Source organism: Ambystoma mexicanum, chromosome 14 (assembly GCF_040938575.1).
Source record: "Ambystoma mexicanum isolate Mex_15411 chromosome 14, UKY_AmexF1_1, whole genome shotgun sequence".
In the NCBI taxonomy this organism is placed as follows: domain Eukaryota; kingdom Metazoa; phylum Chordata; class Amphibia; order Caudata; family Ambystomatidae; genus Ambystoma; species Ambystoma mexicanum.
In genome coordinates, this window is record NC_090940.1 from 269990272 (window position 1) to 270062360 (window position 72089).

Sequence of the window (72089 nt, forward strand, 5' to 3'; positions counted from 1 at the left end):
TCTAGTACCCATGCTCCAGATGCAGTTCCAACGGCCGTGGCGATGGTGCCACACAAACCACTGTACGATCTAGTGCAGATGGTAGAATGCAGTAATGAACAACGAGTACCTCAGACAAAAGTCTCAGAGGTAACTTCCCCATTGTCCGCTGCAGTCGCTGCAACAGCTTTAACTGAGTCCCAGAACCCAACCTCTACTGCCCAGGGCTTACCTATCCTGTTTGCGATTCAGATACAAATACAGAGATCCATTGACTCATACTTGAAGCTTCTACCAAATCAATCCCCGCAGGTGGTAAGGGACGAACAAGGTGATATTCATCAAACAATGTCTTCGGGTTGTCAGGCTGACCTCCAGCTCTTACAATCCGATACCTTACAAAGTATCCAAGTGATTGTTCATACAGTCCAGAGTTCAGTGAACACTGATGCCCCCCCGAAAGGTGATGGCACCACAAACACTTTACAGGATGAAATCAGAGCCTCAGTGGAGGCATATTTGGCACTGAATTCTGGAGTCAACTCACAGCCAACGCATGTACAACCACCTCTGTCATTTCTCCCAGTGCCAATCTCAAAGTTGGCAACAGTCTCTCGACAAGAGATACGGGATGAAATCAAAGCGTCCATTGAAGCCTTCGTTCAGCAGTCAAATGAGACTAATCAATATGTAATGGCAGAAAAAGGGTTTCCCTCACTCAAACCCTTATTAAAGGGGCCATAGCTAACCACCTCTAATTACCAGGAAAGGCGGGCACGATCCCCAGTAAGATTACCAATGCAGACAAGAGAACGATCCGCTCAGACTAAGGCAAAGCAAGAACAATCTCACCATCGCTTTATTATTAAATGTCGAGACACACCATTCAAGTCTTATGATTTAAACCGGTCTAGTGTACTTAACATCTGTGCAGAAGTTCCAGCCCTATCTGCCATTTCATCACTGGATATCGAGCAGATCGAGTTTATAAATCATACTGATTTGTCAATAGCTCGACTATATATCCGATCATCCTTGGTGGCTGAGACCTTTTGGCAGGCCAGAATGGTTTTGTTTGATTTAGGGTTCAGTCTAACGCAAGAAACCCTGCCTGGTCCTCCTATGTTACAGGGCCACATGTCTCGTATTTTTACATCAGCCTCTAACAGTTTATTCCACCAAGAGTTGGCAGATCATAACAGGCCTGCATAACTATGCCCAGATATAAAAACCTTAAGTGTGGTCTCCTGGAACACCCGAGGGTATAGCCACCTTAATTCCACTACCATTGGGGATCTGGTTGATATTGACATTATTGCCCTCCAGGAAACCTGGCTCTTGCTGCCACCAATATGGGACTCACATGCCATATTGTTTACATCAGCAGAAAAAGGTTTCTTTGGTAGGCCAAAGGGTGGGCTATTAATAGCAGTGAAAAAGAAATGTGGGCTGAAATTGACCACTTGTAAGTCTCCATCTCCATCATTTCAAGTGGCAAAGCTAATTAACAGCCATCAGAAAATAGCAATTGTATATATTTATTGGTGTTCCAACACGTTGAAATCAGAGGATTTTTTCAATCAGCTTGTGAAAATATTAGGTGCATTGGCCCTAGAGGCCGGATTAAAGTACATTGTAATACTAGGCGATCTTGATTTGCATCTCATTACAGAGGGAGACTTTGTACTGACAGGAGATGAGTTGATATGGTCTACAATTATGGCTGAGCGCAATTTCCTGATGCTAAATGGAAATGTGTGGGGTGACTGCCCTGCCCAGGCCACCTGGCAAAGAGGCGCTCAGCATGCCATAATAGACTATATATACACCAATGCAAAAGCATTTAATTCTGTCCAAAAGTTGGAGGTTATTCAGATAGATTTGAGTGATCATCACAAACTAAAATTATCCTTGCAGATTGAACAAACACAAATGACACAGTGGACGAATGAAAACATAACAGATGTTGTAGTGAATAGTGGGAGAAACAGATTGAACTGGGACAGAGAGAAATTAAGAAGCCCGGATCATAACCTCAGGAAAATGTATCAAAACCATGGTCTTTTTGAAAAAGATTATACAACTGCCATGCAGATGTTTAAACGGGTTGTCAGTGGTAACGGGTTGACTAAACAACAACATATTCATGTCTATGATTCGGAGATAAAATATCAAAAAGCTGAGCTGAGATATGAAATTCGACAGTTACTAAAGTTAAATGAAACTGAATCTGCTAAAAAAATCAGAGCAGCGAAGCAGAGATACAAAAAATGGCTCAAAACAAGAAGAGCTAAGCTTTACGATCAGGAGGAGGCATCCATGCTGAAGCAACTCGTAGCGAAATCAACAGCTGGTATCTGGGCCCTGCTTAATCGCACCTCCGACACACCTCAACTCGTTGCCCAGATAAACTCGATATCATCTGAGACATGGCAGATGTATTTTCAAAAATTATATCTCTCTCCTTTCCCTGACATGCGATTGTGTTTCGATTTGATCACAGTACCTGGAGAATTTCCATTTGATATTGATGATATAAAACTCTGCATTAAAAAACTGAGTTCCTCCCACGCAATAGGTCCTGATGGCCTGCATAATGCTATGTTGAAAATGCATATTAATGAGTGGGCAAGTATTCTCCATCGTATCTTTACTCAAGTATTTAAATCTGGCTTTATTCCCGAGACTTGGAAAAAGTCCATCATTCTTTCCATCTTTATAAAAGGTAATCGAGAGAATCCTGGGTCCTATAGGCCAATAGCGTTATTGGACTGCCCGGGTAAACTGTTTGCCAGGCTGCTCTTAAAAATATTCAATAACTGGCTACAGGATAAAAATCTTCGAGACCCATTCCAAACAGGGTTCCTGCAGGGTACAGGTACTGGAGTAAACATCTTTACTTTATCAAGTCTCATTCAAAGAGCCTATCAACGGAAACAGCCCCTGTATCTCGCATTTATTGATTTTAAAATGGCTTTTGATGCTGTTCCGAGAGAACCTCTGTACAAAAAATTGGCTGATGCTGGCTGCCCATGGAACATTCTGAAATGCATCATACAGTTGCACACTAATACCTCGATCCAGGTCAGACTGACAAATGGCGGATTGTTAACATCTCTGATTGCAACTGCCAGAGGCCTAAAACAGGGTTGTTTACTAGCATCAGCATTATTTAATTTCTTTATTTCCGACATTCACCAAACCTTTGTTAAATTGATATCTGACTCTCCGAAAATCATCACATACAATGGTTATTATATGCCGATGACATGGTGCTAATGTCACATACCCCTAAAGGCTTGCGACAACTATTGGGTGCCTTGGATCTATATACCAAAACAAACAGCAAAACCATTAACATTGTAAAGACAAATATAATTCAAGTTGGTACTAGAAAACAAAGTCTTGCCCAGTTACATTGGCCTCCACAAATTGCAAGATCACTGTCACCAATGTTTATGTGTACTTGGGTATGATTATATCCAATCAGTGCGCACTTGATCAGTACAACAAACAAGGGTTGCATAAATTACAAATGTCGATCTCACAAGCACGTACCATTAAAGCGAGAGACTGTAAATTTTCCATTTTACCAATACTCACCTACTTCAAATTAAAAGTTGTGCCTGTCATTCTCTATGGTGCAGAGACCCAGAAAAGAATGTCATACTCTTACTGGGCCCTCAGGGAAGGTTGATTCCGGAGGCAAGTTTATGCAGTCTACAAATGGAAATTGTGTGCACTCTATCGCAAATGTCTATTGAAACAATTTACAAAAGGGATTACTAACATCATTTCCACATATTTATTGAGTTCAATCGATATTTTTCCGAAAGTATGGCGTTTAAAAATTCAATCCATACTAGAAAAAGCCCAGATAGACTCAACCTTGTTAATGGAAAACCCAAATAAAGCGAAAGTAAAAATCTGGGAAGCAGACTGGATCCACACACGTCTTGCATGTGCCAACTATAAAAATTTTGAGAAATATCCATTTGAACTAAAGCGTTACAATACTGTGGCAGATTACATGGTGAGATCACCTAGCCCTAGCCATCGAAATGGCTTTATGAGATTTAGGCTAAACCTGTGGTTGACAAATGACGTGTTGAACAGACGTAGCAATGTTGGTTTTGTTCTGCCCTGTCGGTTCTGTAAACAACAGGCGGAAACTCTTAAGCCCCTATGTTCAGAATGCGATAAATTACTATTGGTCCGTTGTGTTTATTTTAAGCCTTTATTCACGGACCAACAAGTCTTGACCTCAAAAAACTTATGGGATCTATTATTCTATACCAAAAGAAAGGCAGTAAGATATGCTGTTGTAAACTACTTGCATCAACTAAAAATAGCAAAATATGCAGCGACAAAATGATGATTGTTTTGATGTTTTATTATGATGACTTGGATTTGTTTGTAATTTTGGAAGTTTAATGTGAGTTTTTCTTCTCCTTTTAATATGTTAATACTCAATTACTTTATTTATTGTATCATTTTTAATTATATATGTATTTTAAGTTGAAAGGTCTCGAATTTCTTTCGGTGACCAAATCAACTGTTAAATAAAAAAAAAAAAAGATATGTGATCAAAGGTCTATAGAAAGTTGCATATATGGTGCAGCATATCTGAGTGGAATTTACTCATGCCCATACAGCATGTCAATATATGAAGGACCCATTATCGATTCATTTTGGGTCATACAAAATAACGTTGTAATTGGGATCTCCTGCACACAGTGTAGTGCACCACCTTTATATTTTTGTTCTTTCCCTGGTATTTCAGAGATGCCATAAAAGTTATAGTAGTTTTAATGAGGGAATTGTGTTTGTTTTTTATTTACGTGTGCCATATCTGATTCAGGGTGAGTTTTTCAATGTATGACATTTATAATCAAGGCACATGTTGCCTTGTTAATCTCTGACAGGAGGAACCGCTACATGATTTCCTTGATATTAAGTAGGAGTGGCTGCACATTAACCCACCTTGATAAGTTATGCATGCTTACTTTTCCAGCCCACACTGTCTGAACAGTGCTGCGGATAAGATTTTGAAGTGGGAGTATTTTACTCCCTATTTTTTAAAGTTGGGAGTAAAATTATGTTTTAGTGAGTAAAAATGTATGTCCAATTCCCCATGGGAGCATTTTATAAGCGAATACTAATGTGTTTTAACTGGGAAACGGTAATGATTTTGCAATCATGTATTTCTTTGCATCTAGTTATGCTTACAGATTAACAGATACATGTTTACTTCTCCGGATCGCCGAGTAATAATAGCAGTTTCTTCCTGCGGTACTACAGTGCACTGCTGGGTCAAACATATACATGGCGCTGTGTGAGTGAAAGCAGGGCACAAGGTCATGTGTGTTAGTTTGCCATTTTTTGTAAGGAGTATGTGCACTGCCTATTTTTATTTTTGGGGTGTATTTGCCTATTTTTGGTCAGTAAAAGTGGTGGGTTCCACTGTATCTGTATGGCTGTGTGTGAACTTTGGCCATGCACTCAGATACCTGGTTCCCGGTAGCCAGTTATAATATGGAAAAAAAAGTAGAACGTAAAAATGTCGAAAAAAATAATGTTGAAAAAAAATCTGAATATTTTTTTTTTATTTGTGTTTTATTTTGGGTTTAGGTAGTAAACATAAATGGGGGTTAGGGGGAATCCCCCATTAAAAACTTTTTTTTAAAAAAACATTAGAATTTTTTTTTTCTACATTTTTTTCTACATTTTTGCAGTCGACATTTCACTATAAACCCTGGTTCCCCACTCCTGATATACAAGTCAGTGCAATCAAGTCCTCACATTTTGGGGAATGGTCATGTATATATTAACACCATGAGAAAAACAGGGTGCATTAGCACTCTGATTCACATGCTAACATCAGATATTGATGGGTGATATTTTGTAAGCGTGTAGCTAAGAAATGTCAAAGTGCCCTTTTATCATTCCAGGGTGGTAATTTGAGTACTAATGATTGGGGTGACAGTAACACCTGTTTTCTTTGTGCTACATAAAGTTAAATCTATCATATTAAGCACTATGGCAAAGGTTTGATACCCCTATCCCATGTAACGTAGCATATAAAAGCTATTAAGCTGTTATGTTTTAATACAATCTGCAAGTGTGAATCTGTTGTGGGGTTTAACAGAAACTAGCGATACAATTATTTTCAGTCTACCATTAGGTGTGGCTGTTTCACAAGTTATGTTTTTCTTTTACCCCTTGGTGCACTTCAATATAAAAAATAATGTTATAAACACACAGGCTCACATAGAGTACAGTTGTGTTAGGTAGGTATTTCAGTCAGGTTCAGTGCAGTTGTAATCTTCTGCTAGCTTGCAATCACGATTTGTTGGAATAATCAATTTTGGCTGACGCTTTTGATATTTTCCGTAATTTGATCTTATGGCTGCAGTAGTAGGCATCATTAATCATTTGTTTTGTTCATCTCAAAATTATTTTAATATTTAACAACCTGGAAAACACTTGTTTGTTTGCATCGGTTGAAGAAAGGTGGGTTGGTTTCAGTGTGACGCAGGCAAGAAAACGAAGATCCGTCTTTTCTTCGTCCAGGCGACAAACCACAAGAGGGCTGCTCGTGTACACCAGGATTGCATCTAGGTTTCCTGCTCTGAAAATACATATTCGAGCTTTGGCACTGCAGAAGCGAAGGCAGCTATAGACGTCAGCACTCTCAATGATTATGTGGTGGGCGAATGTGGGATATTGGCAGTGATTCAAAGAAACAGTGCAGCTATTTATACATAATTTGTATTTTCCATTTCTGATGTCTAGAGACATGACAATTAATGATATTACTTTATATGTTTTGATGTTTTGCTGTTTTGATGTTTTAGAAAAGAAAATTCAGGACGAGGAACTTGTCTTTCGAATTGTGAAAAAAATGTGTAGGCATTTTAAATCAATACAAAAAAATTACTTTATATCAGACGAAAATGTTTAAGACATATCACTCAAGCTGTGATGTTAATTGGATTTGCATTCTGCCTTACGAGTAGACTGCGGCTAGACCCAAACATACAATTTTCATTAATTCCTCTGAAAGGCAAGAACATGTAAAGTGTTTGCAATCTCTACAAGTGGTCCCTAATTAATGCGCACTCCTTGCTCATCATAAAATGTGTTCAAGGACAAGCATGATATATTTTCTTTTACTTCAGTTTCAGATATTTCGCTTAAAGCATTAAAACCTATTGACAGCATCTTCAAATGTATTTCTCTCTACTTGTCTACAGGGAACAGAAGGGTTTAAAAACATCACATTATGATTATCCTGTTTGCAAAAGCCCTGTCTATGTTCTTTAACTCAGAGTAATTTAAAATCATTGACATTCATCTGAGCGTGTTCTCTGGTCCTTCACTGCAGTGACTTTGTAACTCCCCCGCATAACACCCTCCCAAGGAAAGCAGACTGGCTATATTTAAGCAGCATTTTGTCTTGTGGTTATAAGTATTGCACCTCAAAAAGTATACATTGTTTACAATGTTGCTATGGATACTTTCACAACTGTGCTCTGCAGCAAGCATTTCCTTACATTCTTTTGGTTCCAAAACATACTTAACCCTCTTCTTCAAGTCATGTGAACCCATAGACGTGGGTCCTTTAAGACGAGGCAGCAATACTTAGAGATGGATGGGAATGCAAAACTTACTCATACATGAATAATCAAACTTACTCAGGAAGTTGGCAAAACATAGTACTGTATTATTTGCAATCATCTAAAACAGGGAGTTACAACAGACATCGAATGACGTCGCAAAGCACTGTCTCTGTGAATTTCATAAAAAACACAACTCTTATAGTTAAAATTCATCATCAGTGACGTCACACTACGTGGCAAACTACAAACACCTACTTGGGGATGTGATAGGCTTACAGGGAACATCTAAGTCCATGTTCCATACTATTGGGGGTAGTGATTGGGTCTCTAACATCAGATGGACAACTAATCCCTCCTCTAGTGCAAGTCATCTTCATCATTATAAAATACACAACGATCCATTGGTTACACAAACTATAGTGCTCTCTGTTACCTGGCCCTCTATAATTGGTTGGCATGCTTATATCCTTCTGGAATATTCCACACACTATCAGCATGCAGGCTGGTACCGGAGGTGCCTGTGGGCTTGTCTTGACCACAGCTTCCCACCCAATTAGTCTGACTTCTATGATCACTCTTGCGGTCTGCCATTCAATTAAGGCTTTGAACTTGACCTTGCAGAAGCTCTCTGTGCCTGAGAATAAAAGTGATTGTGGCCTGGTTTTATCTTCTGGTTTCGTGTATAGCTTGACCCAAAGTCTATTTCAAACTGACCATGTGACTGGAGACCACGTTTTCAAGCTCTTTGCTGCATATAATACTATTAAATGATGAACTGCACCTTCAGTGTTTTTTCATTCTACTTCAAACAGAAGTTTGTTTCTTTCTCACGTTCATGTAACTACTGGATGGACAACCAGGCTCATGATGGCCTCGACTCTTGGTGCTGGGCCAGCCAAGCCTTTCTCAAATTCTCCTTCAGTATTAGCTGTTTTCCAATTGCGCCAAACTGAAACCCTTTCCATTCACGGGTTTCAAGTCTTGCTAAAGTGCATCGTGGAACATCCAGGTTCTATACTTTGGCGCACCACTGCAATATATTCTCTACATAGCCAGCCTCAAGAATACTTTGTCTACTTGCGTTACTGCATCTGTATAAATGTAAACTGACTTTGCATTTTCTTCAGCGTTTCTTTGCATGAGCATCTTCATTTTGAACCCGAAATGTTGCTCATGTTTGACACCGCCTCTTCAGATCTTATAGAATGTCTATATTCTTTTGTCTTGCATATCTTTTCTGGGTGCGTCAGTGCTGCTTTTCATGACGACACCAGTCCACTTTCTCCATTCATTTTCACACTTCTTCCGGGACTCTGTCCAGAAGTCCATCATATCTTTGTGAATGCATATAGGGTTTTCTCAATTGATACCTTGTTTCAGGAATTCTTTGCGGTACAGGCATCCTCACTGGTACTGCACGTATCGCAATTTCCAGCTCCCAACATAAGGGCAACATGGGGGCAGAGGTTTTGGTAGGGGCTTTTGGCTTTTCCTCTACACATGAATTCTGGTTTCCAATCACCGCGCATACTGCTCTATCAGTGGAGCGAGGTGTGAGGGTGGTGATCCTTTTCTTCTCCTGGAGAATGGGGTTAAGTCTGTCAGAAGGGCAACACAGCAGTAGTATGGAGCTGTTTGGCAGCTTAGGTACAAGAGTGCAGCCGGCACTCAATATTACTTTCTGATCTGAAGAGGAATGTTGTAATAATGAATTTTTAGTTTCGGGTATAAGCTGACACTATTGTATTAAAATACAGCTAGGAAGAAATGGTATATGAGGAGGGACACAGAGCTTGTAGGTTTTGTTTGTTTATTGACCCACCTATTAAAGGCTCATTGCCATACTAATGTATAGGGCCATACCCATCCACTTCCTGGCCTTACTTGCCTAAAACATATCCTACTGGGATTTCTTTGAGTTAGCTTTATTACCATCAAACTTTGTGCTCGAAGTAGCTGCCAGTATTTTGTTAAAGCAGTCTTTTGGGAGTTAATTGCTTAACTGGAGCTATTAACCCTATATTGCTGTAATACAAATGTCAACTAGGTCTTCTTTCAGCCACTTGATTTATAAGCACTATATAGATCCTTCAAGTCCTGTTAAAAACAAACATTGGCAAAGCCAACAATTTTGGATTTTGTATAAGAATTAGGCCATTGCCAAGCACTGCAGTTATATACCCAGGTACTCACAGCATTTGGCAGCTGCTACCATCGATGGGCAGTTAATATCATTACGGCAGTGACTGACAAGTCCCTTTCCCATGCCTACACAAAAGCCACAAATGTTGGTATTGATAATGCTTGTTTCATTTGGAGTACTTAGTGGGGGCAAATAAAAATGGATTAGATGTTTTCTTTGAAGTTAAACTATATAGGGGGCATGGCCAAGTGAAGATCATGGTGGCCGCATCTTTGTTAGCCCTGTCTGTAGAGCACGTTGCCAGCCTTACCAAGGATCAGGATTACTAATGAAACAACAGCAGACCCAGGTCTGCAGGTAGACCCTCATCACAGAAGCATCTGGCAGGGGCAGCAGGTCTGACACGCCCTAGGCGAAGACACATAGGAGCTGCCACCCTGCTGCATACAGACTGAGCTTCGAGCAGGCCACCGAAGAGCCAGCCAGTCCGAAAGATGCAGTGGGGACACACCACAAGAGGTGGGTGAGCGGTGCAGTGCCCATCAGGGCCACCAGCCCGCACCTGCCTGGTGAAGCAGACTACCAGCACATGCCTGAGAATTGATAGGCACTGTTACTGCCCCTCCACTCGCTTCTTGGGTGGCGAGGTCATGTGTGGCGCCGCACGAGCTGAGGAAAGGAACTAATCCTAAGGTGGGACTGCAGGCCTACATAGATGGGCTGTCAGGTTCAGCAGTGTGACATGCCTGCATTGGGGCTGTTGTATTCTTCACACCTGCATGCATGCAATAACGGTAGACACCCGGTTTCCACGTCTCTATCCTTTATTCTCTATCTTTCAACTGCCCACTTCCCCTTTTATCCCCTTCCCTCCCCAGCTCCCTCCCTCATTCCCTTGGTCCGTCCCCCTTAAGGGGACAGGGTCCAATTAGTCCATAACACACCTCACCCCTTGCTTATCACAGGAATGTGTGGCATACATTTGTTCGATGAGGTGGGGGACCTGCGTATGGTTCACTGTGGCCGACCGTGTGGATCTTCGGCCTCCGCATCTGGTGCTTTTGGCAGGGGATCCTCGAGTGATTCTGTACAGGGTTCCTCTTCTTCTACTTCTCCATCCACCATGGGTGTCCCTTCATCGGGATTCTCTTGGAATAGCTTGCAGAAGAATTAAGTGTTCCTGGTTATCTCCCCATCTTCTCCCATGGCCATGATCATTGGTGCTTTGACTTTGGTGACCACGAGTGGCTCGGGTCTGTATCTGGTGTCAGTCTTCCGTTGTTGTTTTTGTCTCACCAGTACAACCTCGCCCACTGGGATTTGATGTTCTTTGGCCTTTCGCTTTCGATGTGTCCACTCTTTGGCTTTCCTCCTCTTCTCGGCCTCCCAATCCCTGCTCTAAGTATCTGCATCCGGGTTGTAGTCTTCCAGTTGCGGTAGTCGGGTCTGTGGTTTATATTTTATTATGAGTTCTGCCAGTGTTCGACCGGTTGTCTCATGGGGAGTATTTCTGCAGCTCCTCAGCATCTGGGATATGGCTTGGGGCATGGACACCAGATCTGTGGCTGCTTTCTGGCATGTCCTTTTTATGGTAGCCTTAAATTGTTCCACCATGCCTTTGGTCTGCGGTCACAGTGGTGTGATCCTTTGGTGGTGGAATCCTAAGTGTGCTGCGAACTTCGTGAATTCTTCGCCTTGGAATGGTGGGCCATTGTCCGTTTTTACGTTGTTGAGACACCCCATTCGCTGAATAGTTCGTCCACTACGGCCACTACATGGTGCAAAGCTGGTGACGGGACATGCTTTACCAGGGGAAAGCAAGAAAGCAAGAGTATTCATCAATGGCCACCAGTAGATGGTCTCCTTCTTCCAGGGGACTGTAAAATTCCATTGCCACCCTTTGCCAGGGTCCTTCGGGTAGTGGGACTGTTTGAAGCGGGCACAGGGGTCTACTTGCTGCTGTCACCTGGCATGGTAGGCATTGTTTTAGTATGTCCTCGACTATTGTGTTCATATACGGTCTCCACACCTGCTTGCACAGGATCTTCTTTGTATTGACTATTCCCCTGTGTCCTGTGTGTGCAATGATGACCAGGGCTTTCCTGAGACTCTTGGGAGCCACAAGTCTACTCCCTTTCAGTAGTGTCCCCTTGTCTGTTGTGGCCAGTTCCCTTTGTATCCTTGCAGGTCTCTCCTGTCCACCTCCCCATTTTCAAAGCATTCTGTGGTCATGTGTCGCCATCTGTTGGTATTTGTGAGTTGGATGGCAGCCTGGATGGTGGGGTCAGTCCTATTCTTTTCGTCAAAAAGATCCTCTGGGATTGCAGGGGGAAGGGCATTGAGCGATAAGTTTGTGATGTATGCTTCTTGCTCAAGCTGCATATTATTGTCTGGTGCACTTTTGGGGTGCCTTGATAAGTAGTATGCGGGGTCGGCTTCACCTCCTGGCTAGAAGCCCGGAGGTGAAGTATAGTATATGATGGTATAGAATGATGGTATAGTCGTCTTTTTGCAGTTGAATACCCTGCTGTTCAATATGTGGCAGCGTTTTGATTTTGGGGTTCACAAAGAGTGACAGGAGTGCTTGATGGTCTGTTATGAGGACAAATCTTCTCCCGATGATGAAGTGGTGGAACTTACTGCATGCCCAGAACGCAGCCAGGCTCTCGCGTTCACTTGGGAATAGGCTTGATCGATGGGGGTGAACGCTCTGCTGGCGTACACTACTATGTGCATTTCAGATTTCCAGCTTGGGTCAGTCTGGGCTAGGATGGCACCTAGTCCGACTGGGCTGGCATCAACTGTAATCTCGGGATCCCAATTGGGTTGCAGTATGCCAGTTGGCGGTTATTTGCCAGTTCTCTCTTGATGATGTGGAAGGCTTTTTGACAGTGTTCGTCCCATGTAAAGTGGAGGTCTTGCTTGAGGAGCTGTCTGAGTGGGCTGGTTAGTGTTGCGTAATGTGGTAAATAATGGGTGCATTAGCCTGCCATCCCCAGGAAGGACCGCAGTTCCGTCACATCCTTCGGGGACTCAAGATTAAAGATAGCAGTGATTTTGTCAGGGTCTGCCCTGATTCCTTGGTCGGAAAATATGTGTCTGAAGAAGCACAGGCCGTGTTTGTTGATGGTGCACTTTGGGCTGTTGACAGTGAGGCCAGCGTCATGGAGGATGGTGCACACCTGTCTTATTGCATCGTCTTGGTGTTCCTGGGTGACGCCAAACACTAAAGAGGGTAATTCATAGAATTTCGTACAAAAGTGGCGCACGCGGCTGGCGCACAGTGTGTGCGTGCGAATGTCTGCGCCAGCCGCGTGCGAAAATCGATATCCGCGCACAGCGTATTCATGGATTTCAGCCTCCAAAACCAGCCGTGGCGCAGAGTGGTGCAGCGACCCTGCAGCTGCGCCAGTTACGCCCCCAAGAATGCCCTTGTGCAAGGAAAAGCCATCAAAATTCATAATTCATCGCAAAGGGCTGTGCTAACCCTGGACCAGTAAACAGGGCTGCCAAACAGCAAACGGCGAGCGGGGAACGTGTATTACTGGGGTGCGTGGGAAGTTCCACACGCGATTTCAGCAGGGTACGTGTATTTCTGGGGTGCGGGGAAGTTCAACACGCGATTACAGCAGGATACGTGTATTACAGGGGTGCGCGGGAAGTTCCACACGCGATTTCAGCAGGGTACGTGTATTTCTGGGGTGCGGGGAAGTTCAACACGCGATTACAGCAGGATACGTGTATTACAGGGGTGCGCGGGAAGTTCCACACGCGATTCCAGCAGGGTACATGTATTACTGGGTTGCGGGGATCTTTTACATGCGATTTCAGCAGGGCACGTGTATTACAAGGGTGCGCGGGAAGTTACACACAGAAATTCAGCAGAGTACCTGTATTACTGGGGTGCGGGGAATTTTTACACGCGATTACAGCAGGGTACCAGTATTACTGGGGTGCGAGGAACTTTTACATGCGATTTCAGAAGGGTAGGTGTCTCACTGGTGTGCGCGGGAAGTCCCCCACGCAGTTTCAGCAGGGTACGTGCATTTCTGGGGTGCGGAGATGTTTGACACGCGATTTCAGCAGGGCACGTGTATTGCAGGGGTGCGCGGGAAGTCACACACGCGATTTCAGCAGGGTACCTGTATTTTTGGGGTGCGGGGAAGTTTCACACGCGATAGGCCCTGTGCGAGTGGGGTACGTGTATTTCGGAGATGCAGGGGAGTCCTACACGTGAATTGGCAGTGTGGGTCCTCCCAGGTGTTCCGTCTACACCCTCCACAGCCCCTGCAGGCAGACCACACCACAGGGGACTACCCTGCACCCCTGGTCATGTCCCACAGGCAGCCCATCCACCATGGGCATGCCCCCCCAGCCAAGCCACATGTCACCTTGCACTAGTGATCACCAACGCATTACCCCCTTGCACCCCCACCACACAGCAGTGCAGGGCACCTGCCAGCAGGCACACACTCATCTCCCCCAGCACCCCCACCCCCCAGCAGTGTGGGGCACCTGCCAGCAGGCCCCCACTCATGTCCCACCCATGTCCCCTTGCACCCCCACCACACAACAGTGCAGGGCACCTGCCAGCAGGCCCCCACTCATGTCCCCTTGCACATCCACCCCCCAGCAGTGCAGGGCACCTGCCAGCAGGCCCCACTCATGTCCCACTCATGTCTCCCTGCACCCCACCCCCCAGCAGTGCAGGGCACCTGCCAGCAGGCCCCCACTCATGTACCACTCATGTCCCCTTGCAGCACCACCCCCAGCAGTGCAGGGCATCTGCCAGCAGGCCCCCACTCATGTCCCACTCATGTCCCTCTGCACCCCCAACCCCCAGCAGTGCGGGGCACCTGCCAGCAGGCCCCCACTCATGTCCCACTCATGTCCCCCTGCACCCCCAACCCCCAGCAGTGCGGGGCATCTGCCAGCAGGCCCCCACTCATGTCCCCTTGCACCCCCACCCCCCAGCAGTGCGGGGCACCTGCCAGCAGGCCCCCACTCATGTCCCACTCATGTCCCCCTGCACCCCCAGCCCCCAGCAGTGCGTGGCACCTGCCAGCAGGCCCCCACTCATGTCCCCCTGCACCCCCACCCCCCAGCAGTGCAGGGCACCTGCCAGCAGGCCCCCACTCATGCCCCCTTGCACACCCACCCGCCAGCAGTGTGGGGCACCTGCCAGCAGGCCCCCACTCATGTCCCCTTGCAGCACCACCCCCCAGCAGTGCAGGGCACCTGCCAGCAGGCCCCCACTCATGTCACACTCATGTCCCCCTGCACCCCCACCCCCCAGCAGTGCGGCGCACCTGCCTGCAGGCCCCCACTCATGTCCCACTCATGTCCCCCTGCACTCCCACCCCCCAGCAGTGCGGGGCACCTGCCCGCAGGCCCCCACTCATGTCCCCTTGCACCCCCACCTCCAGCAGTGCGGGGCACCTGCCAGCAGGCCCCCACTCATGTCCCACTCATGTCCCCCTGCACCCCCACCCCCCAGCAGTGCAGGGCACCTGCCAGCAGGCCCCCACTCATGTCCCCTTGCACACCCACCCCCCAGCAGTGTGGGGCACCTGCCAGCAGGCCCCCACTCATGTCCCCCAGCACCCCCACCACCCAGCAGTGCAGGTCACCTGCCAGCAGGCCCTGACACATGTCCCCCAGCCAACACGTCATCACAATCTAGATCCCTGGCCCTTATGGCCAGCCTCCACATGCCAAAGACCCACCCACGTATTGCACCCACCCACATAGAAATGCCAATTACATGACACAATCCCAATGGCAAGTATGTAAATGAACACATGTCCCTCACACACACACAATGGGTGCAAGTGAATCTCAAAACCCATATCATGACATGCATGAAACCAATGAGATAATACCACAGTTCGAAGTTTGAAGAAAAAAATGTATTGAAAGCAACATGAATGGAATTAAAATAAAACAAACGACAATGGAAATTTAAAAAGAAAACCTCCATGTCCGTAAAATAATGAAAAACAACAAATCATAATCCAAAGGAAAGGTGTCCAAAGTCACAGTTCAAAAAATGAAATCCAAGGGAAAAAGAAAAGTGAAAACCATTGCTCCATGGGGAAATCCAAACCAAAAAGTAGAATCCAACAGTCAACTATACACAGATGAACAATCCAGGGTCCATGATCCCAACTGAAGAAATGAAACCTATCAAAAACTCCTACCTAATTAAAAAACTATATGCAAAAATGTGGGCCATTGTCCAAAAGGTCCAAAATAAAGAAAAAAACAAAGGAAACCTAATACTAACTAAATAACTATTTACAAGGGCAGCGGGCAAGTCCAACGGCTCACATGTTGATGTTCCGGGCCAGGGCATCATCGAACTCCTGCTCGATGTCCCAGAGGCGGTCCTCTTCCATGGCCCCGAGGGTTCGCAGGGACGATGACATCTGGAACTCCAGGTCCCTGCGAATGGCCTCGAGGCACTCGGCCCGCCTCAGGGCCCTACGCATGGAGTTCTCCACCTGACCATACTGAGCCGTGCCTCTTCCGCCCACTGCCACTCCGCATCTATCGCATGGCCCAACTCCTGCCACACGGAAGACACTTCCCGTCCAGGGTTCTCCTGCCCTCCCCCCGATGCCTGCCCCTCCGATGATGAAGGCCCCGAGACATTATGGCTCCCACCTTGTTGCTGCTGTGCCGCTGCCTGTGCCCTGGCTCCTTGTCATGATGCCTACCTCCAAGGAGCCAGGTCCGACCCAGCAACCCCAGAGGCAGGCATCATTCCCCCCAGGGAAGTTCCAGCGGGCCCAAGCTGTGGCCCTTTGGACGCAGTCCTGGCGCCTTAGGCGCCAGGCTCATGTTGGACCCCAGTCCTGGCGCCTTAGGCGCCAGGCTCATAAAGCTGAACATGTGTTCAAGTGTTTTTATGTGCACTTACCTGATGCAGACCATGCTGCTACATCCAGGCCCTCTTGAGGCCTGAATGGGACTACTTTACCTGTGGGACTACTTTCCACCTGGGTGTGGTCGGGGAAGGATACATACCTGATCGGTGGAAGGATACATACCTGGAACTTCTTCCAAAGCTATTTAAACCCCACCCGAATAGCCACACGTGCTTCGCGTTGTTCTGCACCTAGCAGCTGGACGCTCACCGTGTCTGCTCCTGCTTCTGGACTTCAGCCACACCTGTCAGCATCCTGGGACACCTGCAAAGGGGGATAAGAAGAGAATTGGAGAGGAAGAAGGCCTTACCTGCTAAACCTGCACCACAGAGACATCTCACCGACGATCCTGAAAAGGAAGACATCATTTTTAAAAGCATTCGCTCCGATCGCTGCAGCGCTGCATTTCACTCCCCTTTCTTGGGCGCCTCCATCTTCAGCAGCGATCATCCGGATCCGCAGCCACTTCCCAGAGCCTAGAGAGAAAAAGACAAGAACACAAGGTGAGAGAAGGAAGGGAATAGGAAAAGCTCAGTTTCCTTCTAAGACTTGCCTGTTGGGTCATTCCCATTTCATTTCGGGTCTTGCTGCTTCCAGGCATTTTCTGGACCCAGCCCCTATGGGGAAAAAAGACAAAGACATTAGATGAGCGAATGCAAAAACATTACCTGAGCGCTCATCTAGGACTTACCAGATCTTTACTGGAACTGCACTTTTCACTTTGGGTCGGCGCCATATCTCCGGCATTCCGAACCCCGGCCCCTATGGGGAAAAGACATCAACATTAGCGCTTTGTTGCAAGAAGTCTCCAAAGGAATCTTCTTTCATCACCTGAAAAAGACAATGAACATTATTATTAAAAGCTTGAACTTTTGAACTTGCAACAGAACTCTTACAGCGCCTTACCAGTATAATCAAGCTTACCTGAACTCCCATCCAACCTCAATCCAGTGAAGTAACTGGGTTCAATGCGCCCCTGCGTCAGAAGCAGGATGGAGAGCTCGTCCTTTCAGACCCTAAGATGAGACTTCATGGGGGATCGTGGAAGGGTATCGAGGAGGGTTGGAAGGAAGTGGGAGGCTCGAGCATTATTCCGCCAGATTGTAATACTCCCTTTTCACGTACAGGAGGATATTCCTGCGAGCCAGATTAGCCAGAGTAGAGGGGCCCGTCCTATCCATCTTCAGAGCCCTGCGCTTCACCATTGAAGAGGCATCAGCACTGGAAACCAGGCCAGCGCCCCCGTGGGAATCAGGTGAGCGTGACAGAACGCGAAGCCTACCCACAATTTCCCACCTGGGCGCTATGGAGACTTCCGAGACTGACCAGCTGGCCCAGCTTTTGGGGGAATTCCGGGCAGAGGTGCACTCAGCCCGCCAGGAGACTAACGCTCTCAAAAGAGAACTGATCCTATCCAAGGAAAGAACATATGACCTGGCCAAAAGGTTATTGCAGGCCCAGGCAGGGCACATTCCTTTTCCGAATTCCGGTGGTACTTCCACATCAATGGGTTTGAATAACCCGGTACAAATCAATCTACCTGGACACATGCCTTTGGCCCCGCCTGAACGTTTTGCAGGAATCCCAAGAAATATGCCGTCATTATGAACCAATGTCGTTTACACTTTCTATGCAGACCCGGGGCCTTCCCTAACGACCAGACCAAGGTAGCCTTTATACTATCTTACCTCAGTGGCAGTGCTGCCGATTGGTCTATTCCATTGGTAAATCAGTATGATCCCATTCTCCAGGATTTTCAGAGCTTCCTGGCCAGCATGGAAAGATTGTTTGCTCGACACTCTCAAGGACAGGCCCTTGATAACGAACTGCTATCCTTACGACAAGGTAATCAGGACCACCTTAAATAGACTGGTTGTGGAAACTGGATGGCCAGAAAATAAAAGGATCACATTGTTTCATCGAGGCCTGCGCGGAGAGCTTAAAGATGTTCTAGCTCAGATAGTAAATCCACCCCAGGTCTGCGCAGACTACATAGACTTTGTGGTTCAACTTGATCACAGACTTCAAAATAGAAAAGCAGATCGGTTCAAGAACGAAACTCGAGTACCGATCAAAACCCACGCTAACTCCAAGAGCGCCGATGTATCCGAACCTATGCAAATCGGCGGTGTTAAAGGACCATTAACGCAGAAGGAACGAGAGAGAAGGCGGCAAATGCAACTTTGTCTGTATTGCGGGGCTTCCGGTCACTTTCTTCGAAATTGTCCGGTTAAACCACCTAAGAAGGTGGTTGGAGCCACTGATAACGATTTATTGACACCTGATTCGGGAAACGACCTAGCCCGACAAGCGGAGGGGTCCGCTTGCCGAGCTTGAAAACAAACTCTTTGACCTCGCATTTTGTCATGCCAATGGTGCTCGTGGACCCAAAACAGCCTCAGCAGTTGCATGCTATAAAAGCATACATCGAGAGTGGAGCTATTGGAAATTACGTAGACCGCGAATTGGCTTCCAGGATTAAGCTCCCTCTCCGCCCAAAAGTAACCCAAGATGTCATTACTACAGTGGATGGAACCGAAATAGCCTCAGGGCCTGTAACGCATTTCACTGTTGAATTGACACTGGTGGGTCAGGATGGACATCGGGAAGCAATCGTGTGATCAAGGTCCCACAATTTCAAGTAATTCTTGGAATTCCTCGGTTAGAAACACATAATCCAAGAATAGACTGGCGAGCAAAGAAGATAAGTTTTCCTGATTGTGAACCAACTTGTTATCCAAGAAATCCAGCTATGGGTTTAGCCTCAGCGACTTCCACCTCTGTACAGCTACCGTCAGAATACCAAGAATTCCAAGACATTTTTCAGAAAGAACAGGCTAACACGTTACCTCCCCATCGATCTTATGATTGCCAAATCGATCTGGTACCCAAAGCTCAACTACCTTGTAGTAGGATTTATGCTCTTACGGAACCTGAGAACCTGCATTTGCGTCAGTATTTAGATCAGTACCTAGCCAATGGTTTTATTCGCCCATCCAAGTCTCCTGTCTCTTCAGCTTTGTTCTTCGTGCCGAAAAAAGAGGGCGACCTTAGAACATGTATAGACTATCGCGCCCTAAACCAAATAACGATTAAGAATCATTATCCTCTGCCCCTGATCCCTGAGCTTATCGACCAGGTGAAAGATGCTAGGGTGTACACCAAGTTAGATCTCTGAGGAGCTTATCACCTGGTGCGTATAAAAGAAGGCGACAAATGGAAGACTGCATTCCGCACCAAATTTGGGCTCTTCGAATATCAGGTGATGCCCTTCGGTTTGTGCAGTGCACCTGCCGCCTTTCAGTACTTTATGAATTATGTTTTTCAGGAACTTATTGATGTCTGTGTCATTGTTTATATTGACGACATCCTGGTGTACTCTTCTTCAGAAGCCGATCACAGAAAACATGTTAGGGCAGTTCTTGAGAAATTGCGCCAGCACAAACTATTTGCCAAGATCGAAAAATGCGTTTTTCATACCACAGAAGTTGAGTTTCTCGGATTCATCCTGACACCTCAAGGAGTCCGTATGGACTCGCGAAAGGTGGACGCCATCCTCAAATGGCCATCGCCTAGCTCGGTGAAGGGAGTTCAGAGCATGCTTGGCTTTGCCAATTTCTATCGAAGATTCATCCCAGAATTTTCCCGAACAGTCCAACCCATCACAGCTCTCCTAAAGAAACATAAACGCTTCGAATGGACTCTTGAGGCCGAACAAGCCTTTCAGGACCTGAAAACCAAATTCACCTCTGCACCTGTATTGAGGCACCCACACCCAGATCTCCCTTACATTGTAGAAACCGACGCATCCAGTTCGGCCATGGGAGCTGTCCTGTCGCAAAGAGACCCAGAAACTAACCAACTACACCCTGTGGCCTTTTGGTCCAGAAAATTCTCTCCTCCTGAAATCAACTACGCAATTACCGACAAAGAGTTACTGGCTATTAAATCTGCTTTCAAGGCTTGGCGTCACTACCTTCTCGGGGCAAGACACACCATCACCGTAATTACGGACCACAGAAATTTGCAGTATTTAAAGACGGCTAGAGCTCAATCTTCACGACAACTCCGATGGGCTCTATTCTTTGCGGAATTTGATTTTGTAATTACCTATTGCCCTGGCTGCAAGAATGGTAAAGCAGACACCTTATCCCGGATTGGCATGGACGAACCCAATTCGAGTTTAGAACCTGTGCCAATCGTACCTGAACAAAGAATCTTAGGCTTAACTTCATTGCAAACTATTGAGGATATCCAAACGCAAGTAAAACAACTTCTAGACTCTTCAGCCTTACTGGAATGGAGTCAAAAGGGTCCTCATTACACCGTTAAGGATGATTTACCCTACTTCCAGGAGCGGTTGTTTCTGCCAAGTAAAGAATTGCAGGAACTTGTTATTGCCCATCATCATGAATCATTAATGGAAGGACACCCTGGTATCGCTAAAACGGAGGAAAAAATCAAACGCCACTTCTGGTGGCCTTCTTGGAGAAAAGACATAAAGTCTTTTGTGTTGTCTTGCGGAATTTGCGCCCAAAACAAGGGTCAAAAGAAAAGGCCAGCCGGCCTACTTCAACCCTTGGATATTCCACCGGCACCATGGCACACCTTGTCAATGGACTTTATAACTGACCTGCCTCCTTGTGGTGGTTACAACACTATCCTTGTAATTGTGGATCTATTCTCCAAAATGGCCCACTTTATCCCTTTAAAAGGGTTGCCTTCAGCTTCCACCTTGGCCAAGGAATTTCTGGAGAATATAGTTCGCATACATGGTTTCCCTTCCATATTAGTCTCGGATCGTGGAAGTCAATTTATCTCCCATTTTTGGAAGAAGTGTTGTCAACTAGCACAAATAGATGTGCGGTTATCCACCAGCCACCACCCCCAGACCGACGGACAAACCAAGAGAACCAATCAGACTCTCGAGCAATATCTTCGGTGCATGTTACAAATTGAATTGGAAAGAGATCCTTTTGATCGCAGAATATGCATACAACAATTCAGTGCATTCTGGAACCGGCAAACTCCTTTTTATACTTTGTATGGTCACCATCCTCGGACCTCTGACCTAGATCCACCTCTGACCCTGGAAATGCCCGCAGTAAATCATCTGCATTCCACAATAACCCGAACCTTCAAAGAAGCTGCAACTCATTTACAGCAAGCCAAGAAAAAGTATAAAGAAAACGCTGATTTGCACCGAAGTAAAACTCCTCCTTACCAAGTAGGAGACCAGGTATGGCTAGCAACTAAACATTTACCCCTCAAGGGCCCGCGAACCTTCAATCCCAGATTCATAGGACCTTATCCCAACAAAGCTATAATCAACCCAGTGGCCTTTAAACTAGATTTACCGTCCAACCTGCGTATTCATCCAGTTTTTAATGCGTCACTTTTGAAGCCAGTACAACCAGGAACCCGACTGTCCAAGCCTCCAGACCCAGTTCAAATTGAAGGGGAATTAGAATTCGAAGTTAAAGACATTTTAGACTTCAAGGTGTTAAAGTCGAAACTCTTCTATCTTGTTGACTGGAAGGGATATGGACCTCAGGAGAGATTGTGGGAGCCTAGTAACCATGTTCACGCACCTCGATTAATACAAAGGTTCCACCGGAGATTTCCGAACAAGCCTAAACCCCCGGAGGGAACAACCTTGGGAGGGGCCTTGAGGGGGGGTAATGTCATGATGCCTACCTCCAAGGAGCCAGGTCCGACCCAGCAACCCCGGAGGCAGGCATCATTCCCCCCAGGGAAATTCCCGCGGGCCCAAGCTGGGGGCCTTTGGACGCAGTCCTGGCGCCTTAGGCGCCAGGCTCATGTTGGACCCCAGTCCTGGCGCCTTAGGCGCCAGGCTCATAAAGCTGAACATGTGTTCAAGTGTTTTTATGTGCACTTACCTGATGCAGACCATGCTGCTACATCCAGGCCCTCTGGAGGCCTGAATGGGACTACTTTACCTGTGGGACTACTTTCCACCCGGGTGTGGTCGGGGAAGGATACATACCTGATCGGTGGAAGGATACATACCTGGAACTTCTTCCAAAGCTATTTAAACCCCACCCGAACAGCCACACGTGCTTCGCGTTGTTCTGCACCTAGCAGCTGGACGCTCACCGTGTCTGCTCATGCTTCTGGACTTCAGCCACGCCTGTCAGCATCCTGGGACACCTGCAAAGGGGGATAAGAAGAGAATTGGAGAGGAAGAAGGCCTTACCTTCTAAACCTGCACCACGGAGACATCTCACCGACGATCCTGAAAAGGAAGACATCATTTTTAAAAGAATTTCGCTCCGATCGCTGCAGTGCTGCATTTCACTCACCTTTCTTGTGCGCCTCCATCTTCAGCTGCGATCATCCGGATCCGCAGCCACTTCCCAGAGCCTAGAGAGAAAAAGACAAGAACACAAGGTGAGAGAAGGAAGGGAATAGGAAAAGCTCAGTTTCCTTCTAAGACTTGCCTGTTGGGTCATTCCCATTTCATTTCGGGTCTTGCTGCTTCCAGGCATTTTCCGGGCCCCGGCCCCTATGGGGAAAAAAGACAAAGGGCCTCATTACGACTCAGGCGGTAAGGGGTTTTTGGCGGCGTAAACAGCGCCGACCCTTACCGCCTGATTCCGAGGTCCCTTAGCGCCATGGAGGTTTTAACACCTGCTTTTAGCAGGTGTTAAAATCCATGGCGCTAAGGGACCTTGATGTTAATTACGCCACCGTAATTTACGGTGGTGTAATTAACGCCTTCCCCACTCCAACCTCCGGCTCTTGGACCTCCCCTCGGCAGCTGCAACCTGGGACGCGGCACCTGACTCCTCACTCCCCGACGAGATGACAACCTGGGAGGGGAGCCGGGCCTTGCGTCTCCGGCTGGCGGTGCGATCCCTGCCACTGTGCTCCACAGCACCTTCTCCGCCCTCTTCATCAGTTGACACTGCAGACAGGGAGAGATAGGAGACAGGCATCAGGGCACTGTACAATGGACTCACACACACATGATAGTTGTACATGAGTGGCATTGTCAAACTTCAGACATGGCATCACAATCCCCAACACACATGTCATTGCAACTCACACACATGAGCTATTTCACAGCCATATTGCAACAGCCAGCACCATCCATACACATACAAACAGCATGAGCAGCCAAAGGTGAGCCAGACATCACATGAAACACAGGGAGTGCACTAGACATGCACACACACCACCACAATTACATGCATGTGTACACCTCTGCCAACTGTCGCAGTGATGGGATGGGCATCCATGTCACATCTGGCAATCAGTCTTCTACATATCAGTCTCACATGCATCCATGGTGCATCACTGTTGCACCCATGTCAAATACACACACATGCACATGTACACGGTGCAGATACATGCAGCTGGAACCAACATCTATGTGTGACACCACAACCATGCAAACTTACATACACAGTAATCCAAACATGTGTGCTCACACATCTGCATTTGGCCTGCATGCTTACCCACACATACACCATCCATGTGTCTCACACATGAAAGGACTTGCATGTGTCAGCCTCACAGCCCTGTTCATACACATCCATAGGTGGCCCTACCAAACCACATGTACAACCTGCACACTACTGGCACACCACCACACCACCACACTCACAGCTTCAAATCAGTATGCAAATCAGTATGCATGTACACTTACCGCTCGACTCCAGACGGGTCTGCCTCTCAAGGACCTGGATGTGGAGCACTGGGCGTATGCGTTCCAGGACCCTCATCTGATGTTCCGACAGGTGGCCCCGGCACCCCTTAGCATCCGCTGCCTTCAAGAGGCGCCGGGCCTTGTTGAGGGTCCTGGACCTGAAGTCCTCCCAGCGCTTCTTGACATGTTGGAAGTCGCGGACTGCCACCCCCTCCGCGTTGATGGCAGTCACGATGTCTGTCCAGATCCGAGTCTGTCGGCGGCCGACCTTTCGAAGACGGCATCATACTGCCCCAGGACTTGCTCCACCAAGACACCAACTTCGGTGGCAGTGAAGCTGGTGGCCCTCTGCCTCCCTGGCTGGGGGTTGCCAGTGGTGCCAGATGGTGTAGTGCCCGACATGGCAACCCCAGAGGCAGGTGTGGGTGGGCAACTGGGTCCTGGGGCTGGGCTGTGGAGCGATGGAATAGCAGTCGGGAGTCTTCTGTTCCAGGAGGGGTGGTCACAGCAACAGCACCCCGGTCTGACGTGCAGGCAGCAAATGTCAGGGCACGTGGGCAGCAGGCAATCAGGCAGCAGCAGATGGCAGGTGGGAGCGTGCTCGGGGCTCTGAGGGCAGTAATTCGGCCTTCTGGGCAGGAGCGTGGTCTTCCATGTGTGAACGCGTGGCCAGCTTGATACGGAGTGATTTGGCACGTGAAAATCTAGCACCTCAGCGTGTATTTCGAGGAAAGGCCCTTAGCGCATAAGCGCGTCAGCACGCGTACGCGATTTCATTGGACCAAAGGCCCTTAGCGCGTAAGCGCGTCTGTGACGTGCGCGCACAGGCATTTCCATGAACACGGGTGCATGTTACACGCCCAAGAACTGCACGTCCGAGTGTCAGCTCGTGTAATTGGAGGTTAGGGCCTTAGCGCGTATACGCGGAAGTGATGTTGGACGTGTGGGCCGGTTCAAAAGGCACGTGTAGGACGTCATTTCCTTGTACGTGCTTTTCGTGGAGAGCGAGTGGGTGAATTCTGTACTTCTTGTCGGTTCACACGCGATTTACTTCACAGCGTTTCTAGTTCGTACTCCCTGTTACCTCTGACAGCTTTTTTCTGATTTTCTGTTGGGCCTGTTTCCTCAAACAGCGTTCACTTCTTCTTTTGTCCTGTCTCCTCAGACAGTGTACAATTCTTCTTTTGGCGGTGGTATTTTTCACGCTCATTTTCCAGGCAGACGGTGAGTCGCGCACGTATTTACTAACTGTGCTTGCCCCGTGTATCGCGTACCCCTTCAGAGGTCATTGTAGGCTGCGTGTAACACGCGTACGTTAATTTTTGTTTTTCTGGGTGCCACAGCGTAGTGCGGGTTCCTTTTTCCACGCACGTGGTCTACGAGGGGTTGCGTGCACGTTATATTCTGTTTTTGGCGTGCCTGTACATTGCGTGACCCGTCATCTTTCCCCAGGGGTCACATACAGCCTTGCTAGAGCACTAGGGTACGAATTCCATCTAGTACCCTACCCCTTTGACACCCAATTGCCCAGGACAATAGTTTACTGCAACTCCCATACGCACAACAACATCAGTGCCATGGTTGGGAGGCGACCAAGCGGTAAGGGTGGCAAAGGTGGCCAAGCCTAAAGAGGTGGCTGTGGTGGGCGCGGAAGGGGACGTGGCCGGGATTTGCAGGGTACCCCTAGCCCCCATGTGTGGAGGACCAGTCATGGACACGCATGCCCCCCCCCATAGTTGAGGAAAACGTGGCTGACACCATCTCTGATCAGCCCTTGTTGGACCGGCCCATTGTGGCACCTGACCTGGCAGAGGGTGACTCCCAGGCTGACTTCCAGGTCGCCAAGTCTAGGCCACGTGTGGCGGTGCAAGTTGGTGTCACCAGGCCACGTGGATCAGGGGCAGCTATGTCATCTGCTGCCCCAAGTAGGCAGGGTGGAGAGGCTGCAGGGGCAGCTGCAGCTCCATCCACCCCAGCTCTGACTCTCCCAGCCAGGGCAGTGTTGGTCCCAGTCCATCTTGCTAACGTTCCCCCTGACTACGTAACACTTCAGCCAACGCCTGCACCAAGTCCCGTGCTCAGTGTGCATTCCCACACTCCAACTACCCAGTCCACCGGTGGTCCTGCCCCTAGTGGCCAGAGCGGTGTAGGCCACTCAGGATCCCCACCACCTTCCAAAAAAAAGAGGAAGAGTGCTCGTCCACTACAGGCTGATACCCGAGACACGGTTACGCAGTCCGGCACGCAATTCGAAGCCTAGCTTCAATGAAGCCGAACGTGATGCACTTGTGCAGTATGTGTCCGCACACGACAGCGAAATGTTGACAACTGCAGGGTGCAAGGCCACACCTGCTCAACGTCAGGCACACTGGCAGACCGTCGTGGACATCATAAGTGCCCTTGGATCAGTGAGGCGCACAGCTGGTGAGTGCTACAAACGCTGGAATGACCTTAAGCGCAGGACAAAGAAAAAGCTGGCCTCAAGTCATGCCGCTACTCTGGTGACTGGAGGTGGGTCTCCACAAGAGGACATTGAACTCACTGTACATGAGACTGTTGCTGGGACCTACATCACAGAGGAACAGATCCAAGGTGTGGGAGATCTGCCAGATTACGAGGCATTGTCCGGTGAGTGCACATGCATGTGTGTGTGATCCATGTGTATGTTGTGTGTGTGAGGGGTTCTGATTGAGTGCCAGGTGAGGGTGTGTGTGCCTGAGTGGTTTGGGTCACTGATGTGCTTCATCCATAACATTCTGCGCCCCTGGATTTGGGTATTACAGTATCCCTTCTGCCCACAGTAGACTTTTTGTGCAACATCACGCCAGTTGCCCTTGAAGTGGCATCTTGCAACAACATTGTTCCGTATTTCTCATTGTTCATTCAGGCTGATTGTTTCGATCCGCCCACTTTCACTACACATATCTCAGCCCTATTGTCTCAGGAGGATAGCTCAGCGGCAGCGTGCTCGACTTGGAAACAAAATGACACGGAGCAACACAGGTTCGATCCCTGGGTCCGCGCTTACCTCTGGGTATTAAGCGCATTATAAATAACCTATCATATGTCGCATTATAAATAACCTATCATAAACGATATGTGACATGCCTATGGTACATGCCATCTGTGTGATGGCATGTCTCATGTATGTGGATTGGACATGCCACTCACAGGCCAATGTGTGATGGCTCTGCTAGCCAGCATGCAGCTAATGTGTTGCTCTTCCATCTTGGTGTCATCAGTGTCTGACATTTTCCTCCCCTTGAAACTCAGTGACAGTGCATGCATGGGAGGGTTATAGTCATGTGGGACATGTGTCAATCAAGTACTGGTTCTGTACCTCGTGAGGCCTAATTGTGTGCCATGGTGCTAATGCCTGTTTCCATTTTTTGTCTTTCATGGTTCTGCAGGGGATGACGCACTTGATGCTGTTGAGGGTGAGGAGATGGTGCAGACCCAGGAGGGATCTCAGGCACAACCGGGCACCAGTGGGGGATGGTGGTGGGTGAGAACCCACTCTTGCTGCAGACCGTTCTCTCCAGGGGTGTCTCTGGGTGCACCTCACCAGACCTCTTTTCGGGTGTTGATTCGGATGATGAGACCTATGTGGCTTCGCAGGTAGGTTTTTCTGGGAGGGATTATGTTCTGTCCGACTCACCTGCACCAGGGGTACAGCCCACTATGGGGATGTCAGTGTTGGTAGGTCTGCCTTTGGTGGTTACGGATACAGGGCCACACTCCGCAACATCTGATCCTGTTCCTGGGCCAGCAGATCAGAGGGGGAATGCAGTCCTGCAGCCTCAGGCAGTGCCAACACAGCAAGGCACAGTTTGCCTTGCTCCAGACAGGTGTGGTGCCCGCCAACGCGGTAGTCGTACGCCACCAGGCAATACCCCATGGGAGAGATCCATATACAGTATGGCAAACCAACAGGCAGCAGCATCTGAGATGATGGCTCAAGCTATGGAGAGGGTGGCCACTTCCATTGTCCCCCCAGAGAGGCAGATGGAGCAACTACAGCAGGCAACAGACGCCATTTGCAATCACTCAGGGAGGACATGTTGGCGTCCAACAGGGACAGACGGGCGGCCCTGGACACTCTGCAGGAAGCCATTTCTTTAGAGTCCCAGGGCCAGAGGGAAGCCCTGAGGGTAGAGGTCTGTCACCTCAGGCAGATTCTTGTGGAGCTTGAGGCTTCCACTGTCACGAGGACAGAACAGCTGCTGGAGCGTGTCACACGTACGCTCTCAGCAGAGATGCAGGCAACTCGGGAGGAGGTCCGGGCATCACGTCAGGTGGTGCATAGGGATCTCCGCACCATAATCCTCCAAAGCGAGACCTTCCACACCCGCATGCTTGGTGCCATGGAGGACCAGACTAGGGCTTTGCGTGGGCTGCCTCCCGTAGCACCACCACCTCATGTGGTGGCAGCAGCACAGGGTGATGAGAGCCACCACAGCGATTCTGAATCTCTCACGATAGCGTAGCCGTGCAGGCCATGAGCCCATGGAGGTGTTTTTTTTTCGCAACATCCCCACCGGTGGCTGTTGGTGTGCACCTTGGCCTCGAACCTCCTGGGTGGCCTCCCCCATATCCCCTGACCCCCACATGGCCATTTTTGATTTTTGATTTTTGATTTTTGGTTTATGATTTTTGATTTTTGAGTTTTTGTTACAGTGTGTTGCCTTGTGTGGCTCCCGTGGGCATCCACAGTATTCCGGCTGGGCACATGCAGTCTTGTCCTGAGTTTGGGTTAGATGCTTGGGTTCGTGAGACACACACCCCTCCTGCTTCCCGTTACCATGGGCTTGCAAAGGGTGTGCCCAAGTGACAGTAACTTACACAGTGACGTTGGACTCCCATGACATGTGTGGGCAGTCTGCAGTCAATACTGTGTGTACATTCCTAGTGCATTTTGTTGTAGTATTGTACACTGCATGGTGTATTGATGTGTGCTTGTGCATCCATGCCTCCCTCCTAATTTGCAGGTTCATTCCACATGTCTTCACAAGGCCGTCTACTTTGGAGATGGGGTTCATGTTGTAAGCAGTGCACTTCCAGATTTGCGTGGCACCAACACTGTACAGTTGGGGGTGGTCGATGTGCTAGCATCACCAGGTTGTAAGTCTACATATCCTTTAACTTAGTACTGTCATGTGAATGCTATGTTTGGGGTGGCTAGCTGCATTGTATTGTGGTAAGTCTTTGGTCATGTGTGTTGTCAGTTCTACATTAATGGGAGCATATTGTGTGTGGCCATTTTCCAATCGGGACACTGTACTTTGTGACACTTGTGTCATGTTTTGGGGATTCCTTTGTTTGCTCTCACATAGCATGACATGCCATGGTGTGTTGGGAGGCGGTGCTGGGGAGGTGTTGGGTGACACTGTTGTCATGTTGTATCTTGCAAGGGGGTAATGATTTTTAGCAGCATAGAAGTGTGTCTTTTGATGACACAGCATTGCTGGTGTTTGTGTAGGTAGGGATGCACACAATGGAACACTACCAGGTGAACAATCTCAGGCTGGTATGGTTGTGACAGTTGACTGTCAGTTGCTCATCATCATTGATAGTCAGCTGGTATATGCCAGGGCTGTGTGCACTCCACAGGGATGTGATTTTAGGTGAAGTAATTAGCCACCAGCTGCGTACGGGCTGCCTCACCCCGTGCCCTTTCCCCTCCCATGCGCAGCGGGCGTGCATGTGGTTGGGGATGTGGGGGCACCACCATGTCCACCGGCAGGCCCCTGCATGTTGCAACGTTGTGCAGGACACATGCTGCCACTATGATCCTGCACACTACTGGGGGAGCGTATAACAGCTGCCCGCCAGAACCGTCAAGGGAGCGAAAGCGTGACTTGAGCACTCTGAATGTGCGGTCCACTATGCCCTGGGTTTCAATATGGGCTGTGTTGTATCTTACCTCGGGTGACGTGGTGGGGTTCCGTCATCATGTGGGTGCTCAGAAGGTAGGCACTGTCCCCTGGGGAAGTGGTGATGGGTATCATTAGTGGGGTTGTGACATTACTCAGTATCTGACATGCATGCATGTGCTGTGGCATTTATATTCACCAATCAGCCATGTATCGCCATGCCGACCAGCTTCTATGTCCCGGTTTAGGGTTGACATTCTGTAAATGAAACTGTCGTGGCTGGACCCTGGATAGTTGGCATATACTGAGGTGATGATTCCCTTGGCATCACATACTACCTGGACGTTGATGGAATGCCAGTGCATGCGGTTTCTATAGATGTACTCAGATGCCTTGGGGGGACGTAGAGCCACATAGGTGCAGTCAATGGCACCTAGCACTTTGGGGAAGTGTGCCACCCCGTAAAAATCCTGGACGACAGCCTGCCTTTCTGCAGGTGTTCTGCGCAGGTATATGTGCCTGCGTACTGATGGGTGTGCAGTCATGATGGCCAAGACTTGGTGTAGGCAGCGTGACTGCGTGGCCTGTGACACCCCCCCCACTATGGCACTTGTCCGCTGAAATGATCCAGTGGCCAAGAAGTGCAGTACATTAAGGACCTTCACCAGGGGGCTGAGTGCTTGGGAGCAGAGGGTGGGTGATGTGAGGTCATCCTCCCACTCACTGACCAGGTCGAGTATTATGTGTGGTGGAAACCTGTACCTCCCATACACGTGGTCATCAGGCATCCCAAAAAGGCTGGTTCTGGGTGTAAAAATTCTGGCTCTGGCTATCCTCCTCCTCCTCCTGCGGTATCCCACGGCCACTGCTGCTAGGAACGGTATATTCATCCTGGCGTCTGAGCTTGTTTGTTGTTTGCGTGCACTTTTATGCTGCGCGGGTCGACATACGCCTGCTTCCTGCTTGCGTACGTGTTTCCAGATTAGCGCAACTTTTTTTGCGTGTGTGTGTGGGCATTCCACACATTTGCCTCCTGTACTTCCACACCCACCACAGTGATACACGTACCCCACTCCCCCAGGCTCAATCGCGTGTGAAACTTCCTGCGAGCCCCGGAAGTACACGGACCCCGCTCGGCCAGGCCCAATCGCGTGTAAAACTTCCCGCGAGCCCCTGAAGTACACGTACCCCGCTCGCCCAGGCCCAATCGCGTGTGAAACTTCCCGCGAGCCCCCGAAATACACGCTATTTTTGACACAGCGGGTGTCCGTGTTTGTTGCGTACCCCTTTGCACGTCATTTGTCCTAGAGGGCCACAGTATGGGACATTCATCGGAGCTGTATATACAGCTTTTTGTTAGCGCACATTTTTTAATGCGCAGGGACGCTACCGCCTGCCTTCATGTGGCGGACATGTGTTGATGTACATAGTTGACTTTTGGTTTGTGTCGTGGGATCACCATTTCACTGCTGGGGGGTGGGGGTGCATGGGGACATGAGTGGGGGCCTGCTGGCAGGTGCCCCGCACTGCTGGGGTGTGGGGGTGCAGGGGACATGAGTGGGACATGAGTGGGGGCCTGCTGGCCGGTGCCCCGCATTCCTGGGGGGTGGGGGTGCAAGGGGACATGAGTGGGGGCCTGCTGGCAAGTGTCCCGCACTGCTGGGGGGTGGGTGTGCAAGGGGACATGAGTGGGGGCCTGCTGGCAGGTGCCCCGCACTGGTGGGGGTGCAGGGGGACATGAGTGGGACAAGAGTGGGGGCCTGCTGGCAGGTGCCCCGCACTGCTGGGGGGTGGGTGTGCAAGGGGACATGAGTGGTGGCCTGCTGGCAGGTGCCCCACACGGCTGGGGGTGCAAGGGGACATGAATGGGGCCTGCTGGCAGGTGCCCGCACTTCTGGGGGGTGGGTGTGCAGGGGACATGAGTGGGGGCCTGCTGGCATGTGCCCCGCACTGCTGGGAGGTGGGGGTGTAGGGGGACATGAGTGGGGGCCTGCTGGCAGGTGCCCCACACGGCTGGGGGGTGGGGGTGCAGGGGGACATGAGTGGGACATGAGTGGGGGCCTGCTGGCAGGTGTCCCGCACTGCTGGGGGGTGGGTGTGCAAGGGGACATGAGTGGGGGCCTGCTGGCAGGTGCCCCGCACTGCTGGGGGGTGGGTGTGCAAGTGGACATGAGTGGGGGCCTGCTGGCAGGTGCCCAGCACTGCTGGGGGTGGGTGTGCAAGGGGACATGAGTCAGGGCCTGGTGGCAGGTGCCCCGCACTGCTGAGGGGTGGGTGTGCAAGGGGACATGAGTGGGGGCCTGCTCCAGGTGCACCACACTGGTGGGGGGCGGGGGTGCAGGGGGACGAGTGGGGGCCTGCTGGCAGGTGCCCCGCACTGCTGGGGGGTGGGGGTGCAAGGGGACATGAGTGGGGGCCTGCTGGCAGGTGCCCCGCACTGCTGGGGGGTGGGTGTGCAAGGGGACATGAGTGGGGGCCTACAGGCAGGTGCCCCGCACTGCTGGGGGGTGGGGGTGCAAGGGGACATGAGTGGGGGCCTGCTGGCAGGTGCCCCGCACTGCTGGGGGGTGGGTGTGCAAGGGGACATGAGTGGGGGCCTACAGGCAGGTGCCCCGCACTGCAGGGGCGTGGCGGTGCAAGGGGACATGAGTGGGGGCCTGCTGGCAGGTGCCCCGCACTGGTGGGTCTTGGGGGTGCAGGGGGACATGAGTGGGGGCCTACAGGCAGGTGCCCCGCACTGCTGGGGGGTGGGTGTGCAAGCGGACATGAGTGGGGGCCTGCTGGCAGGTGCCCCACACGGCTGGGGGGTGGGTGTGCAAGGGGACATGAGTGGGGGCCTGCTGGCAGGTGCCCCACACGGCTGGGGGGTGGGGGTGCAAGGGGACATGAATGGGGCCTGCTGGCAGGTGCCCGCACTTCTGGGGGATGGGTGTGCAGGGGACATGAGTGGGGGCCTGCAGGCATGTGCCCCGCACTGCTGGGGGGTGGGGGTGTAGGGGGACATGAGTGGGGGCCTGCTGGCAGGTGCCTCGCACTGCTGGGGGGTGGGGGTGCAGGGGGACATGAGTGGGACATGTGTGGGGGCCTGCTGGCAGGTGCCCCGCATTACTGGGGGGTGGGGATGCAAGGGGACATGAGTGGGGGCCTGCTGGCAAGTGCCCCGCACTGCTGGAGGGTGGGTGTGCAAGGGGACATGAGTGGGGGCCTGCTGGCAGGTGCCCCGCACTGGTGGGGGTGCAGGGGGATATGAGTGGGACATGAGTGGGGGCCTGCTGGCAGGTGCCTCGCACTGGTGGGGGGTGGGGGTGCAGGGGGACATGAGTGGGACATGAGTGGGGGCCTGCTGGCAGGTGCCCCACACTGCTGGGGGGTGGGTGTGCAAGGGGACATGAGTGGGGGCCGGCTGGCAGGTGCCCGACACGGCTGGGGGTGCAAGGGGACATGAGTGGGGGCCTGCTGGCAGGTGCCCCGCACTTCTGGGGGGGTGGGTGTGCAGGGGACATGAGTGGGGGCCTGGTGGCAGGTGCCCCGCACTGCTGGGGGTGGGGGTGTAGGGGGACATGAGTGGGGGCCTGCTGGCAGGTGCCCCGCACTGCTGGGGGGTGGGGGTGCAAGGGGAAATGAGTGGGGGCTTGCTGGCAAGTGCCCCGCACTGGTGGGGGTTGGGGGTGCAGGGGGACATGAGTGGGACATGAGTGGGGGCCTGCTGGCAGGTGTCCCGCACTGCTGGGGGTGGGTGTGCAAGGGGACATGAGTGGGGGCCTGCTGGCAGGGGCCCCGCACTGCTGGGGGGTGGGTGTGCAAGGGGACTTGAGTGGGGGCCTGCTGGCAGGTGCCCTGCACTGGTGGGGGGTGCGGGTGCAAGGGGACATGAGTGGGGGCCTGCTGGCAGGTGCCCCGCACTGCTGGGGGGTGGGTGTGCAAGGGGACATGAGTGGGGGCCTGCTGGCAGGTGCCCCGCACTGCTGGGGGGTGGGGGTGCAGGGGGACATGAGTGGGGGCCTGCCGGCAGGTGCCCCGCGCTGCTGAGGGGTGGGGGTGCAAGGGGACATTAGTGGGGGCCTGGTGGCAGGTGCCCCGCACTGGTGGGGGGTGGGGGTGCAGGGGGACATGAGTGGGACATGAGTGGGGGCCTGCTGGCAGGTGTCCCGCACTGCTGGGGGGTGGGTGTGCAAGGGGACATGAGTGGGGGCCTGCTGGCAGGTGCCCCGCACTGCTGGGGGGTGGGTGTGCAAGTGGACATGAGTGGGGGCCTGCTGGCAGGTGCCCAGCACTGCTGGGGGTGGGTGTGCAAGGGGACATGAGTCAGGGCCTGGTGGCAGGTGCCCCGCACTGCTGAGGGGTGGGTGTGCAAGGGGACATGAGTGGGGGCCTGCTCCAGGTGCACCACACTGGTGGGGGGCGGGGGTGCAGGGGGACATGAGTGGGGGCCTGCTGGCAGGTGCCCCGCACTGCTGGGGGGTGGGGGTGCAAGGGGACATGAGTGGGGGCCGGCTGGTGCCCGACACGGCTGGGGGTGCAAGGGGACATGAGTGGGGGCCTGCTGGCAGGTGCCCCGCACTTCTGGGGGGGTGGGTGTGCAGGGGACATGAGTGGGGGCCTGCTGGCAGGTGCCCCGCACTGCTGGGGGTGGGGGTGTAGGGGGACATGAGTGGGGGCCTGCTGGCAGGTGCCCCGCACTGCTGGGGGGTGGGGGTGCAAGGGGAAATGAGTGGGGGCTTGCTGGCAAGTGCCCCGCACTGGTGGGGGTTGGGGGTGCAGGGGGACATGAGTGGGACATGAGTGGGGGCCTGCTGGCAGGTGTCCCGCACTGCTGGGGGTGGGTGTGCAAGGGGACATGAGTGGGGGCCTGCTGGCAGGGGCCCCGCACTGCTGGGGGGTGGGTGTGCAAGGGGACTTGAGTGGGGGCCTGCTGGCAGGTGCCCTGCACTGGTGGGGGGTGCGGGTGCAAGGGGACATGAGTGGGGGCCTGCTGGCAGGTGCCCCGCACTGCTGGGGGGTGGGTGTGCAAGGGGACATGAGTGGGGGCCTGCTGGCAGGTGCCCCGCACTGCTGGGGGGTGGGGGTGCAGGGGGACATGAGTGGGGGCCTGCTGGCAGGTGCCCCGCGCTGCTGAGGGGTGGGGGTGCACGGGGACATGAGTGGGGGCCTGGTGGCAGGTGCCCCGCACTGGTGGGGGGTGGGGGTGCAGGGGGACATGAGTGGGACATGAGTGGGGGCCTGCTGGCAGGTGTCCCGCACTGCTGGGGGGTGGGTGTGCAAGGGGACATGAGTGGGGGCCTGCTGGCAGGTGCCCCGCACTGCTGGGGGGTAGGTGTGCAAGTGGACATGAGTGGGGGCCTGCTGGCAGGTGCCCAGCACTGCTGGGGGTGGGTGTGCAAGGGGACATGAGTCAGGGCCTGGTGGCAGGTGCCCCGCACTGCTGAGGGGTGGGTGTGCAAGGGGACATGAGTGGGGGCCTGCTCCAGGTGCACCACACTGGTGGGGGGCGGGGGTGCAGGGGGACATGAGTGGGGGCCTGCTGGCAGGTGCCCCGCACTGCTGGGGGGTGGGGGTGCAAGGGGACATGAGTGGGGGCCTGCTGGCAGGTGCCCCGCACTGCTGGGGGGTGGGTGTGCAAGAGGACATGAGTGGGGGCCTACAGGCAGGTGCCCCGCACTGCAGGGGCGTGGCGGTGCAAGCGGACATGAGTGGGGGCCTGCTGGCAGGTGCCCCGCACTGGTGGGGTTTGGGGGTACAGGGGGACATGAGTGGGACATGAGTGGGGGCCTACAGGCAGGTGCCCCGCACTGCTGGGGGGTGGGTGTGCAAGCGGACATGAGTGGGGGCCTGCTGGCAGGTGCCCCGCACTGCTGGGGGGTGGGTTTGCAAGGGGACATGAGTGGGGGCCTGCTGGCAGGTGCCCCGCACTGGTGGGGGGTGGGGGTGCAGGGGGACATGAGTGGGGGCCTGCTGGCAGGTGCCCTGCACTGGTGGGGGGTGGGGGTGCAGGGGGACATGAGTGGGACATGAGTGGGGGCCTGCTGGTAGGTGCCCCGCACTACTGGGGGGTGGGTGTGCAAGGGGACATGAGTGGGGGCCTGCTGGCAGGTGCCCCACACAGCTGGGTGGTGGGTGTGCAAGGGGACATGAGTGGGGGCCTGCTGGCAGGTGGCCGCACTGGAGGGGGGTGGGGGTGCAGGGGGACTTGAGTGGGGCATGAGTGGGGGCCTGATGGCAGGTGCAGCGCACTGGTGGGGGGTGGGGGTGCATGGGGACATGAGTGGGACATGAGTGGGGGCCTGCTGGCAGGTACACCACACTGCTGGGGGGTGGGGGTGCAAGGGGACATGAGTGAGACATGAGTGTGGGCCTGCTGGCAGGTGCCCCGCACTGCTGGGGGGTGGGGGTGCAGGGGGTCATGCGTTGGTGATCAGTAGTAGTGGTGGTGCAAGCTGACATGTGGCTTGCCTGGGGGGCATGCCCATGGTGGATGGCCTGCCTGCGGAATATGAAGTGCCTTGTGGTGTGGGCTGCCTGCAGGGGCCGTGGAGGGTGTAGAGGGAACACCTGGGAGGACCCACACTGCCAATTCACGTGTAGGACTCCCCTGCACCCCAGATATACACGTACCCCACTCGCACAGGGCCTGTCATGTGTGATAATTCCCGCACACCCCCGAAATACACGTTCCCCGCTCGACCAAGGCCAATCGCGTGTGAAACTTCCAGCGCACCCCAGATTTACATGTACCCAGCCCAATCGCGTGTGAAACTTCACGCGAACCCCAGGAATACACGCACCCCACTCATTTATCCCACTCCCCCATGCCCGATCGTGTGTGAAATTTCACGCGCACACACGAAATACACGCACAAGCTAATTTTTCACACAGCGGGTGTCGCTGTTTGTCGCGTACCCCTTTGCACGTCATTTGTCCTAGGGGGCCACAGTATGGGACATTCATCAGAGCTGTTTATTCGTGCTTTTTGTTAGCGCACATTTTGGTGCACATTTTTTCCAGCTCAGGGACGCTACTGCTTGCCTTCGTGTGGCGGATGGGTTTGGGTCAGTGCGTGTCTTTGCCCGTGCGCTGGTTTGCCCTATTCGATTCCATGAATACGTGTTGTAGGCGAGCATGTGGGCGTTCCGCACACTTGCCTCCTGTACTTCCCCCGGGACGCCCACATTTTCACAAGTTGTTCCCCATTCCGAGTGTTCCGCCCCGTGTTCCGCCTACTTTGGTTATGTGCACCGCGCTATGTGCGCTTTCGCTGTGGCCTTAGCGCACACCGTTAGATGACCTGTGCGCCGGCATGCGCCGCACACTTTTTCAGCGCACATCCCTGATTTTACACGCGCACGGACTTCCATGAATAGATGTGCGATGGTTTCCCTGCGATATTCGCACTTGCACTGCGATTTTCGCTCTTTCACTGCGAATCGCACGTTTTCGCACACTTGTGCCGAAATTTTCGGTGCACATTAATTCCATGAATCGGCCTGAAAATATTTTCACTATAGTTGAAAGCATTGGTAACGGATGCTATCAGCCTGCGTATTGTTTCTTGGAATATCTCGGTTCCCGAGGAATTTCCGAAGTTGAGCCGCTTATAGCGGAATAAGCCTTTGTGTGTCGTGAAGGTCGTTATATGCTTCGAGACGGGGTCGATAACCATATGGTGGTACCCTTGGTTCAGATCTAACTTCGGGAACTGGGTGGCCTGTTTGAGTATTACCAGCTTGTCCTCGATTTAGGCCTAGGATGTCTCTCCCTCTGGATTGCGGTATTAGGAATCCTCGTGTCTACGCAGAGATGTAGGTGTCCATCTGACTTGGGAACTACCACCAAGGGGGACACCCATGGGTGCGTCCATCGACTCTTTCGATAATGTCACTGGCCAGCAATAGTTGTAATTCATGTTCACTCGGGCCTGTAGATGAAATCCTATTCTCTGGGGGTGTTGCGGTAAGGGCCCTACTGTGGGATCAATATGGAGTCGGATGACGGTGTCCTTTAGCATGCCTACGCCCTTGAATAGGTTTGGGAACATCATTTTTAGTTCATTGATGTCCATTGCCCTTTGAGATAGGGTCTGTAAGGTTTGGGGCCATACTGAATATTGATGAGTTGTAGAATGGTGGCCAATTTGTAGCTCAGGAGACATCTCCCGGTCACAGAACTGTGTATGACGTGAATCGTGACGGGAACACGTCTGGCTCCTTGTACAGGTCGTAGGAGAATTGGCCTTTGGACTGTAGTGGAAGGGTCGATCCCCACTGGAAGATGCAAGCCTGGGACGGTTATAGTGGGTAGTTGTCCGCAATGATCTCATATGTCTTTTCATTCATCAAACTGACGGTGGCTCCTGTATCAATGAGGAATGGTGTATGCAGTCCTCCAAAGTGTACTGTCACTTTCAGGGCTGTGCTATTGTTGGAGGTGTCATATATGAGCCTGACATATTTCCTGCAGTACCGGTCAATTTCGTAGTATGATTCTGCGCCTGGTGGCTCTTCTTCTACAGGAGGATTCTCATTCGGGTCATCTGTAGAGAACTTTCGCCATGGTCTTTTGGTCTTCCACCTGGAATGGCTGTGTGTGGAAGAGGTGCTCTGGTGTTTCAAAGACTCTGTCAGGCGCGTTGACTTATAGATTTTCCATGGCTCGTATGAACCCAGGGTGTGTTACCTACATCGCTGTGTTTCTATTGAGGATGGTCCTTGTGCTGTCCCTCTCCGGGTACGGCCATGGGTTGGGAGGCCTTGTCGGGTCATATCTCGTGGCAGGAGTTGACTGTGGGGTCGGTCTGTATGCCAGTAGTAGTGGTGCCTTTTCCCAGCACATGATTTGTAAATGGTTTTCCTAGCTACACCTCATGCACATTTGGCTGATGGCTGGGCATTGGCCCTTGTGTGGAAATTCGAACCCAAATTTGTAGCATTGTCTTTCTGGCTGGGCTTGGTGATTAGTGTTCCATATGTCCTGGTGAGATGATGTACCTGCATGTCAGGCCTGCCGTTGTGGGTTGGTGACAAAGGCGCAACCATGTCAATTTTCTCCAGGTTCTCTACATTGGCTGCTTGTGCGTCGACTCGTTCGTATGCTCTTGCCAAGTCTGCGATTTCCTGCAGCGGGAGTGGTTTCTTTAGCAGAGGTTTCCTAAATTGCGATGACACATACCCTTTTATCACCCTTAGTCTGATAGCTTCATCATCATTGAAGTTTGCAAAATGGCATTATGTTATGTTCCTCTGAAGACGCAGTATGAATTGTCCGATTGTCTCATGGGGTGCCAGGGGGCACAGATTGAACGTATATCGCTCGTAGTCTCTGTTGGGGAGGACTTCCTTTCTTGGGTAGGGATGGTTCTTAGGAAAGATTCTCTTTACTGCACCTTTCCTTCCATCTTTATGGAACCCCTAAACATTTTGCTTTTATTTTTCAATCTGACCTGTACTTTTTGCAGTACAATGAAGCCTTAAGCTTCACTGTACTGGCCTTTGCTCACATGTTATGGGGAAACTGATATGTCCTTAAGGCTATCAGTACTGGGAAACAGTGTTTCCCTTAGTCTTGTGACTATGTTGCTACTTGTGGTTACTTTTGTATCACATGTGGTAACTTTTTATCATTGCACACAGCAGCTTACATTGCAGTGCAGTGGAGTTCATTTTTTCATTTAACACTCAAAGGATTTTTTGGTTATTCTGAGGTGCTTAAAAGATGGGCTGGTGGCAGCAGTGACTTTTCCCCACTTTTTGGGGAATTTCGTGTTAGCTTAACCGCGTTTACCACGTTTGGCTACTTACTGTGGATAATGGCCAAACATGGCCGTGCCACAAGGTTTTTCGTCCATTCATTTTGCATCTTGTTGTTTTGCCTTCTTCCTGGCCTCATAGGTCAGAAAGATCCTTATAAGGACTTCCAGGGCCCGGGAAAGCAGCAGCTTTTGACGGGCTACTGGAGGGCTTTGTGTGTTTGCAGGCAGGATGTGGGCTGGGTCAGTCTGACCCCAATCCACATCCTGGTTTCTGTGTGTCTGAGTGGTATGCATGAGTGTTCCCACCAGTGGACCTGATTGGACTACTGTGGGGTGTCTGTGTGGGCTAGTTCTGCCATTGGCTAGTGGGAGTTTCGACTCCTACCTGGCTTTTAGGATAAGAGGAGGGCCCCTGCATGCAATTCTCAGAGATCCTGGAAGAACCTAAAGGAGCCAAGATTCCGTCCAGCTGAAAAGACCCGCAAAGAAACCTGTAACCTGTCTGAAGGAGGCCTGGCAACCAACTTCTGCTGCAGTCCTCGTGGACCCCTGTCTGTCTCTTGATCTCCAGTAGGCCTGCGAAGGTCCACACCCGAAGCCTACTCGGTGCCCAGCACAAAAACTGCCTTCGGAAGTGCCTGGGAATCGTCCTGTGGCTGACCAGCTTCGTTTTTTGGCTACCGAGTTATCTTCATTGTTGTTCTGAGTTTCTGCCTGAAACTTGGCACACCCTCAGCTGCCACTGCAACAACATCCTTTGCGAAAATTCAGCATTCTAGCACCAAGGGGACCTGAGAAATAGTGTAAAGTCTGACCGCGGATTCTGAGTCCTGCTGCATCGCTGTGCGTGGCGTGCACGGCTCGAAAGCTGCTTTTCTGACTCGCCTCTAGTCCCGAGAAGGGCGCTGCATTGTTTGTTTCTGCATTTCTTCATCAAGAGTCCTTGCACCAGCAAAAGATCCTAACCGGAGAATCATTCGAACCTACAACCCGAGAAAATCCTGGACCGCGGAATTTGGTGGGAAAAGCAAACCAGGACACCCTTCCTTTGTTCTGGAAACTCTTGACAAGATTCAGAGTGAGGGGGTAAATTATTGAGCTTTTAACATAGCCCTACACTCCCATTGTAAGTCAATGGACTTATAATACTCTATATCTTAAACATATTGGCTTTGCCAATACTTGCCTTGGCAAGATTTCTAACTGTTGGGGGGAATTTTGGACACTCTCTATCTTCAACCCTGGCTCTAAGAATCCATTACTGGACCCCAGAGACCCTACCTACATTTTCTCCTGCCTCCTGAGTGCTGTATCTTTGTATCCTGAACAATAGGGCACAAGGCTCCAGGCAACTTAGGGTTGGACAATATTAGTTAGGGGTTAATTCTCTGTGGATCTTTTTGTGTTTAATACTCATCTAGCCATTCCCTTGCAGAAGTATCTTGAGTTGTATTATGCACTTGCACCTTTCATTGTATATATGTATTTTAGTTTGATGGTATTGGTTGATAAGTCTACATGATTGTGTTCATTTTTATAGTGTATTTGGCCATAATTAAATAACTGTATTTTTATACATCCTGCCGAAGGGTAATTTGTGACTCCCATTGTGTGAGCTCATTGTAGACCCTTTACAATCTCACCCCTCTGAAGATCTTAGCCTAGACCGCCTGTCACTGCTACCTTAAACTGTTTTGGCTACAGCTTCCCAGAGTTGCCCCTCTCACAATATAGGTTGGCCTTCTATACATCTGTCCACCAGGCCAGAGTATAGGAAATCAGTCTTAACAATGGTTTTAATAATGCCTTTCATTTTTTTCCCTACAAGCTTAGTGAAGATGTCCAACTTGTTGGGTGTGTCCTGGTTCCCTACCGCTCTTATAAATTCTTCGAACTCCTCCATCTACTCCTGCCATATTTGGCCTTGATCTTCTTGTGGTTCCAAGGTGAAAGTGTTCAGCGTAGGAAAGTCACTGGGTTCGTGGGGGCCACTCGCGCCTTGATTTGTGCAGGTGCATATTCTGCTCCTGCTCCCCCTTGGGACATGTTTGCCTTCTCATGGCATGTTCGTTCGAGGTGGTTCCTCAGAGGCTGTCACTCCTTTGTCAGTTTTCTTGGCAGCTATGCAGTCCTTGGGATGTTTGGGCCTGTTGGCTTTGTTGGCACCGCGTTCACGCTTTCTTGGGGAGTGTAGGTTGCTGTATTCTGGGCCTGTCAGGTAGTGCTAGGTGCAAGGTGGTTCACCCTCTCAGCAATGTGGTGAACGTGGTTTGCAATGTGTCCAATATAGGTCACCTAGTTGCTGGGTGGGTGTCTAGGTCGTTGTGCATCCTCGCGTGTGGGGTAATGCTGTGACGTGTCTGTGTAGGCAGGTACACCTATATTTCTCCTGCTGTAGCATTCTTTGCATCAGTCCACGTGTATTGCTTGTCGTGGCTGAAGAGGACACGTAGTGTGGACGATACTCACCCACAATGTTAGTGCTCGGTTGAGATTGGACACGTGTTATGTTTGAGTCTGCAGGGGGCCACTCGGTTTATAGTGCCGTGGTCCATTTGAACTCTCTCCCTTCCACGGTGCTCCTTACCGTGAATGTGTCGAGCCGGCTCCACCTCCCCTCTGCTGATGGATGTCAGGTGGGTGTCGGGTGCTCGTGATCCTCCGATCCTCTGCTCCATTAGCACAGCTACTTCCCTTCTTGTCGAGGCGGCTTCCTCTGACAGCCTTCTTCCTCTCCCCAACTGCCGTAAAGTTGCTCAGCTCCTCTTCGCGTGGCTACGCAGTCCTCCTCACTGCTGTCTGTTGCGAGGGTGTCGACCTTGTCTGCTGGGCGGCCCCTTCACTCCCTGGGCTGGCCAACTCCTCTGGCTACACCTTGAGACTCACTACACGTGGGCGGCAGCAGTCGTCCTTCTTTCCACGTCTCCTCCTCCGCGAGACAGCTGTCGTGGGCCTTGCCTCGTCGCCAATTGTTGCGTACTTCACACATGCACGCATGCAGTAACGACGGACACCAGGTTTCCACGCTTCTCTCCTTTATTATCTATCTTTCAACTGCCTACTTCCCCTTTGTCCCCTCCCCTTCCCCTTCCCTGCCCAGCTCCCTCCCTCATTCCCTTGGACCATTCCCCTTAATGGGACAGGGTCTAATTAGTCCATAACTGGGGCCACCACCAGCGATCCCTGAGACACACAATAGCAGATTCCCACCAGCTCTGGTGCTGGAATCCTGGCTCGTACTCTGAGAGCAGCAATGATGTAACACTGCCCCCTACCCACAGTGTAAGGATCAACCATTGAGGGGGTCAAACAAAACCAGAGCCGGACTGTTGTCCCACACAGTCAGCCTTACCAATGACTCCAACCGAACCTGCTGAGGGAACATCCCCTGTCCCTCATAGGAGTCTCCCACATCATGCACCATCAGTTATCCACTTGCTCTGGTGCCAGGAGCCACGCTCGCGCTCCTAGTGCAACAGCAGCAGAAAAATGACCGGTCACCTCCACACCCCCACCCATGAAGTCCAACAACCGAGGCCGGTCTGCAGGCCTGGAGGGGGCTCCAGATTGAAATGGACCCAAAACAAACTTAGACCCAGGAGATGCTGGGTGACAAAGGAGGGGGCCCAATGCAATACCCCAGAGGGTCCTGCATCAAAACGTCATAGCAACACACCGAAACTCAAGCGTACAGCACCCAGAGCCCATGTTTTAAACTTCACCCTACCAAGACTCCTCGGCTCAATCCCACCCAGACAAGGATCCGTACCTAATCCCCTGCTGGCGGCCCAACATGCTGTTCCTCCGGATCTAAGATGGCCAAACAGAGTAAGCACAATAAACCAACGAATATCCTCACCCTGAGGAACACCAACCCAGACAAAGGGAAGAAGCACAAGGTCAGCATTGAAGCATAGATTCACACAGCCACAGTCCAAGACCAGCTTCCCAGCTCTCTAGCCATGAAAGCGGGCAGCCAACTTCTCCTGCAAGAGACCAAGTCAAGAGCAGCATAACTAGGTGTGAGGGATCAGAAGAAGGCATGGACTCAGTGTTGGCATGTTTCAGAATAAGCACTTCCATTCAATTGTGTTTTGGGTTCGACAAGTGCCTATCTGTTCTTATAGTTAAAAGGGGGTTCCCTGTGTCAAAGAAAACCAGTGATACTGTCAGGAAGTCTGAAACTAAAAGTATTTTCTGAAATGTCCACACATATAACTATCCCTAATACTGTCAGCAAACGTGTGCAAGTTTCATCTTTTCTAAAATAAAGTAAGTCTGTTGTAGTTTTATTCAGTGATGCAGTTTCAGCCTCACTGGTCTCTAAAGTGCTACCAAATAAAGTTTCAAACAAACTAATTTCCACAGAAGTAGATTCTGTAATGCTTTCTTTCTTCGGAGTCTAGGGTGAATCACTTCCCACCCTTGGACCAAGTGTCAACAATGCCAAGGGCGACAATCCCCTTTCCCTGTCCTTTTGTTATGTTTCATTAACCCTTTTGTTTTTCCGGTTTAGGCAGATTTGGCCTGTTTCTTGACATTCCTTTAATAAGGAAGAGTAGAACTCTCCTTCTTTAGTCTATTACCAGCCTGGGCTTACTCTCCAGTTCAGGACTGGTGGCGTGTCCAATGTTATACAAAAACGCTTTACATACAGCTTATTTACATACATTACTATTATTACCCAAACGAAATTGGTACACATTTATCGATCTCAGAAAGATGAAAGGCTGAGTTGGTCTTGCTGGAATTTGAACCTGTGACCTGCAGATCAAACACAGATCCCAACAACGGTGTTTGTTTACCTGTTCTACTGTATTGTTCCTCTGCAGCACTTTTATTTCACACGTTCCCGCTGCCTGTACAGACCATACTTCTCTGTCTTGTCTTAGCGACTTCCTGGTTCATTAGCTGAGATGTCTGGCAGAGGGGTTCTCCTGCACTGCTTGCTGTCGACAGAGACACCATGCGGAAAATGTTCTTGGAGAAGGACTTTCCCTCTATCTCCTTTTTGTTCGCGCCCATCTCTGTTCACTGGATAACTTGCTGTCAATATTTCAGAAAGAGTCTCTCTTTTACCACTGCGCTGTGGCCTCTAGTTTGCTCCTTTTGATGCCACTACAACAGATACTACTGCTACGATCCACCTCCTTGTACCGGCTCTCGCCTTTTGTATGAGCCATGTTAGTATTGTTGCAGCATGTCTCCATCAGCTTTAGGGTTCTTCCTCACAGTACTTTTAGTATGGGAATATGTATTGGTCATGCAGGGATACATTTCCCTAGGTGGTGTGGTAGTGATATGTTTTTGTGTCACATCTTCTAGGCGATTGCTTCTTGCAGTGTTTAGGTCATGTGCTCCGTCACATAAGCCAGAAAATAACGGCACTAGAGAAACAAGTCGCAGTTCTGGAATACTGAGACAATGAAATTTAAAGCGCTGCGTGTGAACAATCCTATAAACTGGCCGAGCTGCCCTCCAGGGTGAAGACATTGGAGGTATCAGCACAACAAATCTGAGCAACACAAGTGGACATGGAAATCTGCAACAGGAGGAACAACATCCGGATCAGAGGCATACCATCCCAGTTCCAGGACTCAGAGCTTGAGAACTTCACACTAGATCTCTTCAGGGTTATCCTCATTCTCCGGGCCGACGAGCACATCATACTAGACTGCACACATAGAGTATACTCAACGTTTCAGAAGTCCAAGAATCTAACACCTGATGTACTTACTAGAGTCCATTACTTCAAGTTTAAAGTGGCGGTTCTCAAGCTGACACATGCCAAGAGCGAGCTTCACTACAAAGACATTAAATTGCAATTGATTTAAGACCTGTCCCTGCCTTCAATTGCCAAGCGCTCTTCATTGAGGGTTGCCACCACCTGGCTGAGGGATAGATATATCAAATACTGCTGGAGATTCCCCTGCTCCCCCAAATCACATGGAAGAACAAAGCCTGGGTGCTTAGGATCTGAGAGAAGCGGAACCTCTATAGAATCAAGACCGAATGCCATCCCCCGAAGCGACGGAGCCAGACCAGGGACCAGTTACCAAGGGGCACAGGTTGAGAGGGGTCTAAGGTCCGTGGTGGGGGCTGAGAGCACCCAAGAAACCCCACTCGACAGCATATGGGGTGGAACTTCCCTCTTCAGCTGACTCTCATCCAGCATGAAAACCTACAAACTGTGTGCAGTCACCATTAGGGTGACCTGTCTACACCTTTGCTTGGTGCTGGTTCAGGCTGTTCAGCCGCTCTGATCCTACCTGAAATGCTTCATTCACACTGTTATGCTTAATATGATGGTTTAACTCATGGGGTGAGTCTCAAAGAACTGGCAGGGAGGTTACAGTTGTAGTTCTGCTCCTTCTGACCCGATATGGCTCTTAGCTATATACTCAGTCATTTCGGACAAAATTGTTCATTATCCTCCTCCCTTTTTGATTTGGGTTTTCAATCCCCCCGAATGGACACTCATACACCATGGTCAATCTTGAACAGGCACAGTTCATCTTCTAACTATCCAACTCTTCCAAATGTCCACCCTAGCAGTGAACTCACCAAGGGAAAGAAAGGGAATCATCCAGCTCTTCTGCTAAGTAGAGAAGGGTATAGCTCTTATCCAGGAAACCCATCTATCAAGAGATGATGAACACCACCTCATATACCTATGCTTCCCCCACTAATATGTCACTTGTCACAACTCCAAAAATAGGCTGGTGGTGATCCTCATATCTAGGGACTTACTTTTCACAAAGATAGCACTCTGCAGAGACCCAGAGGGCTGATCTTTATTCTTAAAAGGTAACCTGGGAGGACACATGATATCTCTGCCCTCATTCTTGAGGGATTTGAGGGCAGCCCTTTCGGTCTTTGCTGATGGCCTAGTGATCATGGGAGGGGATTTCAGTTCCATGCCAAACCCTGAATTGGTTAAATCTCTACCTCCCACCTACCTCAATGCCTTCTTTTTCACAGAATGTAGTGGACGTCTGGTGGGTTCCTCACTCCACAGAATGGGATTACTTATTCTTTTTCCCATTCCACAAAAGCCACTCTTGCCTTGACATGCTATTAACGTCCCTAGCTCTGGTTTCATTTTTGTTGGGGTGGAGATCGGGATTAGGTGCCTCATAGATCACTTTCCGGTCTCTGCTGACCTCCTAATACACAGACTATCTTCAAGACCGAGACCCACATGGCAATTGAAGGAGGCCCTTTCATGATATCCCGTGATCTGCAAAGATATATGGACCCTTTTAGTGGAATACTTCGATATGAACGCAGCTCCAGACATGTCCTGGAAACTGTTATGCCACTAAAGAATTCCTCAGAAGAAAATTCATTTTAAAGGGGACGGCATTCATTAGGTCCATTGAAGCTGTCAGGAACTAATTAGAGGCGGACATTAAGGATCTCAAAAAACTCTATACAATCTCACACTCCGTTAGAGCCCTTAGATTCCTCCGGAATCTCTGCGCAAACAGAACTAAATGGGAGGTGCATTTGTCCGACTGTACCGCACATGCTATGAACACGACAAAGCAGAGGTATTATGTTCAGGGAAGGCCAATAGACTCTTAGCTTCCAAACTAAAGGGACTCAAAACTGGGAACAAAATCTCCCTTAACACACCCTTAACACATCACAATGCGGCAAGACATAAAAATGCAAGATTGTGTTCCAATACTTCTCCCACCTCATGTTCCCAACCCTGGAAGGCACAGCATCACAAAAAGCGGACTACTTTACAAGTGCTTGCCGACCCAAGCTTTCATAAGCAAACCAGGTGCCCTTGGACTCGCCAAACTCGAAAGAAGAGGTGGACAAGGTGAAATCCTTTCCTCCCTAAATAATGATCCTGGCTCAAATGTCTACCCCACTTGCTTCTATAAACAGTTTAAAGCCCAGCTGGTCACCCCCCTAGCTAGCCTGTTTATCTCTTTCTTGTCCTCCAAGGCAGTGACCCAAACCATGGCAGAGGCGGTGAGGGCCCTTCACCATAAACCCGGAAAACCAGATGTGAAAATAGTCACTAAGAGCCTGGCCAGGAGGCTTTCAGCAGCCCTACAAACCATTATTCATCCGAACAAATCCAGCTGCATTGCACATAGGTCCACCCATGATAATGACTGCAGAATGCTAAACCTACTCAATACAGGCAGGCCCAACAATCTAAAATTCTCCCCGGTGGCGTTACACGCCAGAAATTCATTTGACCGCTTGGACTGAGGCTTCTTGGAGAAGACCTTAGAAGCTTTTGGGTTTGCCAAAAATATCAGATTGTGTTTTCTGGACATGCAGGCATCGCCTTCAACCCAGATTAAGGTGAATGACCACACCACACGCCCAATATATCTTAAGAGGGTCACTCGCCAGGGCTGCCCAATCCCCCCCTTCTAATTGCTCTAGCAATGGAACCTCCAGCGAGCAACATCAGTTTGTAGCTCACATTCATGGGATTGTGGCGTAGCCCACCACCCAGAAAATAGCCCTCTATGCTGATGACATAACCCTGTTCCTTAGCCAAACAGAACAATCCCTCCCGTACACAATCCGAGAGCTCGAGGAATTCCAGAATTGTCTGGCTATAGAATTAACTATAGCACATCCCACAAGATGAATGTCTCAGAGTCGGCAGAGGTGCATCTCCACCTGGAAGATGAGTTTCCTTTGATATGGTTGAGTGCATCCCTCGTATATCTGGGTGTGCACATCACCCCGCAGAGGGACGACCTCCTCAAGTACAATTTGTGGCCCGTACTGCGAGCCCTCTCCTTGGACATGGATTCCCCTGAAGATATCTTTTCTGGCACAGGTTCCCTCAATTAAAATGAATGTCCTCCTGAGACACGTATACCACTTCAGCAGCCTTCAAATTCAGATAGGCAAACCTCTCTTCAGGGCATTTAGATGAAGAATTTCAACTTCATATGGGGGGCAGAGGGGCAAGCATCCTAGGGTCTATAGAAATATCCTGTTCATCTTTGCAGCAAGTGGCAGCCTGTGAGTCCCGAATGTACAGAGGTACCTCATAGCAACCAAGTTTGTGCATGTCAGGAACTGGACTGGCACCTTCACAGGCTCGGGGTGGCTGCAGCTGGCACAATCTCCCACCAGCCTCCCCCTGGCTCTCTGCTGTTCCTGGGGAAACAGGAACTATTGATCACAATGTGGCCCCCTTCGAGACTACTAGAAGGTGACCCTGTCTTTCTGGGTTGCGGTCCATAGACTTTCAGCCATTAAGCTGAGCCTAGGCCCCCTCTCTCCAGTATTGGGGAACCTGGACTTCACCCCTGGTCTGGACCTGAAGGCGTTCCACCACTTGTTTGGTGGCACATCGGGCCAGCTCTGGGACTGTTACACGTGAGGTCTCCCATGTTCCTTCGAGGATTATAAAGTAAAATCGTCCTTGCCAGAACCCGAACCACAATGCTACTCTCAACTCAGACATTGGATCACCTCCAGGAAGGTCCGCTGTAAAGCCACCAGGAAACCCACAGCCCTATAATTGCTCATAAGTGACTCGTCAGGCAAGAACAACATTTCAAACATTTACAAGCTCCTAGATAGATCTGACCGTGATGGAAAGCTGCCATATATAACAGCATGGGAACGCGGCCTCCAAATGGATATCCCCCAAGACTCATGGTCTCACATCTGGTTGAGAGTGCAGAAATGCTCCAAGTGTAACCATATCAAAGAAAATGCCTACAAAGTAATGTTACATTGGTATTTTCCCCCACAACGCCTTCACAAAAACTCCCTGGGATATTTAAAGCTATGCTGGAGGGTTTGTGCTCAAACAGTCACATTGGAACACATGTGGTGGTCACACTCCCACTTGCAATTTTACTGGAAAGAAATCTTATCACAAATTAAGTGAATTTCGCGTCTAAAACTTCGACTCTGCCCGCTCACATTGATTCTAGGGTATACTGACTAAGTACAGACATACAATCAAAGATGGGATATGGCATTCCTAACCACCCAGCTGCTGATGACTGCCTACTTGACCCTTGCATGGTCGTGGAAGACCCTAGATGGGCCTCTACTTAGTCTATGGTGGTCAATGATCTAGGAGATTCGGCTTAGAAATAACAGCCACCTTGAACAACGTGCTACAACATTTTCCAGAATTTGGCTCCCATGGGTCACACACTGTAGAAACAGTCAATGTCCCAACAAAACCCACCACTGCGTATCACTTATCTTCATTCGGAATCCCTACATACCTATCTAGTAATGTTTTGTGGTACTGGGGCAGGGGAGAGGGGCTCACATCAGCCAAGCCGAGAGCAGAACCAGGTCTCCCAATCACAGGGGCACACCAGGAGCCGAAGGTTGTGTTCACCTCCCCAACTAGGACTCATCTTTGGAACTGCATGACAGTGTGCCTATAATGTGTTATTCCTTCTTATGCATGCATTATATTTCCCTGGTGTCTTCCTTAACTTTCCCTTTTCATCCCCCCCTCCAAATTTAATCCGAATTGTTAAGGATTTCAATCAGGCGACACACACCTTGGTCTCGGCCTAGTATGCAGCACACGACTGAAATGCTTATCTCTTTATATTATATAGATTCAATATTGAGATGGTACACCACTCATATTACACGCCCTTTTCAAATAACCCGGGTCACAATGGACCATGAACCAGGCTGGTTGGTAAAATACAATATTTATTTATTTTAGAATTCAAAATAAATCATACAATTTTTAATATGGGGCAGCAATCACCAATGGGTTGATAATTACAATGGCAATGTGAGCAAAGCACTGGGTTTAACCTTCTAGTGGAACATATACACAGCACAGCGGAATAGGAGCACTTTTTGATTTAGGAAAGATAGCACAAAAGTTAGAATTTCCCCCTTCAATGTTCCCTCAACGCACAAATAATCAATTCTGAGTGGATAAACAGAAGCAGCAGGTAATCAGGAATAAGGAACAGGAAATGGAATCCAAATCTGACCTTCCCATCCCAAATAAGAGAAAAAAACGGATTGTAAACCCCTTGCTGTCAAGGATGGCACTCTGTCCAGAGTGGCACAGGGCCCCCAGGTAGGGTGTGGGTGGCTGTGCTGATGTAAGGTGACAAATAAGTACACACACAGCAGAAAAGTAAGCAACTGTAGTTGTGGACAGAAAAGGGAAGGAAATACAAAGATACGAACGACCTGGGTTCCCTCTTGGGGTGTATGTAGAAATGGAAAAGAGTGTTCCACGGACCTTTGGAAACTCCAGCCATCTGCACAGATTACTATTACAGGGGCCCACTCTGTCTGCTCATGGCTGGGAACAACAGCTGTGGGTGTCTGTACCACTAAAAACACAACAAGGGAAGGGGCAGAGGTTGCCTGCTGGAAACCAACAGTCAAGCTCTGTACAAAGGATCAACATAAGACACAAGAGAGACAAGAACAGAAATAACCAGGGAAAAGGAAGTCTAAGAGAAATCTAGCAGAAGGGAATGAAGGAAAAAACAGTACAATAGAAATGGGTAAACTAAAGGGGAGGACAGAGGACTCAAGGAAGAGAAGGACAGGGATCAAGAACAAGGGGTTGCAAACAAGGAAAAGAGCAAGGGAGCAGCAGCCAGGAAAACAAGGAAGCAGGGCTGTAGTAACGGATGGCACAAGGTGCAGAAAAACTGTAGTGGATTGCAGTGGACTGTAGTAGGCTGCAAGGCAGAGAGTCCAGAGGAGCAGGACTGAGAGCTGTAGTAGGCGGCAGACAGAGAGCCCAGAGGAGTAGGGCAGCAAGGAGCGAACCCAAAGGAACAGGGCGTTGAGGCAGGGAGACCAGAGGGTCAGGGCTGAAAGCAGAAGAGAGTAGCAGGCTGCAAGACAGGGAGCCCAGAGGACCCGGGCTGTAGGCAGCAGAGGATTGCAGGCTGCAAGGCAGGGAGCCCAGAGGAGCAGGGCAGCAAGGCAGGGATCCCGGAAGGCTATAGCTGTAGGCAGCAGAGTGTAACAGGCTGCAAGGCAGGGAGCCCAGAGGACCAGGGCTGTGAGGCAGGGAGCCCAGAAGGCTAGGCCTGAAGGCAGCGGAGTGTAACAGGCTGCAAGGCAGGGAGCCCAGAGGACCAGCGCTGTAGGCAGCGATGGGTTGCAGGCTGCAAGGCAGGGAGCCCAGAGGAGTAGGGCTGTAGGCAGCGGAGGGTTGGAGGCTGCAAGGCAGGAAGCCCAGAGGAGCAGGGCTGTGAGGCAGGGAGCCCAGAAGGCTAGGGCTGTAGGCAGCAGAGTGTAGCAGGCTGCAAGGCAGGCAGCCCCGAAAGAGCTCTGGATCAAAGTAGGAAAATGCAGCAACAGGAAACAGCATACAAATTCGAGTCACAAGGCAAAACGGGGCTGGGAGGACTCTTGATGCAAGAGACTGAGCTCCTGCAGGCAGCTGCTTAAATAAAAGAACAACTCACCCTATGGAATCTACCTGCCGTCAAAGGACACTTTAAATGCGGCTCATGCTCAGTCTGTTCTCTGACAAAAAACATGAAATCCATTGATCTAAACGGAAAAACTTGGACTTTTTCGAGTCCTTTACCAACTGTAAAAGCAAATGGACAGTATACGCAATTCAATGCCCCTGCAATTTGCTATACATCAGCAAATGTAAGAGAGAAGTCAGACAACGTATTTGTGAACATCGCTCATGCATCAAAAATGCTGTTCCAGACAAACCTATGGTGGCACACTTCCAAGAGAAACACCACACCCACAATGACATTTTCTGGTTTGTTCTAGAAATAGCTAGAAACCCATTCAGAGGTGGCGATAGAGACCTCTCACTTCGAAAGCTAGAGCAGAAATGGATTTTCCACCTCAATTCTGTCAAACAGGGCCTTAAAATAGCCATTGAATGGAATCTTTTCTTTAAATAAATCCTTTTTTTTAGTGCTACATGTCATATGTTTCTTTTAACATGCCTTGTGATGTATTTTAACAACAAGCCACTGGTCTCACCCCGCCTGAATATCCTGACTACAAATTATGTTTTTTGTCTTTTCAAACTGTAATGCTTTACTCGTGTATCTCGAACAAAGATGTTTCCTTCCCTTCTTTTTTCTGCACAACGAGACCAAAAAGCCTGTTTATGCAACACGTACCACTCTCTCAAATGTATGTTTAACCAAAATAATCTGTCGTAATAACCATCTATGTTTTTTGCTCCTAAACAATGTCCATGTCATTCAGTTAGACTAACATGAATACATGAAGTCACCCTTGTTTTGCCACCACTTTTGCTTTCTACACTATTACCCATTAGTGTCCTTATCATCGCCCATGTGTGCAAACCAACCCATGACGCATGCGCGCCCCTTTTTCCAAAACATAGCATCCCCAGTAATGCCGCCATTAGGCATGTGCCTCACCGGCCGTAATAGTAGTTACACTATGCGCTGCTTCCAATAGTAATCATTTGGTTTCCGGATTCGCAAGGCAGACGTTTATCCGCCTCACGCTCCTTTTACAGGTAAGAAATCGAGCCCGCCATGACCCATCAATCACTTTGCTAGTTCATTGCTAATACAGAACCGCACCGTGATTATTTCGCTCAAACTAAATTCTACCCTCTTGTTTGGCATACTTTAGTCCAAACCACCGCCGCACCGCGAGCACATACCTAACCAAAAACACGTACAACCAACAATAGACAGTACAGACGTGAACTTCCCTCACGCTTTACTGGATATTCTCAGGTTCTGCACCATTAAATTCCGGCCTTCTATTGACGATGCCCACGGAAATCACAATTCAACACGATACCACCCTTTTGAGCCCGCTCAGGCACCCATTAATTCACTGCCCCAATAATCACCATAGACAATTTGCCTGCGGACAACACTTACCTCCACCATCCGTGGCCCCTCCTTTTTAAACAATAAGGACACTTCTCTCTAAATCGTTTTTAAGCACCAGGCAAAACACCACTTTAGCCAGTAAACTAAATCCTTTTCCTTCCTACACAGCGGCATAGGCTATGTTTCTAAGCTGAATAAGCCTCCAAGTACACGGAAATTGTACGCATGTGAAAAAACAATTCGAAAAAACAATTCCATTTTGGATCGCATACCATCAACTAAGGTATGCTATACTCTCGTTATTTGTTCCATTAAGTATGATCCTTCATACCATCCAGGCGCATTCATTGCCACCTTTTTCCTATTGTATATTACCTCCACGGATACCAGACCAATCTATTTGTCTTCCTGAATTCAATTCAACCGTTGACAGAACATAGGTAGGTTTCCTATAGTGCAGCACTTTGTTCAAACGGATTCCCCGTGTGGTGACACTTTTCCTCTTGACATACTCTCCTCTCCCTCCCTCCCACTAGGCGTTCCCAACCACGTACTGATGAAAGTTCGGACCCTTCATCTGTGAACATTATCTACTCAGTGAAGGTTGAATACCCTCCGAACCAGAAACACCCATACCAATGTGTCGACCACTATGACATACTACGAATCTGATTGTAGTATTTGAAATCCACAATATATGTTACTAACCCTCACCTACCAAACTGTGATGTAACAACAGTTTTGTACTTACTTCCATTTTTTGTGTTCTTTTGTTACAAGCCAAACTAGGCTTGCATGTGATCTTTCGTTTCAAACTGTGTATTCTTTAATATGATTTCTATATTCTATACGTATGTCTGAATAAACCAAATTTTCTATTCACTCCCATTTTTTGTGACTTTCGATAGCTAGCATTTACAAACTAGCTTCCTGCCTTTTGAAAACCTACCGCAGTGTAAACGGTGTAATAGGGGTAGCTTATGACTCTCTCTTCTCCCTGTAACTAATGCCTTTTTGAGTCAAGCCCCTCTTTAACAAAAAAGAAGGCAACTAGCCCCCTTTTTCTATAGGCAGCTGCTTAAATACAGCCCTGCCCTGTACTGAGGCAGGCTAATTGGCAGCACCTGGAGCAGCACACCTGAAGATAATCTGCCTCCTCCCTCTCTGGTCCTGAGATGGTGGAAGCAGCACTGATTGCTAGGGCTTCTGGGGATTGTGGTTCCAATACAGACAAATGTGAATGGCCAGGAATTGATAGCTGGAGCAAGGTGCATTATGGTACATGTAGTTAGTTGAATTAAATACGAAAGTACCAATGTTGCGCAAATGGGAATTAAGGACCAAAGTGTGAATAGGGGTTGTTCAAAGAATATTATGAAAATGAATGAATAACAATTAGTCCATGATGGTTGTAAATGAGTGCGCCCGTGGGGCAGGCACGACAGTATGCCCCTCTCCATGCCCCTCTCCAGGCTCCCTGAAGACTGACCAACAAGAAGAGCAAGTCCAAGGCCTGTCACACCGTGAAAGAGTCTTATACCAAAAAGGCACATCATGAAGCACCAAAAACTGTTTAAAGCTGCAAGGTGAGAATCTTGAAGGGAGGAGACATTACCAATTTTCTGAACCTTTGAGGTAGAATTCAGAAAAGACAAAGTCTTAGGGGCACAAAACCCAACAGTGCGTTCATGAACTGAGGAACTGTGAAGATCTGCTGCAGGCCTCATGGCAAATACTGCTTTGAAAGTAGTGGTCTTCCTTAGTGCTGTCAACGGTACAGTGCTGAAAGGTGGAACCAGAGATACAGCTGAATTGGTTGCTCTGGGAAGGTTTTCCAAGGCGTCAGAAGCAGCAATGGCAAAGTCAAGATTTGCCGCAGAGACTTCAGGAGTCACAGCAGCGGGTTCACCATGAGTTGCAGGGAGTTCAGAAGCCGCAGCAGCAGGGAGATCATGAATGGCAGTAGGTAGTTCCGGTGCTGTAGCAACTGGGAGTGTAGGTACCATAGGAGAACCAGCGGGCAGGGACGCACCTGAGACTGATAAGAGTAGAGTCTGGTAGTTTAAGTGCTGCAGAGGCACCAGCAGGAACAACCGGAGCTCTAGCCTTAATGGAAGAGCTGTTAACTGGCTTAGCAACAGGTACTGTCCTTGCAGGCAGAGAGGAAGAGGGTGCTTCTACTGCAGTAAGAGTGATGTGAGATGCTGCATCAGTAGCAGATTCAGGAGTACCAGCAGGAGAAGCAGCAGATATTGGGCTAGCAGATTCTGTAACAGGTAGCATGGCTGATGTGGGGTCAGGATAGGGTAGGCTTTCTGATGGCTGGCCTTCAAAGTCTCGTGTGCTCAGGTTGCTAGGTGGGTCTGGGGTATCGACTGTTGGAAAAGCTGGATTCCAGACAGGTACTGGGTATAGTTCAAGATCTGACACATGGTCTGGTGCACAAAATTCCATAGAAGCAGAGTACCTCTCTGACTTGGTCACCTCTTTAGAGGCTGTAAGTGTGAGTAAAGGACCACCATCAAGGGTAAGAACGGGGCAATCCTTTGATTCAGCAGGATCTCCATCCGGATGATTACACTTGATTTGTGGTGTAAAGGCAGTGTGAGTGATTTGGCCCACCGAAGGAGTTAATTCTTCACTATCTGAGCAACAGCCTGAGTTACTGTGGCTAGTAAGTGAATGAGCTAAGTCAAACTTTAGAAAGTATGCATATGCCAAGTTCAGGTCTTCCATCTGCTCTGTATAAGTCTGTATCCTTTTCTGTATTACTATTCCAGGCCTTATCATGCCAATCTCTAAAGACAGAAAGTCGCGTGTTGGGCATAGTAGCAGATGGTCTGGTAAATTGTGTCCCTTTGCTAGATTGTTACCATGAAAATAGACAAATTCAACATAGAGTTCTTCGGTTTGTCTTTTAAGGCGTAAGAGTTGTTCTTGTAACTGGTATGTTCCATTAGCCAGTTCTACAGCTTTAGAGTCTGGTGTAGCAGAAAATTCAGGTGTAGCAATATGAAGACTGACCTTACAGTTATCGTGGTTAGTAGTTACCGGGGAGGCATTAAGATAACCAATGGTCAGCATTGGTCTTTTGTACCCAGGACTAGCGGCTTTAACCTCAGGATACTGAATGTCTTGTCCTGTTAAATAAGTGTTATCAGCAGTCTGGGGAGGTTGTGTAGCTTGCCAAGCTGATCTTGAGCATTTCACTTTGGCAACAACGTACTCTGGTTAAGGGTCTGTCACAATGAGTGCAATATCATTGACTGTAGCAGTGTTCAGACATTGGTCCTGAGACAGGGCAGCCTGGGATAAAGGAATACAAGATTTGTGTACAGGCTGAATATCGAATGCAGTGTCAGCAGAAATGCCAGAAGGCGCATGAGTGTTTTCCACTGTTTGGGCTAACAAAATCTGCAAGAATTCATTATCTTGCTGTAGTTCTTCAACAGATAGGGACTGCGGATCATAGTTGCAAATGTCATAGTAGTTATACATAAAAGGGTCAGGGAGCCAGTGAGTGTAGTACTGTGCTTGCAAACCTTTGTTTACTAAGGCAAGTCTGTCTTTTAAACTAGGGTTTTTGTTGCTGTCCTTAGGAGAACTTTAGATTTTTGCAGAGGTTTCTTAACCCAAATGGAAAGCATCTTTGGTCTGTGTGTGCCTTTCCTGCCTACGGAACAAGAATGTTTTAGCTCTTGCATTCTGTCAAGGATGGCACTCTGTCAAGAGTGGCATAGGGCCCCCAGGTAGGGATAAGGTGGCTGTGCTGATGAAAGGTGACAGATAAGTACACACACAGCAGGAAACTCAACAAGAAAGAAAAGTAGGCAACTGTAGTTGTGAACAGAAAAGGGCAGGAAATACAAAGATACAAACAAACTGGGTTCCCTCTTGGGGTGTATGTAGAAATGGAAAAGAGTGTTCCACTGACCTTTGGAAACTCCAGCCTTCTGCACAGATTACTTTTGCAGGGGCCCACTCTGTCTGCTCATGGCTGGGAACAACAGCTGTGGGTGTCTGTAACACTGAAAACGCAACAAGGGAAGGGGCAGAGGTTGCCTGCCGGAAACCAACAGTCAAGCTCTGTACAAAGGATCAACATAAGACACAAGAGAGACAAGAACAGAAATAACCAGGGAAAATGAAGTCTAAGAGAAATCTACTAGCAGAAGGGAATGAAGGAAAAAACAGTACAATAGAAATGGGTAAACTAAAGGGGAGGACAGAGTACTCAAGGAAGAGAAGGACAGGGATCAAGAACAAGGGGTTGCAAAAAAGGAAGAGAGCAAGGGAGCAGCAGCCAGTTAATAGGAGGGCTGCAAACAAGGAAGCAGGGCTGCAGTAACAGATGGCACAAGGATTGCAGAGGACTGTAGTAGGCTGCAAGGCAGAGAGTCCAGAGGAGCAGGACTGAGAGCTGTAGTAGGCAGCAGACAGAGAGCCCAGAGGAGTAGGGCAGAAAGGAGCAAACCCAAAGGAACAGGGCATCGAGGCAGGGAGACCAGAGGGTCAGGGCTGAAAGCAGAAGAGAGTAGCAGGCTGCAAGGCAGGGAGCCCAGAGGACCCAGGCTGTAAGCAGCGGAGGATTGCAGGCTGCAAGGCAGAGAGCCCAGAGGAGCAGGGCAGCAAGGCAGGGAGCCTGGAAGGCTATCGCTGTAGGCAGCAGAGTGTAACAGGCTGCAAGGCAGGGAGCCCGGAGGACCAGGGCTGTAGGCAGCGATGGGTTGCAGGCTGCAAGGCAGGGGGCCAAGAGGAGCAGGGCTGTGAGGCAGGGAGCCCAGAAGGCTATCGCTGTAGGCAGCAGAGTGTAGCAGGCTGCAAGGCAGGCAGCCCCGAAAGAGCACTGGATCAAAGCAGGAAAATGTAGCAACAGGAAACAGCATATAAATTCGAGTCACAAGGCAAAAAGGGGCTGGGAGGACTCTTGATGCAAGAGACTGAGCTTCTGTAGGCAGATGCTTAAATACAGCCCTGCCCTGTACTGAGACAGGCTAATTGGCAGCAACTGGAGCAGCACACCTGAAGATAATCTGCCTCCTCCCTCTCTGGTCCTGAGATGGTGGAAGCAGCACTGATTGCTAGGGCTTCTGGGGATTGTGGTTTCAATACAGACACATGTGAATGGCCAGGAATTGATAGCTGAAGCAAGGTGCATTATGGTACATATAGTTAGTTGAATTAAATAGGAAAGTACCAATGTTGCGCGAATGGGAATTAAGGACCAAAGTGTGAATAGGGGTTTTTCAAAGAGTATTATGAAGATGAATGAATAACAATTAGTCCATGATGGTTGTTAATGAGTGCGCCCGTGGCGCAGGCATGACACTTGCAATGTTATGAAAGGACACTCTGAAATGGACAAATAAATAATGAATGGGTGTTAAAAACCTTGAAGCAAATATAATTCCTCGCTAAATCAACAATGCAAATACACTAACAATCACAAAGAATGGATTACCAACAGCATACAGTTTGAAAATGAGTGGAACGTTTAAAACAGATTGCAGCAAAATGACACGTTGGAACTTCAGGAAGAGTGTGTGTCTAGGGTCTTGTCAGGGACTCTTATTTATAATGCATAGTGACATCATCAAAGAATATGCTGGGGCAGGCTTAACTAAACACGCCCCTAACAACAGGATTGGACAAGGGTGATAGTCTCCGCCTCGCTCTCAGCTGGTTGGATTTCAGGAAAATGATGTCAGATTTATGATGTGAGTTTTACAATGTCCAAAACCTCCCATAATTACTTTGCTAAATGGCACCTTCATACAGTGGAAACATCTAAACACTTAGATAAACAGGTTACACATTTTATGCAGCACATAGCAGTCCAATCCTCCAGTTTGTGAGATCTTGTTTCACCCTTCTTCCAGTTTTTAGCGCTTTTCAATGGGATTTATATTACTCAAAATTCTGTAACTTTATACATGGGTGTGGATGATCATAAGGGATGTATGTACAAAACTTTGCATTCACAACATGGATGCTTTTCTTGTAATACGCAATACTTTGCCATTTCTGTCCCCAAAGTGTCAGTGAATTCTACCAGGTCTTAAAAGAAACCCCATAAAATCATCACTTTTAAACTGCAAAATGGTTATATTTTTACAAAGTATTGCTGCAGAGATAAAAGTCCTTAAAGTTTATTTATGAAATGGTCTCTGGAAGAAAATGGCAATCCTTTGTCAATGGACCATTTTTTTTCTTCCTTCAGCTGCCACCAACTGTCACTTCAGCCCTGTGTGGGGTGGGGGTTCCCAGTTTGATTGAAGGTTGTATGGCCCCCTCCACTTCACAGTTTAGTGTCCCAGGATTTCTATTGTCCCAGCCTGGAGCACAGACAAATGTCTGACGAGTGTATGAACTTTCTTTGTCTTGGTCTATTCAAAGTTTTTCAAGCTAGCAATTATCACTTTCGTGTCCTGGAAGTTTATGGTGTGGCTCCCTTCCTAGGGGGAAGCTTTAACTCTGCCAACCAGAATAACCTGTTTTTGACAGCTTGAAAATCCAGCCAAGGTGGTTTAAACCTTTATTTTCTGATATTTGGTCCTGAATTAAAAAAAGCCTGTGGAATAAAATAGCCCATGTATGTATTTTCACCAGCCACAAACCCCTTAACATTGCTAGGTAATGGCAGACTTTCCTTCAACAGTTTACTTTTTAAATAGGCATTTTTCTCCTTTAGTTTTGCAAAACCCATTTTTACACATGTGGTGAAAACTGCTAGCATTTCCTTTCAAATTCGATTTTGCCATCTGACTTCCCAACATTGCCTTGCAGCCATAGTTATTTTCTTCTAGGCAGTAGTTTATTTGAAGTACAGATGCATTGAAACTGACATGGCTCAGAGCCATAGGAGTCTCTTTTAAACCAAGCTTTGATACATTTGTAAAGAAATTAACATGTTTACCCGTGTGGGAAAAGTGAAGATCCTTGTTGATTTTTCTCAAAGTTGGTTTGACAGGGCCTTTCATTCAGAAATCATGCCTGGTTTTTCTGAAGCACATTGAGATATCCTGGGCATGGCAGGGCCTTATTGATCACAGTGGTTTAAGAAAGCACAGATGGAATTAGCGTCAAAGCAGCATTGTTTTTAAAGGTGAAAAAGTTTCTTTTTCAATGGGGATTTGGGGGTTTTCAGCAAAGCAGTGCTGCCTTTTCACTTTCTTCCTTTTGTATATGTCAGAACACAGTGGCACACTCTTTCAGTGTGTACCCTTGTTTCCTCCTGCCCAATGTATGCTTGGCAAGAAGGTGGAGCCATCTGTTTGTTGCTGCAAAATGCAGTTTTGAGGCCATGGTGCTCACAGGAGCCAGCACAGCCATTTTGCTGTTTCTGCGCAAATGCAGCTTGGTGATGTGGGGAAATACTGTTGAGTGGGTCAATATATCCCACAAAATGTAACTTATGTTTCAATACTGTTTTGGTTTCTCGTCAGTCCTTACATACATTCTGTAATTCAAAAATTAAAAATGAAGTTGGGATTTTAAAAATAAGTGAAACTATATATTATTCCTCTGCATAAAGACCCCATTGAGAATGGGATTTGTTTACTCCCTAAAGAAATGATCCTCCCAACTTAAAAAAAATAGGGAGTAAAATAGTTCTGCTTCAAAATATTATCTAGAGACCTGGGTGTGGCATGCATTGGGTTGGTCACTGCGTGTTCCCTTTGGATGTGGATGAACCGAAAATCTTCACCTCCCTAGTCAAGCCCTTTTCAGCACCATAATTGATCAACTTTCATGTCACTCTATGAAAGGCCATCATGGATGTGTGCTTTAAGACAGGACTGTTCCAGTGCGAATAGGATTTGTCGGCAGAGAAGTTCCAGCCACAAGGGTACTACAGTGCTAATGGAGCACTACCACTGCTTGCTTCAGTCGGCTGCAACCTATCTCATATGGTGTGCTTCATTGCCACATCCTGCAGCCTCCCTATCACCTCTTCTGCAATGGCATACTAAGAGGTCATTTGGCCATTATTCTGTTATTCATTGTTTCGCTCTTTGACCATTACCTCTTGAATGTTCTCTCATTTCCTTAATATCGTGTTGATGGAGTATGCCTTATTCAGCTCCTTCCAAAGAAGTGGATACATCTGGCATCTACAATTAGTGCTTAGTTCTTCTTTTCTTTTTAAATGTGAGCTACCTTCTTTTCTTCAATTCATTAAGCAGCACCATGTGTTTCCCTCCCAGGCCCTTGCACGGCCGTGGCTTCTTAGTTGGCTTACTCACACCCTGACACAGCCCTCTCCATGCTCCACTCTGCTATGTCTGATACTCTTGATGCCATGGCCCCTGTCATGAGGATCCACTTGAAGCCCAAAGCCAATTGCAATTCCTGGTATGACTCAGACCTCTCCACCCTCAAACGCAAGTGCAGGGTGGCTGAGAGGAAATGGCATGCTTCCAGTACATCCTTTGACAAACTGGCCTGTCGCCTGCTCCAACGGCAATACCGGTTCTCTGTCCAGTAGAGAACCCACATTAAAGTCCAAGTCTCTGCATCATCTAACAATTCAGCCAAATTCTTTAAAATCTGCAAGGAACTGACCAATCCTGCTGCAGTCTCTACCTCTCCTGTCCCCTCACAGGCCCTGTGCATGGCCCTGGCTTCTCATTTCATCTCTAAAACTCAGGACATCCTGCCCTCTCTCTCGTCCTCTGCCCCCTCTACTCCTTGCTCTTCCTCTGGCCCTTCTTTGGCCACCTCTCCTCCCTCCTTCTCTGCCTTTCCCCTGTTCTCCCCAGACAAGGTTTCTAGACAAGTTCGATCTATGAAAGTCTTGTCAAAACAGGTTCACCCCTGTTCCTCCAAAACCATCAAGGACCACATTGACACCTTGGCCCCTGCTCTGGCTGACTTCTGCAACCACTCCTTTGCCATTGGAGTCTTCCCTTCACCCCGAAGCACTCCCTTGTGCACCCTCTTCTTAAGAAAGCCTCTGCTGACCCGTCCTGCCCGGCTAACTATTGCTGAATCTCCATCACTCCTTTCCTTGGCAAACTCCTGGAAAAGCTAGCCATCTTCCAGCTTAATTTCACACTGAATCTGTTGGTTGTCCCATGTCCATCAGACTGGCTTCAGAGCTGCCAGAAGAAGGGAAACTGCTCTCCTGAACATCCGTGAAGACCTGCTCTACAAACTTGATTCCAATACCCCCTGTGTCCTCATCTTACTTGATCTCTCTTCTGCCTTTGACACAGTCAACCATGCCATCCTGCTCAATGATCTCTGTGATAACTTGGGTATCACTGATCTGGCCCTGGCTTGGCTGACATCTTTCCACTCCGATCGACCCTCCCAGGTCCAACTTGGGTCCTTCCTCTACTCTATCTCTATCTCTACCTTTGGTGTTCCCCAGGGGTCTAACCTCTCTATCTGGCTGTTCAACCAATACCCGGCACTTGCCCATCGCATTGCCGCTCTCTGTCCGAACTTTCAGTGCTATGCGGATGACACTCAACAAAATTTCAGGCTCCATTCCGCCACTTCTCCTTCTTTCATCTCTGACTGTCTGTCTGCTATCCAGGAGTGGTGTGCCGCCAATGATCTCTGCCTTAATGCCAGTAAGACAGAGATTCTCCTCATTGGCACACCTGCTCCCTCCTTTCCTGTCACCCTCTGGCTGGCCTCTCTTGGCCCTCTTCCTGCTGCCACCTGTGAGGCTAAAAACCTCAGGGTCATCTTCAACTTCACACTCTCCTTCTCTACTCACATCTCTGATGTCTCTAAGAAGCCACACTACCAGCTGCATCTCCTCAGAGGTATTCTTCCTTTCCTCTCTTTCCCCCAGAAGCTCATTGTCTCCAGAGCTATGGTTCTCTCTAGGCTGGACTACTGCAACAGCTTCTTTCTAAATCTGCCTGCTTCTACTTTCCGCCCTCTGCAACTCATCCAGAACAGGACTGCAAAACTTGTCCTTGACCTCAAGCCCAGGGATCGTATCTTTCTAGGACTGAAATCTCTGCACTGTCTCCCAGTGGCTGCAAGGATTAAGTTAAAAACCCTCTGCATTGTCCACAAGGCCTTCTGGGGGCTGGGGCCTCAATACCTTCAACTCTCTCTGCCTCATTATCTTCCTTCTCAAGATTTTCGCTCATCCGTCTCCAACTCCCTCAGGGTCAGTCGCTTCTCCAAGCAACGAGTTGGCGGTAGAGCTCTTTCTTCAGCTGGGGCCTTCCTCTGGAACAGTCTCCCTGCCTCCCTGAAACTTGAGGAGCACCACCTCTGGTTCTGGATGCTCCTCAAAACCTTCCTCTTTGCTTCTGCTTTCTCTCCTCCTGTCCCATGCTGAACTCCTGGCTGAAACTGAAACTGCACTGGTCACCTGGCTACCCTCTGATCTCGGGTCCAGGTCCCCTGCCCCGCCAGTTGCAGACCTGCACTGCCTCCCTGACAACCCCCACACCTGAGGGCTGTTTCCTGTATCCCTACAGTCCCCTACCAGCACTTGACACCTGATGTCTGCACTTACCCTTATCTAACCGCACTTTTTACTTATTGCTTTTATTTATTTGTTTTTACTGTCCATCCCATGTCCACTGCACTGCCCCATCCCCTGCACTTTTCCCCTTACCCCTTCCCTGCACTTGCGCGATCTCAATACCACCTTGCCTAGTAAGATTGTTGTCTCTCTCTTCCCTCTGTCGCCTGTCCCTTCCCTCAATGCGTCTTGAAAAACTTGTGTATAGGCGTATTATAAATGCCATATCATATCATATCATATAATATCATATCATATATCATATCATATCATACATACATACAGGGATCGAAACAGAGATGTTATGGGGAGCATCTGTGGGCAGCCTCTTTGTGTCCAGTATTGTCCACTGGGCTGGGCTGTTTTAGGGTAGCAAGGGGCTACTAGTGCATGGCGTGCTGCAGTTCGAAAAAAAACCCATATGGTCTGTGGACAGTAACGTTTTGAACATTTTATACATTGTACTTTGGGGACTTCTAGAAGTGTCCTTGTGCTCCAGTGTGCACATTCCCAAACGCATAAGTTAATGTGGTAAGTTATCTTGACAAAAAAGTGTTACATGTTACTACAGCTTGGCATTTCAAAGTGAAATCATTGTAATTGGTATTGAGAAGCCCACACATATTTAGTGTACAGTAACAATTGAGGTAAGTTCTCTGAGACATGACATACTGGGAACCTAAATAACAGTAAGTCATGTCTCAAAGAACTTACCACAATTGTTACTGTACCCTAAATATGTGAAGGTTTTTAGATACCAATTATATTGATTTCACTTTGAAATGACAAGCTGTTGTAACATGTAACACTGTTGGGAGATGTATACCTGCCATGCAAACTTGGGAAATATTGTTTAAAGTTGACCCTTCATTCTAGTAAAGATCATTCCCAGAGATGCACATGCCAGCATGCTTTTAACAGTCAAATATGAATGCACAAAAAGTAAAATGTGTAGGGTACCCAAAGATCCCTGACTGGTCTTCAACCTGTGTATAGAGGCACATATGCTTTTAAAAAGCTAAGTGCTACAACACCTTGGAAATATTTGAAAAATTCCAACAAAACATATAAAGGCAACAGTTGACTTGCGAGTACCGAAAAGTTACCGGGAATCAAATGCATTAGATCAACAGATGCACTAAAAGATTCAATTAGCAATCAGATGTAGATTTGATAAAGCTCAGGTATGGATAACAACAAAGGGAAATGTGTTGACAAATTATTGTTAACTGCACCGAACGGCGAAGTATGAGCGAAAGATATATAACCAGGCATCTTCCAACATGTACCTGCAGACACAAATACTGCATGGCATATGTTAGAGAATGTACACCACCATAGTAGGAGGACATATCAAGATAGATATTAGGATGTCAGTCATAAAAGCATATGACTTACTTTCTTCCAGTATCCATCATAAGGTAATTCAATATCAAGTATTGTGAGAGCCAACCCTGTAGATACATATGCCTGGTTACAAATTCATACTAAGCATCACTGTGTATCCATGGGGAAGCATCCTCATCTCCATGCTGGCCACAAACATAGCCCCTCTCCATCCCTGCCAAGGAGGGGAAAATCCTCCTCCAGTTCTCCCTGCCAAAGCACCCAGATGACCCTCTGGAGCACCAGCAGCCCACATCCATATCAGCTCTTCTAAAATCCGCCTGACCATGGGTCAGAAGCAGGTGTCCAGGGGTCATGCAGAGGCCATAGTTAATGATCATTGCCATGTGACTGATTGGAAGCATCCCAATCTCCTTGTTGCTCTTGCAGTCAACCCCAAGCCATCCCTGCCCTTCAGTGCATCAGCCGCCACTGTTGCTCCCTGCAGTAACATCTAGGCAGACATCTGGAGCATCAGTGGGCCCCATCTGAGGCAGTCTGCAACACCTAGTATGCCCATGCACCATCATGTAGACAATGGCCCAAGAGCAGGAATCTAAGGTAAAACAGATACCTGATTGGCTAAGCACTGCTACGTCACCCAGGGATTCCAAGACCTGGGGTCACAGTATAAAGTTGTAATGTTATGGGGAATGCTGTGTGGCCCATTGTCACTTTGTAGCAGAGCAATATTGAGGACAATGATTGTTTTGGCTTGTTAGTAACTCCTAGGTCTAACCACTATACCCTTATATCCTGCCAACTGTATTGTAATATTTGCATTTTGGTCACCATTCATACTGTGCTAGCTAATTGGATTTTTATATTTGCATTTTGGTAGTCCTAGGACCTGTGCTACAAACTATTTTAATAATTGCATTTTGATTGCCCCATTATATACAAATCGGATTGGTGGGGACCTAAATATATAATTGGGAAACGGACCACCAGAGGGTCTATTTAACCCTGAGGAAGACATTGTGTTAGGTATACCAGCACCTCAAATGCTGGATCCAAGAACTTGTGGAGAGGGATTAAAAGGTTTGCACTGGCTTATGTGAAGGCATAATCAAGCAAGACACAGACAACAGACTTAAAGTTCAAAATAAGATACTTTATTAAATTAAATGTCAGTATGGTAGAGGGCCTAACATGCTTGATGCTAAGGTGGGATTTCCCTATCTGAACAAAACAAATGATAGTCTGAGTCCAAGACTTCAACTTCAAATTCTATCTGTGTCCAAAACCTATATTATCCTCACAACTAAAGCTAACCAATGTGTAGGGATGACAAAATCAGAAGATCTAGAGTTCAACTCAAAGTTCAGAGCTTCTTCCAGCTTGCAGCTTTCTTGCAGCTCCTCTACTCCAAGTATAAGAAAGTTCCACAACAAAGTCTCAAGATGACCTTTCTTCAGTTCAAGGTGATACAGTTCAATATAGTTCAAGAATAATCCTCGGGGTTCCCTTCCCCAAGATTCCAGTACCACAGTTCACAAAGAAACAAAAGGTATTGATGATTTGTTCTCAACAACTCACAATGTAGCTCGTCAAGTCTCAGGGTTCTCTAACCCAATACTCTATCTTCATGATCACAATGTCTTTATGTTTCAAGCATGTAGGGCTCACGCGTCTAGGCACAGCTGTCAGACCAAGTGGTTCACCCATCACAGGTCACATAACCAGGATCCCTGACTCTTAGCCTCTATGTGTACCTTTACAATCATCTGGCATTTCCTTACCAGCATCTTGGCTCAGACATCAGTTGTCACACATCCTTTCCAAACTTTGGCATTCTCACTCTTCATTTATTATACAAGTTCAGTTTAGGGTGTTTTATTCACAACCACCTTCTTAGGTTTCTCTGTCACCCTTGAGCCCTCTTCTGTGACTTTTTTCACATGGGCATTTGGGTTATTCACTTTTATTACTTGGGTTTTTTGCATTCCATACTTAGAATGTTTTATTTCAGTGTTTCATTCAATTCAGGGTTTGATAAACATTCATGCCACTTAAATATAAAGTTTCCTTTTATGCAGTATTCAATATGCATTGGTTTCATTGTATTTTAAAGTTCCATTCGTTTTGATATTCAATAAGCATTGCTTTGCTTAATTTTCAAAGTTCCCTTTGTTTCGGTATTCAACACAAATTGTTTCATATAATTTTTAAAGTTCAATTTAGTTCACTATTCAATAAACATAGTTTCATGTAAACTTTAAAGTTCCATTTAGTTTGCTATTTAATAAGCATTGTTTTGTGTAAACTTTAAAGTTTGATTTAGTTCGGTATTCAAAAACCTTGTAGGAGTACCCCGGCATTCACACGTCTTCCCTTGGCACTGCGGGGTCCATTTAAAGTCCTTGCAGAAATCCCCTTAAAACAAAAACTGCATGGAAATGATGCAAAAAAACTGCTGCACTTTTCTTTTGATTGAGCATATATGTGGCTAGCACTAAACACAAGAATGCCACCAAAGGAAGTTTTGCTGTTCTGTTATCTCATTACTAAAGCTGCACATATGACATCCAAGACGGCTTTGCAATTTGTTAGCAATTTCCTTTTCAAACATCACAAAGTTGTGCCCTTCATGGAAACCCACTGTGGCATGCTTTACTTCTGTTGAGTACCAAGATGTGAGGCAATACATTTCCAGAACAGGTGATATACTGGGAAATCACTTGAAAGTCAAAGAATTTGGTTTTCCATGTAAACATGGCTTGTGTTTTCTTTTTCTATAAACCATTGCACACAAACTGCAGTAAATGAAAGAAATAACACTGTGTTTCTTTTTCTCATGTCAATTTCAAAGAAATGCTTGACAGTATATATCTCTCTGTCCAGAAACTGACCAGCTCTGTAAAAGCACTACAGAGGTTAATTAACAAGAAACTGTGTGCTATAGAAACCGCATTGGCAAACTCAAAATGTATTGAAATAAACACACGTGTGAATTTGCTCTTCTGAAAATCAGGTTAATGCTGTTTAAAAGTGTACTGATAAATGACAGTGTTGCTCGCATAGAAACAGTATTGTATATGTGGGGGTTTGCAGAGATATGGCAACCTAAAATGTACATTATATTTATTCCCAAAAAGACTTGGTTTCTGTTGAAAGAAAGAAAGGAAAACTTTGAAACCAGCAGAACAGGTGGCCCGGGCACTTACTTCAAAGGTTGCCTGCCTTCCATGGGAAAAGAATTACCTCCACAAATGAACCAGCCCCCATGGGCACATGAAATGGCTAAAGTGTGAGAGCCTCGTCAGACTGGCCGGCATCCTTACCAAAAGGAACCAAGGACCCAAGGGGAACTAGCATTTTCACCAAGAGGTGTGATTCCCTTTGACACCCCTCCCCAGCCCAACTGCCTGGCTTCAAAGGGTGTCATGGAAACCCTTTGTTCAAACTGACCCAGGGGAAGACAAATTGGCTGTGGGGGTTGGAAAGACCACCCACACCTGTGACTAATCTAGCCCGTGGACTTTAAAGAACTTTTTATATTAAGACATTTCTCTCGATGCCCTCATTCAGCAGTAATGTTATATTATGCTAGCATTTTATGTGAGTTATGGACAAACCCAAATAGACTAAGCATATGTTCCTAGCACCTGGGGAACTGGAATGGCAGGAAAGATACATTTCTGGGTGAATTATAAATGATATCGATATAAAACTTGGTGAAAATATGCAAAATAATTGTGGGCATATGTGTAGCCATTTGCAGAATTTTAAATATTATGTGCCTCCTAAAAATGTCAAAATTGTGCCAAAAAGCGATGCTACCTCACACAGAGTTGGCGATCGAACTGTCCGATTCCCTGTGAAATATGGAATCTACATATCTGTTTCTCATGATGGTGACTAGGATGGATTTGAAGTTTTGCTCCTAACTTATTTTTGTAAGAAGTAAATCTGCGGAAACAAAGAAGTCATAAATGCACAAACATAAAATGATGTAATTTCCCCTAAACCAATCAGCCAGGAGGAAGGAGGCAACTTCAGCTTCCTGGCCTATCCCAGTTACTTCTGCCCAGATTGTAAAATTCTATGATGTCACTCTGGCAATTTAAGCAAGAGACAGGGATACACAGGATATTCAAAAATTCATAAACTAAAAAAACAGATCTATGCAAGCCCATCCAGATCAGGGAAGAACCACCCTTCCAGATCCAACCATACCAAAGCATTCAGGGAGAAAGGAGGAAAGGCAGCTGATCCCATTTAGGAGAGCCCAGTGACCAGACCTTGCCCAGCTGACCCATCCCACTGTCCACAGCGACCAGACCTTGCCCAGCTGTTTCCATTTAGGAGAACCCAGCTGTCCCACTGACCAAATCTCTTGACCCCACTGTCACAGTGACCAGATCTTTGGGCCCGCTGTCCAGAGTCCTCGCTGGCTGACCAAATTACCAAACTCAAGCTTATCTTGTCAGTATCATATCACCCAGTACCCAAAAACTGCATATCCCGCTCTTTTACCCTTGCATCCTATTAATATCCCATACAAAATCCCAAATTGCCAGTATCATCTATTCACCTTTCCTTAGAAGAATCTGTGTTAGTCCATATCTGTTCGCATATTCCTTTTCTAATTATTTCAGTTATTTGTGTAAGTCCTTAGTACCATTTTGAAATAAATTAATTAATTCCACTATAAGGAGGAACGTAGTAGAAGCTAGTTAAAATTAGAAATTAACCTCCTCGCGCGCAGTGCCTTTCCTTAATAATATAGTCATTAAAATATACCCTCAGTAGAACCTGTCATTGTGCAACCAAAACCATATTTGCATGTATATTTTGCTTTTCTCTCAATTCTGATTTGCACTTTTCCCATAAAAAACCCAAACATAATCCCATTAAGAATATTCCCTTTCCCTCAGAATCCTGTCTGATATGTGCCTTTGTTTTTCATCCAAAAACGATTTTCAATTTTGACAGCTAAGCCCCTTTTCTTGCTGCTTGTCATTTTAAAGCCTGCGTAAAATAAGAAATTGCAATTCTGTTGCTTGTGTTTTTTTACTGTATTCTTTTTCTTTAAAAATTCTTGTCTCTTAACTGCAGCCACATACATTTCTGTCCTAGCTTTCCCACTGCACTTGTGAACTTATACACAAGTAATTAGTAAAATCAGAGTATGCCATTTTGGTGCTTTTGAAGGTTTTCAATTTGTTTCTGGACCCCCATCCTGCGGTGGTGGGTTGTATTTAAAAATCGATTTTTCCCTTTTCATACTGACTCCTTGCCACTACTTTCCATCCACAAGGAATTTCGTTAGTAGATGTTCCGGGAAGTGTTGCAGGGGGAGTGCATAACCTGTGTGCCATCAGTCATTTTGAAGAAAAGTAATTCTGTTTCCGCTTCTATTAAAGGTTTATGTATCTTGTGTTAGGGGTGTGAAGTAACATTATGTTGGGATTTTTGCATGTAAACTGCCACACAGTAGTGGCTGCGGCCCTAATTTTGATTTGCTTGATTTTCTTAGAATTCAAAAAATGTATAAATATTTCATTGTTACACAGTTGCTTGGTTCATAGTCCATTGTGACACAGGGTATTTGTTAAGGTGAGTGTGAGACGGGTTGGGTGCCTTCTCAAAGTAGAATCCGAGGATAAATAAAGATAAAAAGCATTTTTATTGTGCGCTGCATTTATTGGCAGTGGAAAGAGTCCCTGGCTGGAGTGTGCCATGTTCTAAATCTGTTACAACACTCACCGCTTGTGGCATCTCCTTCTGTCACGCTCAGCTTGCCTGCCGCGTGTCCTTCTCAGCACAAAGGCTCCCTGAATGCTGCTTTCTGGATGCGTATAGCATCCCTTCTCCTTGGTGCTTCCTCACAGCTCCTGCTGTGGAGAACTGTTCACAGAGGCTCCCTGATTGCAAATGCCTGCACAGCCCACTGGCTACGAGGTGTGGGTCTTCTAGGAAGTTCACTAGCGTCCTGGCTTCTTGTCCGGTCCCACCATGGCTGCCACTCTGAAGAGGGGTCCCCTGATGGCTTCCTTCACACAGGCCTCATGTTTTCTCCCGGCTCTGCTCTCTCTGTCTCTTTTTATATACATGCAGCCCCTTTACAGGCTGCAGGTGTGGGCCTCCAATGAGATTTGCCTGACCATAATTACAGGAACATGCCTGACCCTTACATCTCCCTGCAGGCATCTTCCTCGTCCCTGTGCCAAAGTGGTGAAAGTGGGTAGTGTTCATTACTCTTAGTTGCCTCTTCTTCGTCTCAGTACTGTTAAGTGTTATATGTGGGGCAATGAAGGGAAAAGCTTTACAATAACCTATAACGGTTGAGGGAGGGTTTGGTTGAGTCCCAACAGGATAAGGGGGATACCATGTCTCTCTCAAGGGTACCCCATTCCCAGTTCCCAAGGACCCTCCACTCAGTTAATCCTCACTTCTCCACCCCCAGGGTCAGGACCAAGAGTGATGACCT